The sequence below is a fragment of the Stylophora pistillata genome, chromosome 1, assembly GCF_964205215.1.
Source record: "Stylophora pistillata chromosome 1, jaStyPist1.2, whole genome shotgun sequence".
NCBI lineage: Eukaryota > Metazoa > Cnidaria > Anthozoa > Scleractinia > Pocilloporidae > Stylophora > Stylophora pistillata.
In genome coordinates, this window is record NC_142519.1 from 45,986,820 (window position 1) to 46,058,908 (window position 72,089).

Here is a 72,089-nt window from a genome sequence, read left to right on the forward strand (position 1 = left end):
ATCCTGGGATGACAAGCTCTATAACAAAACTTCCCGGCTCACAGTCTCTCAAGTTGGTAAGAGGCAGACCATAATAATAGTGAAAACCTTGCCTTAGAGGGTGGTAGTGGAAATCAGAGCTTGTTGAGGAATGCAGCCCCAGATGCCATTTTCCAATCATACCTGACAAAACAGAAAGTGCAATTTGTTAACATAATTCTTGGTCAAATCATTTTAAAAAATAATTATAAATGAAGCACATGAAATTTGGCTCATTACTGTTACGAGTTAGGAAATAAATTACTTACAACATAAATGAAGATTTCTTTAAGAATCCTATTTTAATAATATTAGAAAGCCAAACTTTGTCAAACATGTCTATTTTTATGGGTAAAAAAGGCAAAGGATGTGGGAAACTTAACAGCTGCCGAGATTTTACACCCTAACATCAGCATACATATTCGAGATGCCCAATGCTCTCCTTACATTTTCCCAGGGGCTGAGAATTTGCAACAATCAAGAGTTTCTTTAGTTGGTGATCATTTTCCTTATTCTCCTGACCTTAATGTGTGATCCAGGGACGATATAGTGAGGAGAAATTAGATGCTGGTCACTTCTAGGGATCAAGAAGTTACAAACTGGGCTCTTAGTAGTGTATCTGCTGTTTTTGTTTCAAACATAAATGTTGTAATATCAGACCATGAGAATAAAATGTCCACTGAGCATAGCAAAAGAAACAAGTACAAGAGCTTGCCTACCAACTAAAGCCATATCATTTGTGTTTCCTTAACTAGTTTTAAGGTGCAGATGAGTTTGGGAGACTTAATGCTACAGCAAGACTGATCGCTTTGTGTATCATGGTCTTATTGCCACCTTAATAGTCTTGGTTCATCTAAATATGACATAATAATTATACTTCAAAATAAATTGGCTTAGCCGTTTGACTTTTGAGAGTGACCAGTATCTAATTTCTCTTAACAATATCACTCTTGAATCAAACTTTAAGGTCACAAGAATCATGGAAATGATCACCAACAACAGCTGTAAAGAAGCTCTTGATTGTTAAACAAATTCTCCTTGTCAGCTTCTCAGAAAATGCATAGAAATCAGTACAGAGAATATGCATACTGATTTTGGGGTGTTTTTTAATGTTATCCACAGTGAAAGAGGGAAACTGCTCGATGCATTTATAACTGGTTCCTCACACTAACCACTGTTGAGCCTCAATTCCCCATCCACATCACCCCGTCCCCTCCCCCCCTCCTTCCCCTGTTTTACCACAATCATTACCAAGGGTAATGCTGAGGAGCCATGTTTTTCAAGTCTTGTGGGAATACCAAAGCTACATAGAGGTTTGATCATGGTTCAGAGAGAAGACCTCCAGATAACATGAGAATGATAACAAACAGTATTCTTCTAAAGCTTTAGAGTTGATGGGCTTCCATAACCATTCCTAGCCATTTTAACAAGCACTAGTAATATGAATGGTACAAATTTAGACCCTCTCAAGTTACCAACATACAAGTCTGTAAAACAACATAATCTGCACTATTGCAGCTAAGGTAAGTAAATAGTGCAGTTCTAATTAAGACAATTTAATGAGCCTGAGAAGGGGTACTGCGAGTGTGTTTTCACTAGATCACTTTTCTAGATGAACATTATTCCTAGGTGTTTGTTTACAGACCAACATTTACTAGTTAAACTTGACATCCGTTTTCACTACATGAAATTTTAGCCAAAATTTAAGCCGTTTACTCAGAAGATTCAGATTACAAAAGTGTGCAACTTTGAAAAATGGCAGGAGAGAAAGCATTTTCAATTGCTTCTCTTCTATTGATTCTTGCCATATTTCTCCGGAGATGGCATGCCTTTAAGAGGACATGACTAATGTCTCGATTAATGGAGAGGATGCATAGAATTGTTGAGCATTTGTGCTCAAAAGCGGGTACTGCAGGTTCTGCATGCCATCACCGTGATATAAGAAAGGTCCTGGCTGAGGAACTGAGAGATCTAATGAGGCCAAAGGAATTGTAAATTGAAACGGGAAAGTATTACGAGCAAACTCTGCCATCTCGAAAGCACTGTTTGCAAAGTGAACCATACCAGGTGAGCACGAGCATCTGGAAAATAATTGCCAGTTCACAGTTTGGCAGGTATCTGTCACTATTGGCAATGTGATTGGCTGCAGCATTTATCAGGACAAGTTATACCATCTTGTGAGGGAGTATAACTTTGCAGGAATTTCCGGTCATAAAGGCGAGATATTCCCTTGTTTTTTCTTGCGAAAACAGCTTGCACTTTAACTCGCTAAACTTAGGACAAGCAGTTTTCACTGTACTTCCCGACTTCAACCAGTCCAACTTGTCCTAGTGAAAACACACCCCGCTTCAACTAGATTTAGGGCGATTTTCTTCTGCAAAAGGCTTTGTAGGTAGCTGGATAAACAGAAACTGACCAAGTTGGGATCGAAAAAATTACATTCGCCCAAAAGTGACTACGATTAGGTCTATCACTGGCCACAAAACAGACTCTAAAGGGAAGAGATTCTGAGAGGCCAGCGGCACACCCAGCAAAAACTGACCCTGGTGCAAATTAGTTGCATTACTCTAACTATTGTATCCTAGATTTTATTAGTACTGTATTGTCCGCGTTTAAATACTGTTTCTGTGATTGAAATAATAAATTGAGATAAAAATACGTAGATGTGTGAATAAAGCGCTCACTGTTTGAGCACAGCAGAACAATGAAAGAAATATATCGAACATTTACATAACAACGGGAATGAGAAATGATAATTGCACAAGAGCATACCTGTTTTGTAGCCAGCAGCAGATGCAATCTCAGCGAACGTTGTTTCATTTGGAGGCAGACCACCAGATGAAGCAGCGAAAATAAACACTCTTATTTGACCCTGATCTGAAGCCAGTCCTGACCGGATGGGATATCTTCCTGTTAGGAATGCAGCCCTGTTTGGTGTGCAGATAGAATCTGGCGTTACATCATGTCGCAGGCGAGCTCCTTGTTCGGCCAACCGATCTATGTTCGGAGTTTTAATCGTATCGTTGCCGAAGCAGCCCAGATCTGCGATTCCGAGGTCATCCACGAGAAACACAAGAACGTTGGGTTTTTCAAATGCTTCGCTGAAGATCACAAACAAAAATATGAATTTCAACCAAGAAGACCACATCCTACAGGCAAATATCTAAGATGGCGAAGTAATTTGGATATATCAACAAAGTTGAAATGGTAAATTGGCCACCGTAATGATTACGAAAGCTGACGTTTCGAGCGTTAGCCCTTCGTCGGAGCGAATAGAGGAGTTGTGGGTTGTGTGCGCCTTTAAAGGCAGAAAATGGAGCTACGTTATTGGTGGGAGCATGGCAACGAGAAAAACATGAATAAATTAGTGGATGGCGAAGGTTCGAAAGGGCACCCAGCCCCTCGTGGGGTTATAGGATTAGAAAGTTACGTCACGCAATCCTTGTTTTAGATACAAACTGGTCACGAAAACATAACGCAGAAAAGTTATTTTTTGACATGAACTTCGAATGCAAGATTTTGGTCTTCAAATCGATATTTGTCAAAATGCTCTCTCGATCAGAACCAAAGTAAAGATCAATTGAAATTTTCAACTCCGCTTGACCGTGGGGGGGTGGGGGGTAAACAGGCTAGAGATTTACGGCAACATGCTGAAACTGAACAAGTCTATTGTGAGGTCCAATTGCCAACGTGGCATCTCACTGGCAATCTGCAAACTCTATAATTACTGGGTGGTACCTGAAACGACGCTCAATAAACACGGCCTTGACTTTTCTTGTCCTCTCTTTCTATAATAACCTATAATAGCCCCGGATGAATTTTAACGATGCTGCCCAATCAGTACTTCCCAGTACCTCCCAATCGTAGAATTACAATTTATTCTCTTTATTGTTTGGGAAAGATTTCTACGCCAGGAGAAGGAAATTTTGGCCCATATTTGGCATTTTGTCACTAAATCAAAACTCTGTGGTGCTGCGATTGCACAGCTGCAGTACCTCATAAGGTTTTCAAACAACCGGCCTGGGTTAAAACTTTCCCTCTCTCTATCTCTGCAGTCACTTCAACAGCGAAAAAAATTCTTGAAGTACGATTTCTGTGAATCGTTGAGTAAGTCTTTCACCTCCGGTTGGATTTCTATGAACTCGATTGAGAAGTAAGGTAATCGCAAAATCAGACATGCGGGATCGGCGTGGTAATAACGTGTGGCCTCTTTGTTCGAGGCTTGCTTGTTTTTTCAATCCCTATTGATTGGAAAAAAGTACCGCCGTTCTTTATGCTGGAGGACGAGATCGTGAGGTACGATTCTCTGTCGGTGGCAAAAGTTGTTGCCGCACCCCTTGCAGACTTTTGGTTCCTCTGGTAGGAGTAGCAGTACAAAGGGGTGGTCGTTGTGATGTATTTCTGTGTACTGACGACCTTTTGGGTGGTCTGGTGGCCACATTTGACGTTGTGGGGCGATAACGACATTTGTTAATGGAGCCCATTTTTCTAGCAACACCCTTATCTACATAAGCCTCGGTTAGGGCCGTTTTCGAGCCTTTGCGGTGACCTGCGCCTTTGCAAACATATTGCAAGTGTACCTCGATTATCCCGGACTTCTCACCCACGGCAATTGAATGCTTGCATACCCTGTCGGCCTTAAAACTTGGGAACTGGCATGAAACGTAACGCTTGTCAACTTTTCATTCTACTCTTCCGTGCTTAGCAGAATTAGAATCCACTTCAAATTTCACAGCTATGCCCTGCTGAAGGGTTGGTTTCTTCTGGATGGCAGCAGGCGAGTTAAGAAGCATAAGCGCTCCATTCTCCCCTACACGTGCTATCTCTTCCTTGTGACGCATCTTCTCAACCAAAACTGTAGACACACCAGCTGACAACTCTTGGAAATCGCCAGTTGCAGGCACACCGCTGGCAGTTTTAATGCTAATCGTTTTCTTTGCCTGTGCATCTTCAACAGACATGAAATTAAACTTTGTGATGTACTCCTTCCAGTCTTCCTCGTTCCACTGAAACCAGACCTCAGGGGCGACAGCAAGGTGTGCTACTACATTAGATAACTGGTATTCATCGCTGAGACCGATGACGGCGAGTTGTAATTCTTCCGGTTGCCTTTGGTGCAACGCTTCAAATATGTGCTGTTTTGTAAACTGAAGCTTTGAGAGGGGCACATCTTCTGGCATTTTGTTTTCTCGATGAAAGCTCTCCTTGGCATGAAGCATTAAATTGTTGATTGCTTCGGATGCATTAGTGTAACGTCAGATGTTTTCCATCAACACCAATCGGCATTCCAGCCTTGCGCCTCACTTTCAGAGACATCAAATCAGAAATCTCGTCTCTCATAGAGCTAACTAGAGAAAAGAGGCTGATACGAGGTTCTCTGTGACAGTTCTGTCTCTTTCTCGTCAAACTTTTCTTTCACAGCTCGAGTTTGATTTTTCACGTCTGTTTTGCTCTCGAGGTCGACAATGCCTTCAACCTTTCCGGGCACTCCGAAAACTTCATTGAGGAAAAACTTCTGGATTTTGCTTCTGTTATATCGATTTCACGAGATTCTGTTTGCGGTTCCCTCAAAATACCGGATGCATCTCAGATGTGTTGCTTTCGGTAGTTCAGCTCACCAAGCGCGGTCCAACTCAGTCTTCATCCCCATCAATTATGTAGCCCTCTGCTTCTGAGAGGTGTTTGTAGTTACTCACGCATGTTGATGGTTGATGACAAAACCTTGTAGGTGTTACAACATTAGCACAAGATTATAAAGTGTTTTGTATAATAAGTAGCTAAGGTTGTCATAATCACCAGACGTCCACTTGGGAGTCTCAAATTTTCGAAGAGGATGATTTTCTTTTTTTATGTACGTTGAAAACCTCGAAAAGGACAAATCGCTAAAATGGGTTCTTTTCATCAAAGTAAGCGGTCAGAAAAAGAGCGATACACTGTGGAAGTAAGGTGAGGTATTTTGATTGAAAACTTGACGTATTTTTTATTCATTAGAGCGGTCGTAAATATTCCCATATAAATTCTTATAATTCCGTCATGACTGTTACTGCGCACGATGATTATCTCACAGCTGGAGCTTGGGCTACCTGTGGTCAACCGTTTATAGAAAACGAACACCAACCATCACCACTCAAGGGCTGATAATTTCCACACCGATCTCCCTCAAATTTCCACCCGCGAGAGCGCCTAGCTATCACCTACCGATCATGACTAAAACAGCACACGAATAACATACTGTAGTATATTGCTATTATATTAGGCTGAACAGAGCCACGAGGTAACAACAACATGGCCACTTCAACACAACTTTATGACTGCAATGCACTCTGGGTACATACACAATAATTATGACATACAGGGTACTCAATATATTACACATACGAGTAACATACGGATACATACGAATACATACGAGTAACATACGACTAACATTTGGATACATACGAATACATACCAGTAACATACGACTAACATACGGATACATACGACTAACTTCATGTTACTAAACTAAAGCAGATTTTGGTATCATCTGCGGTAGTAAAAACACTTCACTTACCACTGTTAGTTACATCTACATCACGATTCCTTTCTCAACTGCGTCATCTTTAAATCAGTATTACGCTCTTCAATCTGTTCCGGTGCACGGCAAAGATCGAACGCGTGAAGACCATCCACCGCGCGACAGGCCAATTTTTGCGCACATCGGATTACCTGGCATTACCCCAGGCCACCAATTTAATATCAAAGATCTTTGCTCTTTTAACGCAATATTTTCTTAGTCGGGGAAGTAATGCATGACGAGTAAATATCAAACATCTTTTGCTCTCTCGTGTTATATTGCATAAAAATTTACTCGTATGAATTTTACTCGTATTTTTCGTATTTTTTTACTCGTATGTATTCGTATGAGTTTATATGTAAGTCGTATGTATTCGTATGTCTCCGTATGTTCCGTATGTTACTCGTATGCTACTGGTATGTTACCCTTATGTACTCATGTGGTGTTTTAGTCATGATCATCACCTACCCGTTCGAGCGGCAAAAGTTTCCAAATTCCGCTGCATCGATCCCAGAGAACCTCTGTTTTACCACTCATTCTGGCTAAATCGCTTTGTAGGTACGTGTAATCCTTTTGTCCTTACTACGGTCCCCGCTTACGCTTAAAATTCGATCTTAATATGTTAGATATTGCCTTTAATGAACTGTAGACCCCACCCCAAATCACACACAACACGCTTGGGCCGCCTGTGATGTACTAGATATTGTATTTTCATTTTTTATCGTCTCTATCGCTATCAACGAATTATCAGCTATCACTAGGAACTAGAGCAAAGTAAGTCTTTCTTTATTTTACATGTACGATATTTCACTTTTCGTCTGTATTATTGGTTTATTTCTCGCTTTCAGTTCTCTTTATAATTGCTTCATTGTTAGTCAGTTAGGTTAGTATTACATTTTCCTAGGGTATTTTGCTCAGTTTAGTTTCTGCTGTATTATCTTTTGGTTCGAACCATAAATTCAGCCACAAATTCACCCACAACCTTCAGTTACAACCTCGCAACCTCAATCGCAATCTCGCTCTTTTCATACGTATAGTTCAACGCAATTTTACACCAATTTCTTCTATTCCAATTTATAGTTTTGATTACCAACATTGATTTTTACCGTCTACTCCGCTCTACCTGTAACCTTTGGAGGTACGATCGGTGCTCATGAAACTTAGAGGACATTTTTTTTATTTGAAGAGAGAGCATTTTACCGTTGAAATCAGCAGACTATGTAGATTCGAAGATATAATATTTTCAGTTCTTGCCGTGAAACTTCAAAATATGATAAACATCTGAAATTAATTCCACAGTGGCATCCATCGAGGCATGACTTAAATCAAAACATTTCCTTGCAGAAATATCTCAATAGATGTGATCTGTACACCACGCTCTACTGGTAACCTTTGAGGGTGTGATCGGCGCTTATGAAACTTAGAGGAAATTTTTTCTCTTTGAAGAGAGGGTATTTTATAGTTTGAATCAGAGACTTATTCCGAAAAATCCGCTAAATTTGCAAAGCGAGCAAGCTGCGAATTACCTTGAGTTATTGAACAGAATGATGGAACGGACGAACGGATCGGCGGAATGACGAAATATCTGTTGTGAATTTCTTTTACGACTCGAACTTTCTTATCCAATGATTGCTTTCGTAACGATATCATAAACGAGACAACATCGCATTTTCGTCTTCAGGTCTGTAAATGATCACCAACGAGCGCCACACCTATATTGCGTCACATATTTCTGACAATATCCTACAACGCGGAATGCCTTGTTGTATGAAACCAAAGTCACAGAAAATGGAATTGCAATAAAATAATAAAATTATATATATATAATTGACAAGCGAAATTAAAAGAAGCATAGGTAATCATTGGATTCTAGAGAGTTGAGGAACCATGAGGCTTTCGAGCTAGCCCTAGCCAAAAAAAAAAAAGCCACAAATAATTTGTTCTTTTATTTGACTAAATTGAAGTCGAATAATTTACCTGACGTTTCCAAAAAAAAAATTGAAAATTATGTAAAAGTGTCCGAGTTATTTGAAAAAACTTCTTTTCAAATAAAAGTAACTTGTATCTGGGCGAGTCCCCTAGTGGTATTCTCGCGGCAACGCTCCTCTTCATAGTATTTGCATATTTTGTTAACATCGCGCACTTGGCAAAATTCACACGTGGAAGCTCTTTGCTTGTGGAAAAATCTTTGCTCGGGGAAAAATCTTTGCTCATGGAAAATTCCGATCAAAAGTAGAAAAAAGTCGTTGGGAAAAAAAAAAAAAGAAAAAAACAGACACAAAGAAGAGTAGTATTCTGTCAAGAAAAAGAAAAAAGTCCTTGGTAAAAGCGACTGTAACCCGCTCCACGCTGGTGTCCAGATTTCGAACAAAAAAAGTCGCCGTCAAAACCAAAATTTATCATACAGTAGGTTAAAACGAGGTTTCTTTTTATTTATGCAAGTACCAACCTTGATACAAAAGCATTTTCAATCGCCTCGAATAGTGATTTGGAAAGCTGTCTGACGATTCGTTGTCTTGCTTCTCGCACATTATCCGGTTTTTTCGTTTTTACCACGAGTTTTTAGGCCGCCTGATATTGTGTTGTCCTCCTCAATGCTTCACTAAGCGATCGAGATATAAAAAATGTGACTGCAATGCGTTATTTTTCCCGGGAAATCTTGATGCATTGTCATTGACGCCTGGTAGGAGGCGAGATAATCTCTTGGTGTGGCTTAAGTTGTTTAAAAATGAAACCTTTAGCAGCTAAACTCTCGCATTTGATTTTGAGAGGAATGCATACACTTTGAGCGAATTTATAGGGTATGTAGAATTGACCGATTCTCATGAAATTTCGCCAAAGCATTCCATGGATAATGACGAACGTAAGTGTGTCAGGGAATTTTGGTATTTGATAGATTTTTCATGTGGCGTCCATTTACGCATCACTTGTCGCGTATTTTAGGCTACTCTAACTTTATATGCGGATATCTAGACAACCAATAAGAATTTCGGAATAGCCTGATACACTTCAGTTGATGGATGCCCTGTGGATAAGACTGTGCAGCCATTTTGTCCGTGCTGCGGATCCGATACCCGATACCCGATACCCGATACCCGATACCCGATACCCGATACCCGATAAATTCAACAGAAGGACTCTCGGTCGTTTCACTCCTTAATGGCTTCTGACACTTCCTAAATGAAAACGTCGCCTAAATTAATTTTTTATCCTAAACTACATTTATTGAGCTTTCTTCTGACGTATAGCTTGTTGGGATTTTCTTTAAATTAGCGCGCGTACGTAGTTTTTTCCGAAGGACACCCGCCAAAGAGGGAATTAACCTCAAATTATCAATTTATTACCATTGTTATCATTTATTTTATTGTTGATATTATTATTTGTTACCATTTAACTATTGGTTAAATGTCGATGAGATTATATATTCTTAAATCACCTTTCTCATATGGAAGAGGGTACTCTTAAATATGTGAGTGGGATGCCGCAGTTTTCAGTTTAGCATGTAAGGAAAATATTCTGAAACACCACCTTCTAGCTTCTTTATACAACCTGTAGTTCTTTACAATTCTATAAAACTTTGTGGTATGCCAGTAGCCGCATTCAGTCTTTGACCGTCAATTTTTTATTATATGAGCTTCCGTTAAGCGATTACTGTTGTTGCTTTAAGTGTACTCCTTACTGTCTTGATTTAAAAGCTCAAAAAGATAAATTAAAGCCACGGCGGTCAAAGTTCTTGAAACTCTTCATATTGCTCGTATGTTTTCTCGCCACTACTGGACTCTGAAAAATACTGCGCAACTCGTAATAAAACCGCGCGGATTATACATTAAACCGTTGACTAAGGTGTATAAATTCAACCATTTCAAAATAAAAACCTGATCTAGGATTTTCTTACTTGGAAAGTCAGCACTAGATATGTTCGTTGACATCACATTGTAACCTTTATTCTCTTATCTCAAAAAAATCTTTCTCGAACATTTCCCATATCAATAGCGACAAATAACATTATCTAGTCCAATATTTTACATTTTAACGATTTCCGCCCTAAATTACACACCTACTCGAAAAATGAAATCAAGAAAATAAACGCTCTCTTGAATTTCTGTTGCTTTTTCGTGTGTGGTAATGGCATTCGATAAAATTTTCGATTTCCTCGTTGATGATTAAGCGATTTTTCTTTGACAAGTTATGTGGATCACAGGCAGCCCAAGCTCACTACTAGAAAAGCGGACGTGACTCTTATCGTGTTGCGCAACGTTTAATATTTGTAAAGGTTTGTATGGGATGTTATCGGTTTGCCTCAAAAGAGAGAAAAAATGTCTTGTTTTGAAATAAAATGGGCTTACCTTATTGCCTTGTTGTTTTCATTGTTGATTCCTAGCGTCTCAGGCCATTTTGAAGCGTTTTCGGCGAGTTAGCGCCATGTTGGTGTTCAAGCAGTTGACCACCAACATAGCGCTAACTTTTCTAGGAGTGAGCTTGGGCTGCCTGTGTGTGAATCGACAAAGGGGGATCCTGATTCCATTTTACCCTAGCATCTAAGAAAAATTTCTGCATCACGAATACTTTAAACTGCGTTTCACGCGTCACAAATTTAAATCAAAAAGAAAAAACCTCACATCTCTCTTCTGGATCTTTATAGAGAGGTCTTGAGGCTTTCACTGACGAAATGAAACAAAAAACTTAAGAGTCATGTATATTTCAGGAGGTAAATCACGCCTTACGCTCGCTTATAAATCCATATTTCCTCTGGCCGTAATCTCAAGTAACGCCACAATATATTTAAGAGAAAGCAGTTGCTGTTAAAAACACAATTTACCGGATGAAACGCTTTACAATGAAATCGGAGGTAAAAAACCACCCTCGACTCTGCGTGGCACGAATTTTACTTTCGTCAGATTTTCGATTACGAAATCTCGACCGTAACAGCTATCTTCCTCTTTTTCGGGTGTTTCCAAAGACTGCGTACCAAAGTATTACACTATATATTGTAGTTATAAGTGCAAATATCTTAACAATCGTTCAAAGTCATGAGCGACAACGAAGAATGCATTCCTTCCGATTTACTTTGTGAATCTAAAGTGTTAATTCGGGCCTTCATCGGGCGAGCTCGGCCTTCGTAATCGGAAATCAACCCAAAATAAAGTTCTTCCGATGCAGGAAAGAAGGTAAGCATCTCTGCCCACATGATACTAATTTAGGTGAAATTTGATGACTTAACATCCAATAAGAAATCAGGCACATTGAATGAATGAATGAATGAATGAATGAATGAATGAATGAATGAATGAATTCTTATTTATATTGCGCCCTTTCTATACAATATTCAAAGGCGCAGTACTACCCATCAATTTGATAGACACTACACAAAGATACACCAAAACACGGGTGTATCTTTTCGAACAGTGTGTGGGTTCTTTAACGTCCCACCAATTTTTTTAATTTTTATCCCATACAAGGGCTTGGGAGACGGGACCTCCATTTACCGTCCCTATCGGAGAAGACCAGAGAGTCTAACCATTTGCAGATATTATTACAAAGGCAGCACTTTCTTCTCAGTTATTTGAAGACCCTGAGTGTTGGTCCGGCCGGATTTGAACTCACGACCTTCCGCACAACAGTCCGGCGCTCTACTAATTGAGCTAACCGGGAGGCGGTTTATATTTATAAAGGTTGTTATTGTAGCCACTGTACTTATTTTGAAAAAAACCTCGCTAGGGTGGACAAAATTCAAAATTCAACCTCAAAAGGTCCTCGAGAAGAGCAAACAAGTGGCTTTCACGAAAACCGAACTCAACTAGGAATCATTCAAAGCCGAAATACGATGTAGTTGTTTGGAGGACCTGGACATTGCTTTGCAAAAGATCGACATGCGAAACCTAGTAACGTGGACAAACACTACTTTAACAGTGTCCGTTTGGATTGTTTTCGATGGGTTAGGTAAACTCAGTTATTTTATTGACACTCGAAAAGCGACAATATCGCTTGATTTTTACATTTTACCCATCAATTCACACACAAAACAACTATTCATGTGAGCAGATGTTGTTCAAGCGTCTAAGAACATTCGAATAGCCAGAGAGAAATAACGAGAAGAGTCTGGTGCGCATGCATAATGACAAAAAAAAAAAAAAAAAAAAGAAAAACAAGCAAAAGGCTTGTAGAGGTAGATCTGCCTCAACAATGCTTACTGTCCAAATTTTGGGATCAATTTAGGTATCACATAGATGTGATCGTTGTTAATGTAACCGGATATGCATTCCTAATGACTTTGTTTCCTTTCAATATTTCTTTGCTTTCAATGAAAAATACACGCCCTCGAATTAAATATGGATTTAGCCTCCTTTAAATCACGCATATTTTCGGTGTAATTTCGCAACAAAGCGTTCAGTTGCAAGGAGAACACCGAAGAGTTTGAATCCCAAATTCTCGGAGTTAATCTTTTAAAGTTTTACCGGAGATTTTCAGGAGTCTTTCACATCGTTTGGGCCACCACCAGACGTAAGTGACGCTTACTTGTCTGATAAATATTTCCTTTTTTTATCTATAAAAGTTTTTACATCGTAAATTAAACTCTCTTCGGCCTACATCACTGTATGCATTAGATAACGAACCTTGATGATCTTCGCAGTGTCTAAATGCCAACAAATGTTAACAACTGTCAAGCGTTTTCCAAGAATTAACGTTTTTAACGAGGAGAAGTTTTCTGAGCTTGTGCATGCTATAAAATCATCGAAAAGCCTAGCGATTTTTGCGGTTATGATTCTGTCTGACTGACAAAAAGAAGTCTTTTAGAACTTAACGTGTGAATTTCCGAAAATATGCGTATTGTACCTTTGAGAAAGATAAATTGATCTGAAAGTTTCAGGGCTACATCCTCTCATCGAGTTAAATTGTTGGATGAGCTGTCAGTTTCTCCATAATTTTCCTGAATTGATCTCAATTTAGACTTTTACTTATGGCCGAGAGGTGTTCGAACTCGGCGAGTGTCAAATTCGATGCGTATGCCTTCTCAGACTCCTCTTTTTCGATCACTCTTATTGAATGCTCTTGAGCGGTTGAGCAATCATATTTACGTGATGAACATAAAAGTTAAAGTAACGTAGCTATGCCGCTATTTCTCGCCCTGCCGCTTTTGATTGCCGAGACCCGGTACAATACCAAGAGTGATCTAACACATCATTAACCATCGGAAGACACCTCAAAAGTAGCGCCCACTCTGCTAAGTATTGCTTGTCGCAAAGCATCGTGCAAATTAATGTACAGATCCCCAAAACATGCAGCTATATATAACTTCGGCTTTGTTTGATCTTTAAATGCATGTCATTATTTCAAGTCAGGTTAACATTTGCAAGGTTTACTTTTCTTGAGAATATTTTGAGATCCACCCAAGGTAAATGCATAAATAAACCCTGACGTGATCTCCCCCAATACTGGTTTTATTCTGGCTCGTTGTATTAGCTATTCTTTATTTCTACTTCGGATGTAAATTAGCATATTATGTGGGCGTAGATGCTTAACTTCTTCATTCCCAAGTGTGATTAAAAAGAAAAAAATGTGAAAGTTACAGCTACTATCTTTGATTTTCACAACAACGGAAGGCCGGGGAGAGAAGGAAAAGGAAAGGGGACAGAGTAATGCCGCCAGAAATTAGTCTTCCAGCCTTTCCCCGTCCTCTCCCCCCACCATCCATTCTGACTCAAAGTCAACCATGGCCGCTCTGAAAAAGGATTATCATGGTGAGCTTTTAAGGTTAATTAACTCGTCCTAATAAGTAGCCTACATTGTGGGCTGTGTCAACTTTATTGTCCGGTCCTAGCTTCGAGTGAAAAAAAGATTTTTCACAATAATTTTTCATGTTGCATCGTTTAGCGACAGATAGCGTCTGTAGGTGGAGGAGCACGGTATAGGTTACAACAGGTTGGGCATGCGTTAAGCTGCTTGCTGTCTTGACGGATACTTAGAGTTTCCTTCCGGGACGTTACCCGGGAGGCGGATGCTGATTTTTTATATTGGTCTGGTCGAGCTATGTAAAATTTTATCCTTTTACATATGATGCACGATCCTCGCAGTAGATAGCGCTATTTAAGCAATAGCGAAAATCAGACCTGAAAAAAATCAGGCCTGTACGGGATTCGAACCACAGGTCAGTGGTTCGAATCCCGTACAGGCCTGATTTTTTTCAGGTCTGATTTTCGCTATTGCTTAAATAGCGCTATCTACTGCGAGGATCGTGCATCATATGTGTCTAATACCGCAGTACAAAATAAACGAACTTCATATATTTCATTGTATCTAATTCATCACTTTCACGGGTTTATTACGAATCAACTTAACGGCCTGCTCCCAGTTGGCTTGTTAGCTCAATTGGTAGAGCGCTGCACTAGTATCGCAGAGGTCAGTGGTTCGAATCCCGTACAGGCCTGATTTTTTTCAGGTCTGATTTTCGCTATTGCTCAAATAGCGCTATCTACTGCGAGGATCGTGCATCATACGTATCTAATACCGCAGTACAAAATGTATGAACTTCATATATTTCATTGTATCTCATTTATCCTTTTAATTGTTAACAGTTACGCTTACGGTTGTAACAGGGTGGCAAACGGTTTATAAGTGACGCGGTGATCAAAGTATTTATGGCATGATGTTTTTGTGTATTTATTTTGCTTACAAACCAATTCCGACAGAAGCGAAAAAACTATCATGCGGGACCTGTCCCTACTTTGGACACGATTGTTCCACATTCTTTTCGGCTGTCATTTCGAAAGCGAAGAATTAATGGTGCGCTTCTTATTTTTGTTTATTTCACGCGCTTGAGATGTACTCATACTTCATTCATTTTCACATGACTACATTTGCGCTCTTCTCATGAAGATCCTACCAATTGTAGTTTCCATTACATTTTAATTACAGAAACACACTATTTGTGATAAGGGTGAAGCCCTTTCCTGAATTGTTCGATATCCTGTTGCCTGGACAGTGCGAAACTTCTGGCGGATACTGGTATGAAGACAACCTCGAAGGAGCCGTGTATTTTCCCAACCTGGGTTTTCGAAAATCCACCTCACAATCCATCAATTCCTTCCTGCCCTCATTAAACTAAAATTAACAACAATAGCTCTGTCAGTGTGATAACAGCACTGCAAGTAAACAATTAGGGAAACTATTTCCGGTCCTAGGCCCCTCACGGCATCGTTGTCACGGTATCGCCGCTACAGCAAAGCAAAATGCCACACGTTCCAGGGTATTGCCCCACTCAGAATGCAAATTTCATGGCTTAAATGAAATTATATCTTAGCTTTGTTTTCTTCAACTTTAATTTTGATGAATCCGCTTTAAAACGCTTTAAGTTTTTCTTTCCTGTGACGAAGGACTAACTTCAATGTCATCCTTCGTAACCCTTTACAATACAGTCAACTCTCCGCTAGCAGTGTCACACAATTTTCCCACTCGATTACGGATTGACCTTATTGAGACAACATAGGTGGCCCAAAATTGCACTATGAACCTTTGTAAACAGGTATACGTGTTCATGTTGCAATACAAGCAAAATAAAAGCATATGCCTCCCCATAGTAAAGCTTATTGTGCGAATCTGGGTTACCTGTGGAAACAAAGTTGCAAAAACCTAAAGGGGGCTGGGAACTTCTTCAATTTTCTAAGCAAGTGATGACAGCATCCAAGTTTTGTGACCCAAAGTGAGCGTATCTCAATGCATCATTTATCTATATCTCTTTAGGAACCAGCCTTTATCTATCGCTTGAGGAAGGGGGGGTTGGGAGGGAATGTTTTTCAGGGGTATCAGTCGTTTCCAACAGGGCGTAAAAGGGGGGGGGGGGAACTTTAAAAATTGACTACATTTGAGAGGAATCATAGAATACTAAAAACCCTTAATTTTTGGCGGAGGGAGAGAAGAATCAGGTAAATTTAATCTCAAACAAATAAAATAAAATTAAACGGCGTAACTCTAGAGAAAAAGGCTCCCTCGTCGAGCACTCGAAAGCAAGCGAATAAGCCGACAAGCAAAGGAAAATAAGCCTGATATTTAATCGTTAACTGTTTTCTCTTGGAATAAAATATAGACAGTTATATTTTCCAAGTAATACAATTTTACTTAAATTGATTACTTGGATTTTGTCACCTCTGCAGATAGTCAAAGTTAAAATTTCACATGTTTGAGCGCACTAAACATGTTGTTTATAACACCGCAAAAAATATAGAAAAGTTTCCTCTTAAACACTTAGGACAAGCACTTTCGGTTGAGAGAATGTCGATCATGTTCGACTTTTGTAAAGAGTGTTTAAACGTATCATAATTAAGAAATTTGGACTTTATGCCGGCTTTATGGTCGCCCTCGATGCCTTCGATTACGCCTGCGTAATTTATCTGACCCTACCTGGTAGTGCTTAAAACTAGGCCATTCGGGCAGGACGAATTTTTAAATGGAATGTAAATTGCTTCATGCGCATGGTAATATTCATTATCCAACTACAATCCGTAGATTACAAATAACGCCCAATACGAGTACAAATATCACCGTAGAGAACCGGTTAGACAGGTTTCCTCGCATCGTGCAAGCGAAAAATTGGATTGAAGTTCCAAAATGACGGACAGTTTAAATTATATTTCTGATGACGAAGAGCCGGAATGGCTGGCGAATATTGATCTAAGTTTATTAGATAAATCGAACGAAGAAAAGCAGTTAGAACAATGAAATTTCGTCATTTATTGAGGAAAGCAGTTAGAAAAATGAAATTTCGTCATTTATTGAAGAAAATAGAAACAGCAACACGACATCTCGCCAATTCCGTTCATCTTCCCATACTCCTGTCACGCACTCCCCGTAAATAAGTGTCCCCGCACTGAATTAACAATTTGGTGTGTTGGATAATAAATAACGTTTTAGACGTTTTGGTGTGTCTTATCACCCTACAGGCTCGTCAACATACGGCACAAGTCGTAAAAACACTCAGCGATACTACACCCTTCTTTTGTCCTTCTCAGCTCAAGTATAAAACATGGGTCTCCTTTCTGAAGGATGTCCGTTGTCGTGGTCTGAAACAAAACAGTACAGAGGCGAAGTTCGTAAACACGGTGTTTTACAGTTTCTCCACATTTACAACAGAGAGAAAGACAGAGACCATGATAGTCTGAAATGGGGAGATGAGGTAAGATACCATAATGATCTTTAATATGTAGGCGACTGGATTTAAATGCCCAGTTTTGCTTCAGCAAGAACTGGGCTTCCTAAGCTTCGATTTGCTTATTCATATTTTCATTTTACTCATTGATTTCGAGCACAATTTGAAGTAGATAAACTACAGTAATCATTCATTCGCTCCGACGAAGGGCTAACGCTCGAAACGTCAGCTTTTGTAATCATTACGGTGGCCAATTTACCATTTCAACTTTGTTGATATATCCAATGACTTCTACGTGCAAAGTCACTTCAGACACTATTCCATACTGTATGTAGTTGCAACGTCATTTTAAAAATGATTCACATCATCGTGTGAAGGTATGACGCCGTTTTTTCTTCTACGAAAACGGTTGCTTGAGGGCATGCCACGAGGGAATGGCAAAACAGTACAGTTTAAGTCAAACAGAATTGAGATAATTATCTTCAATATTGCACACTCAAAATTGCTCATTATTATCCAACTACACACCGTAGAGTACAATTAACGCCATAGACGAGTACAAATATCACGCGGTATTTGTGCTCCAGAAAACCGGTTTGACAGGTTTTCTCGCCTCGGGCAAGCGATGAAGTTACGAAAAAAAAATTGGCGGACAATTTGAATCATATTTCTAACGAAGAACGGTCTGTATGGCTGGCAAATGTAGATCCAGCTTTATTAGATGAATCGAACGAAGAAAAACAGCTAGACGATTGGGAAATTTCTTCTTTGATTGAAGGAAATAAAAGTAGCAACACGACAACCCGCCAATTCCGTTCTGGCTTCGCATGCTTCTGTCAGTAAAGTGAATATCCGCGAAGTTCGCCCGCACTGAAATAACAATTTGGCACGTTGGATAATAAATAACTTACTAGACGTTTTGTTGTGTAGTATCGCTGAGTATTTTTAATCGTTATTTGTATTTTGACGAGCCTGTAGGGCTCGTCAAAATACGGCACAACTGGTCAAAATACTTAGTTCTTATTAATCGAGCGGGAAGTCTGTATGAGAGAATCTTGAACGAGGTCGCCAGTACAGACCGAACGCAGTGAGCTGTGTACCAGCGACCGAGGTCAAGATTCTCCCATACAGACCGACCTAGCTCGGTTAATAAGATGTTTATTATATGGCTGTGTCTTATATGCCAGTTTTCTATATTCTTTGTACCTTTTTTTTTCTAGACCGGTCTAGTTGCCGTTCTAGATGGGAAAATCTACACCGCTTTCAATATTGATTTCAGCCAATCAAATTCGTGAATTCGGTAGTTCCCAGTCTTGTGAGACACAGCCATATAATAATCAACGATATTAAACAACAAAACGTCTAATAAGATATAACTATTATGTGACAAGGTAGTCCTGAAATATTTCTATGTCCGTATTATGCCATACGGGATCGTTGCCGAAATGTTTCCACGGAAAGGGTCCTAAGCCGTGTACTTTTACTTACCAAAGGCAGCAAATTCAAATTAAACAAATTTGGTTCGAGCGTCAATCTTAGAACTACTTGCTAATCTCCTTACCTCTAGCCATACTGGGAAATACTGGCCCTCGGTTGTTTCTGCGCCGGGACCTCGCTGCCCTCGGGATGGTATTCCCCGGTACGGCCCTCGCGCTCGGTTAGTAAGAAGTCATTACATTCTGAAATAATTTTATTCAAAATCTTCCATTTCAGATGGAGTACACCCTTTTGAAATTTGACCACGAAAACGAGAAAGTTTACTGCAATTTGAAGGCAAAGGATGTTCTGGATGATTTGTCACTTGTAGAACTTACCGGTAATAATATCAGGTAATGATAGCATACGTGAAAAAATGTGTGTCATTGTACATCTGCAAGGAAATTGATGCAGGCCATTAATTGGTCCAGATCCAAGAGCCTCTTTAGATTGCCAGGGGATAGAATAACCCTTGCTATTTTTCACAAATTAATTCCTTATTGTTGGTTTTGTTTTCTTCCTTTTTGTCTGTTTTCTCTTACGTCTTAATTTTATTGATTTTACTTACTTTTGCCTTTACAATTTTTTTTGCAGCACCTACCCAATTTCTTGGAAGCCTGAATTTGCAAGCTATATGGTTGAAGGTATAATTAAATGGTTGTAAAACATTTGAAGAAAATCTATTGGTCACACCTTACTTCTGATTGCCATACGTCATGGTTTTATTAAAACAGCACGAGCACGCGAAATTAAGGTTACACCTGCCTGTAAGAGAAATGCCGCGACCTCTCTAACGAAAAAAACAAAAATTCCACATTTACTGGTTGCTTTTCTTGATTTTTTTGTTCTTAGCATCACCAGGGCAGCCCATGGGAGAAAGTCTGGCATATTTCAACATTATTGAATTGAACATGAGATTACGGTAAGTCAAAGAGACATGTCAACCTGGAGGAGTACGAGTATCATGCAAGCTGGTGATAAGGGGAAATCTGTCAGTCAGTCTGGGTCCCTCTTTCCGTGTGATTGACATTCTGTCTACCTGATAGTCGGTCGGTTAGACAGTCGGTCGGTCTGTCTGTCAGTCAGTCAGTCAGTCTATCTATCTGTCAGTGACATATGAAGCTATTAATTTTTAACTCATTTGAGAAAGACTCTTCAGCTCAGGCGAGTTTTTTGTTCGTCCCCATGTCCGTGATAAGACGAAAATATCTCTCCCCTCTACCTGTTGGTCAATCAATCTATCCGTCAATCACTACATCTAGTTCAGTACAGAAATATTTTTCCTGTGACCAGCCAGCTCGCAGCTAGGACCCAGGCAATCAGCCAGTCAGAATGTCTGTGAGTCGTTTCCTCTCGGGACGGGGGAGGAGAGCACCCAAAGCTTTTCTAGGTCTCTCTTTCTTGACAGAAGTTAAGGATATTCTTTCAAAGTCAATTCCTTGACGAAAAGTACTTCTATGAGTAAATGTAACACTAAGCATTTACTGTTGACCTTAGGTTTCGCTGTTTCTTCTTAAAGCTGTTGTCCTTTTAATAATTTTGTTTATCTTATATTTTTCCTTTTTTTTGCTCTGAAATAGACGCGAAGAGATGAAGAGATTTTTGAACAAACCTGGAGAAGCTGTTCAGTCTATCGTGGCATTTCCAAGGTATGATCGGTACAGAGTCTAGGAAAAACTCCTAGAGATTTATTTCTTACTAACGGCCTGAGGTCGTTGCAGTACAGACCGAGCGCAGTGGGGTACGTACAAAAGCGACCGGGGGCCAATTTTCCTCGGTACAGCTCCAGCATGCGAGTCAGTGAATAGTTTATTGCAAGGAACTTGGAATAAATTTCTTTGTTTTAAATTCGCCGGCTTTCGTGAACAAAATACATGGCGTATGACCATTTGCGTGGAAAAGGTCCGTAAAATACGGACAAAGTACGAACCAATCAGAATACTCGGACCTCCCGTCTGACTTCTATGATATATCATAAATATAAATACTTTGAAGTCTAAATTCACCGCAAGACTAGCAAAGACATTGCTCAATAGTGAAGGAATTTTGTATTAACAACCAAGGGATCTCACAAGCCATGGATTATGATTAAAAACTATTCACCGAAGTGAGGGCGGCTAATGATGGATATCTACAGATAGTTGCTCAAGCTTAGTAGAGGTTATTCGAAGTTTGATAGCCAATAAGAGCACGCCTTCAAAATTATCCACTTTTTCAGTAAATACCAACACTGGATATTCCCCCAGGAGCATATTCGGTCCTGTGACACGTCTTGACCAGTTTCGCACGAGCAAAAAAATTTTGATGGATTATGATAACAGAAATGAAGAATGTTTTACTTCCAGGCTGGGATGCCCCAACTTTACGTTTCCAATTTTTGAACCAACTCCGACCAAAGAATTGTCTTATTCGATGTTTATTCCTGACCAGGCTGTCTGTCAGAATCAACTCAGATTCAGGTAAGAAAACCAGCTCAAAGAGTGAGAATTGTATATTTGATGACCAGAAACAATGACAATAGGTGCAGCGACTACCTCTTCTAAGTCGTGTTACGTGCACGAATGACCAACAAATGTCCGCTAACAAAGCATATATGAAAATAGACTCCCGAGTACGATATATGGCACGCAACAAAAATGTAACAACAAGCAGTTACCCATTTTAACTATTATTTAATTAGTTTTACATTGTTTAATTTACTTAGGTTAAAGATTAAGTTAAGCAGTTCATAAAGCAGGCTTACAATCCTTCATGCCGTGTAAGTGTTCGTCGTCTTGATCAACTTCTAATTCCAACATCCGCCGACTGAAGACCACAGCGCTTGGCTTTCTTGATTTATCGCATTCTTTCCTTGTACACAAATTCTTCCGGAGGACTTCATAGTGAACTCTGTATTCTTTATCTTCTTCCCTTCTCGTTTATCGTCTTTTTCTTCTCTTTCTTCTCTCCGGATATCGCAAGGTCAAAAAGTCATAGCCTTGTCATATCATAGCTTCCAAAAGTTCAGTCAGCAAGCCACGAGGGTAAGCCCTCGGGCAAATCTCTTTTGTATATCTCACAAGCCAGCTTTTATACATTTAATTTAGTTATCTAGAATGTTCTATTACTATTTATGGCGTATTACAAGTTGTACTATTTTTGGAAACTGCTGAGTCACATGAAAGAAGTTTCTGGAATATTACAGATTATAGATAATTCTAGAAAAGTGTGGGATTGCGTGACAGAATCAGTAAAAATAATTCGATCCTCGTAACAGTCGTCAACTGCTCTTCAAACCTAGACTTATGGAATTTAAAGGAAATCAAAGGATAGATCCAAGGGGGAAGGGTGATGGATTGGATTTTTAAAATACACCCCTTTAAAAAAACACAACCAAAAGTACCACAAAGAAGAAATTCTTGACCCGTAAACTCGGTTTTTCTCCTTTTAGCACAGGAAAACCCCTCGAAAAAACTGCTTAAAACTCACTACGCCTTTATCTAGCGTAGCTTGTGGTTTAGTGTATTATTTTAGGTGGAGCTGGGAGAGGTTTGAGATGCGGATGATGGAAACGCAGATTCACCTCTCGACGCTTTCAGGCGCACACAAAACTCTCTGTTACGCGATTTGTTTAAGTATAGTTTAGTGTCCAATTGGTATCATCCAACTTCTTTCCTAGTTCCGGCTTAGAAGCCGTCCAGTTGACCTAGTTTTTAAGTTATGCTTTTCAGCATTTTTTTTTTGACGATTTTGGATGATTATTTATTTAATTATTTTGTCGTTTTTATTAGCTCAATGACTCAAAACATTCGAGAAAGAAGAGGTTTAAAAGTTGCTATCAACGTACCAAGTACGTTTGGTTAATTGATATTTTCGCGTGCGTTTATTTGTTTGTTTCTTTTCGTCTCTTTGCTATTTTTGTGTAAAGAACTTATGGCTTGACCATCGCCTGTAATCGTGTCATTACAATTATCGTGTGACCCCAAAAGCACTATAATTATTGAGAAACATCGGGCAGAAGTCCCTGTATGAGGGGCTGTACCCGATGGCGTAAGAAGGGCCTGAAAAAGCCCTACGTCTGCACGAGATGCTTGTAAAATGCGATCAATGAACGTGTTTTCAAACATTGTCGTTTATTTCTGTGTGACAACAAGTAGCTGTTTATCTCTTCCTGACTTGTTTCCATCACTTTTCAGTCTTCAAAGACGCAGATACTCCTTCACCTTTTACGGAGACGTTTTCCACCCTTGAAGGAGAAGGAGCAGAGGCTGCTTTGCCAGATCACATCTATATGGACAGTGTAAGCTGCGGCTTAGGGATGTCTTGTCTTCAGGTACACTCTTACCCAGATAGGTTAAGTGTTTACTTGACCCAAAAGGTCTATACAGCCAGAGCTTGTCCCGCGGTTTTCAGAGCTAGTGTCTAGGAGTCCTTACTACTTCCACTTGGAAGGGATGCTAGTCCATCGAAAGGCTACCCCCCCCCCCCCCCCACCACAGTATTTCATCAGACTTCCCTGACGATTCGTCAGTACCCATTTGTACTCCTGGCTGGAGAGAGGCACTGTAAAAGTAAAGTGTGTTATTGCCCAAGAATACAACACAATGAGGTATGATGACCCGGTCAAACCCGGATCTCTCGACTCGAAGTGCAACGCTGTTATCATCAGGCCGCGTTTCCCCCTTTCTGCTTTTAAGTTGGAACTCAAGTCTATGAATATACTAAAAATATTACGATAGTCTGAGAGTCAATAAAGAACCTTGCTTCTCCTGCTCGAATTTGTGGCCCGGACGCTACGTACTTGAACCATAAACTCGAGTGGAAGGAACTCGGTTAGCGACTTAAAGTACGGAAATCGTACTCGGTAAGTAAGAATGTCTTTATTTTGATTTTTTTCTTCTAATGAACCTGTTAATCATGCCTTTAGGAAAGAAGTTTATAGGTCTTATAACTGATTAAAAATTATATTTCTCTTTGAAACAAAAGGTCACTTTACAAGCTTGCAACATCACAGAAGCAAGGTTCCTCTACGATCAACTCGCGGTAGTGAGTCCCATATTGGTATGTAAACATGGCACCTTTGCCTCATCAGATCCCATTTAACAATTACGCGACCCAGACTTAGAGAATATGATTTACTAATCCGGTCGAATTCGTATCGGGGAAATTTCCATCCTTGAGCTTGAGGCGTAAACTGCTTTACATGAATTCCTTTTCCCGCAACCTTGTAACGTACCAAATCTATGCGTGTGAATTTGACTGGTTTATCTGCCTCAAAAAATTCACATTTTTGTTTCATCAGTTTTACGCAATACTCAGTAGCATCTTTTACGTTTTACCTGATTTGAATTATCTTTTATCGCGACCATCACTCCGGTCCCTTAGTAACATTGACTCAATGCGAGGCCACCATTTTGAAATTTCGCGCACCTGATACAGTCACCTTGTATGAGGACATTATAATAACAATAATAATGATGATAATATTTAATATTTATATAAAGCAAATTAACAAACAGGAGGATATGATCAAATGCTCTTTACATGATGAAGTTGAATAAGAAATCACTGTTACAAATTTGAATGCACAATAAATTGCGAATATGTATACTATATGAAATACTAAAAAGAAATTATAAATTAAACACTTCCCTAAAATAGTGAGTTTCGAGCGAGATTATAGCGAGATATGACGCAATCCTCAACCAATCAGAGTACGCACACCTCCATAATCACCGTAACAATTATTATTAAAGGTGGATATGATAATTCTGCTTGTGTAATTGCTCTGAAACTTGGGCATTGTTTTTCGTCTTACTTAAAGAGATTCTCATTCTCAGTCATATATTTCAAGTAAGGAACTCGGAACTTGGATTATAACACAACCAAAGTAAAGCACGCGCTCTAATTGGTCAATTCAGCGTCCACCATTTGCCCTTGGGTGTACGTTGCTGTCATGAGCAAATGCAAAGACTAGTTTTCCGCGCGCGTTTGTTTTTTCTGGTCACATAAGATTTGTTAAATAAAAGAAAACTCTTTTGTTACAAGGTATCAGTGTTATGCTATAAAACAAATGGTAAACGCCACAGCGTAAACTATTGAGATATGGATGCACTTGGGAGGTTTACTAAGCACTCAAGAGGCTAGAGTCGCTCTCAGTCATCGCCTCGCGCAACTCTTAGGGCTCTTTCATGCTTAGCAACCTCCCGCGTGCATCTATTTAACAATTATTCCACTCGCGCTTGTTGGATATGAGATGATTATCGCCAACGATAATCGTTGGCGATAATCATCTCATATCCAACAAGCGCGAGTGGAATAATTGTTTTATTAAAAACGTTAAATTAAATAGCTGTTATTACAGTTGAGCCCACGGTACAGCGGTATTAGTTACAGAGTGCGCGAAAGCGAGGCTTTCGGGTCAAATGGAATCACCTCCACAAACACTCGTATGACAATTTGACCTGTGGAGTGTTTTCTTCGTTTGTGATTGCAGAGCTGGTAGTTCATCCGGCCTAATTCTGTTGTGAAAATTATTGTGAGGCAATGCATCGCTTATAGATGTGTTCACAGAAGTAATAAGCCACTGTTCAAAACTGTCGTGGCATTCTTTACTGACCTATAAACAATGCTAAGCTTCTTCGAACCTGGTTGCTTAGAATAAAGAGAAAAGACCCTCCTGTGTCGAAACATTCTTACCTCTGCAGTCAGCACTTTTCTGAAGATTGTTTTAAGCGTTGTGTGGGAGGAAAACGATATCTAAAAAGTGGATCTGTTCCTACAAGATTCAGTTTTTCACCGGAGGAAAAGCCAAAGCGGAAAGCTCCTGTTGATCGCTCAGCTGCAGGTGAGACAAAAACAAAGCGCGAAGTCAAAGATGAAGTTCTACTGAACTCCCAGTCTAACTCTATCGATAATTTAGCTGATTTAGAATCTGTTGATATTCCATTTCAAGATAGATAGATAGATAGATAGTTTATTATCAAAAACCTTGCAGCCACAGGCTGAATTACGTTTGATTTACAATAAAATATATACTACAAAAATACATGGCTAAGAAGAACTAATTAAAAAGACAAAAATATATAATTAAGAGAAAAACAATATTACATCATTGCTTTATGGACATAGTGATGGATAAAACTATTTCGAGTACGAATGGTGTGGAGGCGCCGTGTAGTAAAAGAGTGCTGACTCCTTAAATTGACTTCGCACTCATTCTTGGGAGGTAGTAAGCTATAGAGCTTGTGCGAGGGATTAGACAGGATGGAATTAAAAAGCTTATTACATAAGAACTCGCGGCGGTTGTGTAAGGGAACTAGACCAGTCAAGAAGATGGATTTCCTAGTTTCATTACTGATAAAGCTGAGGCGGCTAAAAGCAAAGAGGAACTTTTAATCGAGCAACTTAAAGAAAAGGAAGAAGAAGTGAAGCGCTTGAAAGAATGTCTCCAGGTTCAGAGGAAGGAACTCGAAGAAGAACTTATTGAAAAAATGAAACCGGACTTGAACAAGAAAGGGAGCTTAGGAAAGAGTTGGAAAGTATGCTCCAACAAAGTCTCTTTAACATTGATAATATTAAGAGTAATTCAAAGTTGTTGCGATTCTATACTGGCTTTCCAAACTATGAAGTTTTCAGCACAGTCCTTAGCTTTTTAAGTAGTCTTTATTGCCTTTATTATCTCCCGATTTTCTCTCAATAAAGTAATTCATCATGTTCTCAATTGTGAACGGTGGAAATTCAGCACTCTGGATGGGACACCAGTTTGCAGCTTGTGGAAACTCGTACGGAGTGTTCGGAGAACTCGTGCTGGACGAGGAAACATCATCATTATTTCTTGAGTCAGTTGCTAAGTGTTTCCAACCTTCGGTGAAATTGTTTTCCCATCCATTTTTTATGTAACTTACAATTCTACAAAAAAGATAAAGTTATATACGCTTAAAAGGGAGAAAAAAATACTGTTATTGCTGTACGAATATTAGGCAGGAGGAACGATCGTACATCCTACCGCTCACCTTTGCATTAGTTCGCGTTTGTTGGCGTCACTCGAAGCACTACCATCTTTTGCTGTTCCTACACAGTATGAAAGCCACGTTCTCAGCCTAGGCTTTGTTAAATGACGAGGACAGTTTCCACTGAGTAATTGTAGCCTCTCTTCTTGTGAGATAAATGAAAAATCTGGACGGGAACTCGTAATTATTTTTCTCGAATTTTTATCATTAGGCGCTTGCTTTCTCTTGAAAGATTGACCCGAAAGCCTCGCTTTCGCGTACTCTGTAACTAATACCGTTGTAGCGTGGGCTCAACTGTAATAACAGCTATTAAATTTTATTAAATATTTAGCTCCCTTTTAATTTTAATCTGACATGTACGCTTGCCATATTTGTAGATTATGGTATATTGGCTGATATACCATAATTGCTAAGCCAATAAAAAGTCTTGAATTGCATTATTCAATGATCTAGTTTTCAATAAAACTCATTATAGTTCACCACGAAATTTTCTCCGATTCTTGTCGGTTCAAATTGATCACGGACTCGATAGTCTTCATCCGCGGGGCAGTTATCAGCCGATAGTTCCTCGACAGAAACGCTCTATTGTTTAAATAGTGAACGCTGTGGTGTTTACCATTTGTTAATTGAACGTCCACGAAAGTGAGGTGTTATTTTCCTCTCTTAAGTCACTTTTGCGTAGGGTCAATGTAAGGTCAGCTCTTAGTTAGCTTTCTAGAAGTGTTGTAAACTTTAGTAAACTAGGCTGGTTGCCCTTTTTTTATGAAATCAAATGAAATAAACGTACGATGATTTTTAAGAGCCTTAAAGGCGATGTTCCGATTTACATCAGAGACTTGCTCAAGACGAATAGTTCTGTACACAATAGACCTACTAGACACGGCAATTTAAATTTAGTGTATCCCAAATACCTAAGAAATAACGATGGTGGCAAGGCATTCAGTGTTGACGCAGTAAGGTTATGGAACAGCCTTCCCCATAATATTTAATAAGCCTAGTGTAAAACTATTCAAAACAGCTGTGAAAAAGCATCTTATAAGCTCATATAAAAACCTAAACAACTTTGAATCAATATTAAGCAATAGTACATTATCTAACTTTAATTTTTTTAAATTAATTTTATCTTTCTCAATATTTTTAATCTATCCTGCTATTTCTATTATAGAATTTTCTAATTATTAATATATCTATTTATTTATCAGTTTTTTGTAATGTTGTATAATCTAGTTAGAGGACCACCGGTTTGTCAGCTACACAGCTGTTACGTGGCCCCCTCTATAAATAAAGTCCTTACTTAGTTACTTACTAGTTAATGCATGGGATATAATTTGTCAATTTGTCGGGCAATATTTCACTGTGCGGCTACCTAAATTCTGATTAAAAGCTTGTTTGAATCGAAAATGTCCCCCACTATTTGAACCCCGGGATATGATAAAAAACTAACCTGGTTTTTTTTCCCGTTCATACTGCAAGTTACGGAACGTCGGTCCGTTACTTACAGTACGGACCTTCAACTCAGTAAGATGCATTTGTTTTTTAATCGTTAGATGGCTTTGTCTGCTGGAACTCCTATTGCACGAGGATATCTTTCCGATGTAGATTGCCGCTGGGGAATAATTTCTGAGTCAACAGACGATCGAACTCCTGAGGAAAGAGGCCTCGAGGTAGGTTTTAAGATTAAACAATTTTTAAACATTCTGAATTCTTTAATCGTAGTTTTTCAACTACTATCTTTCATCGTCTGACTTTCATTTTCATATTTTTGCAAAAGAAAACCTCTTACTTCTGATTCAGTATTGTGTTTCCTTTTCGACAGCCATTGAAGGAAAACAGATATGTGATACCGAAGTCACGATATGATTCCGTGAGTACATATCTGTCAGCTGAAGGAAATGGCTACAACGACATCGACTTAGTGTATGACGAAGATATTTACCAACAGCTCGTCGTTGCTGGTAAGTCCTGCACTTTGGCAACAACAGAACACATTGATGATAGGTTTCGGACCTTGCAAATCGCAGCGACTATTAGAATTATGAACGCAGCTACATTTTCATACTATACAAAGGGTGAGAGCTTTTGTTCACATGGCATTCCTCGGAGAATGAGAAAAATCAATTCTAAATGCTACACTGGCCCCCCTACTTGCATTTAAGAAATTTCCCTCCGCACACGCGAGTCAAGTGGTAGCTCGTTAACAGTTTCAATACTTTGCTTCTTCAGTAACTACTTTTCCTTTAATTTTGTTTCCAAAATGTACTTTATTTGACCAGCAAAAGTGCTTCATTATGAATTTTGCATGGCCTGCGGTGTACAAAAAGCGCACTTCTGGTGGAGTAAATGACAATTTGTCACCTCCACGAGGATATCTTCACCAGGACATCTGTTGTTGACCCTTTCATTCTCTAATATATTTTTTTGTTCGCGTCTCGCACTCCTTCCCAATGAAAATATTTTAAAATAAGATCAAAGAGCCTGAGATAAACCGAAAAACTGAGAACATTAATCAGGCTGAATTCAGGTAAAACGGGTGAGTTGTGTTCATTTCGCCTCGAAATCTGATACCTCTGACAGCAAACAAAAGAAATAGAGAAATTCCTTCTGTTCTCAAATTTGACGTTCTTTTATGTAACGCTGCTTTATCGTCAATATTCTAGGCGTTGATGAGCCGCTGGCCCGACATGTCGCACACTTGTTCATCTGGGATCCTGTGGCGTCTCTGTGCCTTGAAGACCTTTACAAAGATGACGAGGAAAGCTCAGATCTCTTTGAGGTGAGATGTAACAACATTGGTCTCAGAAGCTCGGCTTGAAACATTCTTCTGTTGAATTCTTTGAATTCCATGGTAGGTTTAAATTTTGTCAAAAGTTGTTGGACATTTTTTGGAAGTACTGCAAACATGTGAAGGGCTAAATTCTCGAAGTTAGGGTTCGACAAGTTGCCACGTTTTGAGATCAGTATAAGCAACTTAGACTAAGTAAGTTACAAAAATGTAGATTCTTCATTTTTATTAACAGAACATAAACTCCACCAACTGGCAAACTGTGCGTTTCAAGCCACCACAGCCTAATTCCTCGATGGGATGGAGAGTGGAGTTCAGGTCCCTTGATGTAAAGAAGATGACACCTCTATCTTTGTTCCTTTGTGTTTTAGTTTTGGTACTAGTCCACAGAGACATTTAATGAAGTACGCCAGAATGGGATCTGTTTATAATATATCTTCTTGCAAAATTAGAGATGAATTCCTCAGTGGCCAAAGTGGTCGAGGAAGCAGGAACTCAGTGATTACTGTTTTTTCCCATATGGTATAATTGATTAATAAGTTCCGCCATTTATTTTTGGTCTTATGGTGGTTCAAATTTTTTGTTAGATACAACTGACAGACTTTGAGAATGCCGCTTTTGTGACATTTGTGATACTCCTCACGAGGGCGATTTTGTCCTTTGATCTCAATCTGCTCATTCCTATGTCTAAGGTGGGTAGAATTTCGTGGAAGAGGGGAAGGGGGAGACACTGTGACCTTTTGGTTAAGATGCTTTATTCAATTGCTAATGTTGTTTTGCCAGGTAGATGAAAATATGGTCAAAGCGCAAAAGAGGGACGCTGTCAGACAGGGAGAGTTTAGTTTCAGGAGAAATCTGTGTAAAAGTGAGCAAATTGTCCAGTCTATTCATCTCTTACACTGTATTTCGACAAGTTATTGGCTGCTTTTAACTGACATAGCTCAGCTTAGTACCGTATTTCCGTCTTGCACTCTACTCGGCTAATAGGGTCTTATAGGGTATTTGCATAAACAAACTGTTTCCAATAAATAAAGGCTGATAGTTTCGAAAGAAACTGTTTGGGGCTGCGTCGGTGGGGGTAACGAAATAATTTGGATATATGAACAAAGTTCAAATGGTAAATTGGCCACCGTAACGATTACAAAAGCTGACGTTTCGACGAAGGGCTAACGCTCGAAACGTCAGCTTTTGTAATTGTTGCAGTGGCCAATTTACCATTTGAACTTTGTTGATATATCCAAATTGTTTCCAATAAACGCGCGCAATTGTTTCTGCCCTATTTAATCTAAACACCATATTTCATACACGAGTTTAAAACACGACTCGTTACGTATTGTCTCCGAAAGGTGTTGCTGTGAAAGAGGCTGAAAATTGCCCAAACGGCGACCTACGTCATGACGGAGAATTTGAATTGATGTCGATTGACAAGATTATCAACGGCAAGGTGAGAGTTAACAAATGGTAAACACCGCAGCGTACACTATTGAGTTTTGGATGCACGCGGGAGGTTGTTAAGCACAAAAGAAGCGTAAGAGTCGCTCTAGGCGATAGCCGAGAGCGACTCTAGCTTCTTGAGTGCTTAGCAAACCTTCCAAGTGCATCCATAACTCAATAGTGTACGCTGTGGTGTTTACCAATTGTTTTATAACTTAAGATTGATACATTGTAGCTAAAGAGTTCCCTTTTATTTAACAAATCTTACGTGATCAGAAAAAACAAGCGCGCGCGCAAAAATATTCTTTGCATTTGCTCACGTCAGCAGCGTACTCCTACGGGCAAATGGGGGACGCTAAATTGACCAATCAGAACGCGCGCTTTACTTTGGTTATGTTATAAATAAAGATGAAGACGACTGCCGCATAGATAACCCAAATCTTAAAATAATCCCTCCTGATTTTTCCTTTAGCTTTTGATTAAGAAGAGGGACGCACACATGATCGTGGAGTGAAGATAACATATTTCAATAAGATCTTCATCGGATCCGTCATTTTTCGTCTTATTTGAAACTTTTGCTTCAATAAACAGTATAAGATGGAGCTTCGTAGAACTATGCAACTTTTCTTACAGAATACGTTTTCCAATATGTTTTCCTTTTAAGCTTTATATTATAATTTCATTTTAATGACTTATTAATTTTTTATTCGTGATCATTTTGTTATCTTTTTCTAGCATACCACTTAGTTTCACTCGCCGACATAAAAAAATACCAAGCATGAACAAGATAGTTATCTTTACTTGATGTCTGACTTCTCGTTTTGTAGGATGGCGATTTCCCCGGCTTGATTCCACTCATAAACCGTTACCTAGCGACCACAGATATCGACCTGAACACGCACTGCACCATTTCCCAATATTTGAACCATATTTCGAGAAAGGCCTCCGGTAAGTTAACAGCAATAGAGTTTTACGTAGATAACAAAGGACTTAAGGTTTGACTCTGCTAACTCCTAACTCTTACATTACGGTAGAACATGATAAAATGTAACCCTTTGTTAGGGCTAACGGTTTTACTTCACTGCAATGCACAATGCCCAACGATGTAATAACTCCAGGGTATCCTTAAAAGAAGGAGGTCAACCTCTAAGAGGGTGGGGGGGGGGGGAGGCACAAAGTTCAATCCTAAAATAAATCTTTTCCCCCTTAACTAAGGCATTTTTTTGTCGCGATCATTACTTTTTACTTTTTGCTCAAGGCGAATTACTTACAACAGCTCAGTGGATGCGAAGATTCGTGGAAAGTCACACGGACTACAAGCGAGACTCAATCGTCAGTGAGAGGATCTGTTACGATCTTTTGAGAAAAATTGATCTCATTGGCCAGGGAGAGGCTAAAGCACCCGAACTCTTTGGAGAGTTCACTACTCCAAGGATAGGTGACGCTATATTTAAGAAGTATCTTGAAATGAAAAGGAAGATAAAAAACTTTGAAGATGACAGTACTATAGGAATGACAGCTTGATGAGATGCGATATTTTAAAACCAACTTGTTAATATTGTAAATATTACTAACAAAAATGAGTGCTTGGTTTATCTAGTGCTAACAAATCCTCGTTGTGCGCCGATAATCGATTTGTGTCAGGATCTAAGCAACGGCGCATCTACCCATCCCCTAATGAAACTCAACAATAACCCTACTCGTAATCTTTTGACTTTTGTTAGGCTAGGGGAGGGGGGAGTAGGTGCACCGTTCCTCAGTTACTCTCATTAATCGTTGTTATTATATGGCTGTGTCTCACAAGGACTAGGAACTACCGAATTCACGAATTTCATTAGCTGAAATCAATATTGAAAGCGGTCTAGATTTTTCTATCTAGACCGGCATCTAGACCGGTCTAGAAAAAAAAGTTACAAAGAATATAATGTTCCGTTGCTTTCTGGACACAGCCATATAACAAACATCTTATTAACCGAGTTAGGTCGGTCTGTCTGGGAGAATCTTGACCTTGGTCGCTGGTACAGACCTCACTGCGTTCGGTCTGTACTGGCGACCTCGGTGAAGACTGTCCCATACAGACCTCCCGCTCGGTTAATAAGAACTAGTATTTACAGCTGAAAAGTGTTAACTCTCATAAAAATTAAGTGGACCGACGATGTATTACTCTACATCGAATGATAATATTCACAAGTTTATTAGACTGCCGTTTAAATCGTTTGCTGACAAATAATCATCTGAGACAAAATCGAGAGAGGTCACCTTCTTTTAAAGAATGCTCTAACCAACTACTTTTTAAACGCATTTTGCATTATTAACCTTTGTTTTTGGCACCAAAATATTCCGGAAGGTGTTGTTAAGGACACGAGATTTATCAGTTGTAAATACTTCCTTTTGTGAAGAAAATAAACAAAACGAAACAAAACCTGTAAAGGAAATAATAAACTTACTTTATTTTCCAGTAGGAGTTTTGAACTTATGGGTATCATTTGGTCGCAGATACACTTCTAGTTTACTTTTAGCCTTATTAACTTCATAAAATAGCTGGTAGCGCCCGTGGGCAATACGAAAGGAATCCTGTGTTATAATGGGATAACTGAGATGGGCCCACCTTGCCCGCTCGGGATTTCCCGCTTTGATTCCGCGCAAGAAAAAGATTGTGAAGTGGACGTAAAAAAAAAAATTGTGACTTTTGGACAGTGTGGGCGATAAAGTCGAAAACAAAAAAGACACAAACGACCCTCGTGAATTTATTGTGCAACAAATGAAGTTGGCTTTTTTTCCCGGCTCTCGAAATAAACAGGTCAGATTTTTTTGCTACAAAATTTTATTGACAAAGTGTGTGGTGAAGATGGCTGGTTATTAGCCTGAGTCTTTTTTTTGTGTGTGTTTTTACTGACCTCGACTTCGTCTCGGTTCATAAGACACAAAAAAGGAACTCGGCCAATATCCAGCCATTATCGCCTGGTTATAACGCATGTATTATATTGATAATATAATGAACATAGTATGCATTATCTGATCAGTCAATCCTTTTTCCAATCGGATGCTTTATCATGTTATAGAGCCAGCATATAACCAGTTAAGTCATAAAAGCAACAGAACACAAATTTTTCACCTTAAACTAAAAAAGGTTTCATGCTGACTCTTTACACAACTTACTACATGGAAATGGGTATTTGTCACTACCGCTCCAGGAATCTGATTGATAAAACGAAACATTATTCATATGATCACAGTTGCAAGCCATCGTTACTATCTTACAAACCTAACTTCAGCGGGCACGCAGATTACGAATCGACTATTTAGAATTACAGCTCAGCATTTTGGTGTCGAAAATTGCCTCCGTGTGGTAACCTTAACACTCAGAAATCACAATCAAACCGTTTTATTTCATAGCACGCACAAAAAATACACTGGTCTCGATGTTGTTCCTAAAAAACTCTCTCCGTGGGCAGCAAAAACGTGCTCCAGTATCAGTTGCACAACAAATTCCATAGGTCACTGTCCCTTGTGAAACTCTGCGTTGGGGTCAAAAGCGACAGAAACTAAGCAGATGTCAATCAAAGCTTAATGACTTCCGAAATTGGTACATTAGCCAATGTTTTTCTTTATACAGTGTTGCATAGAGATTTACAAATTTCCCTCGATCTCGAGGCAATTTCGTCGCAGCCCAGTGGTTTGAGGAAAACCGCAGTCCCAATGAGGGCGCAGATCCTTTCCACAGGAACTTTGTGCTATTTTTTATGATTTCTTTCTTTTACCGTTTTATACCCAGATTTTACATTCTCTAAAATGTCTTTTTATATTGTTTTTTTTTATATTGGCACATTAAACGAGTTTTTTTTTATCCATTTGTTAGCAAATGTACTATTTACCCAAACTTAGAGGTTCCATGTCGCATAGCCAACGCTAATGAAGCTAAACTGAAAAATTATACCAAGTTAGATGTTCACAAGAAGAAAATCAGAATTCTAAATGAATGCTTCTAACCGCGGCACGACGAAGGGCCTTTTCACATGGACGTGGGGGACCGCAGGTTTGTGAGGTGATCCGCCCAGCTGTGGTCAAAATATAGCCCGCGTTTACATACAATTTTACGACCTCGCGATCCCTTCGTATCTAGGTACGTGGGTAAAATTGTTAACACGTTTGTTATTCTCCACCATTGGTGTGAATGTGTTAGAAGTCTGTTTCACCACCATTCTCGCCTCGGGACACATGATGTGGTCACTTTTTACACCGCTCGTCCGTACCACCCTAAGTCGTTTCCCTTCCCCCTTCTTAATACTCAGAAATTGATAAACCTCCCCGGCCTTGACATCACTGAACGTTGTTTGTCAGTATTTTTCAAACTAACAAGGTTTTCTAAAAGCCGATGATGTGTTGGTGACTCGTGCCATGTCGAATCAAGAGAATGCAATCTCTTGGTCGCGGAATATGTTAGTGAAAAGCAAAATTAGCTAAAGGTGCAATTGGTGACGTTTTAGCACAGCTGTCGCTCATGGTGACTCAAAGCGAATAGACAGCGTTTCCCTAAGAATATTATTTTTTTAAGATAATGATCTGGAACCGCTGCATACAGACAGCTCTCTGTATATGAATCTATTTCTGTTTAAAGATTTTCGATGCGAATCGAAGTGAGGGAGCAGACAAGATTTTGTAAATCACCCTAGTTTAGAATCACCCTAGTAAAGACGTGTGGCAATCAAATTCCAAGGGATGCCGTGTCTAAAGAAGCTGCATTTAAAGTGATTAAAAAACCTACATACATTTGTCAGTGTTGGAGAAAATGCCACCCTCACCCATTCGATTCCAGCCACACCACACCTCCCCCCAACAGCCTTAACAAAGCAATCTTACAGTTATGTCACTCAACACTATGTTATTTGATCAGTTCACTTCACATTTTCAGAGCAGTAAAAACATTAGCCTGCTTTAAAAACGTTTTAAGTTCATAGAAATAGCTTAATCATGTTTTTAATTTGAGACTTCTGTTGAATAGTTTAAAAATATTCTAGGAAAAAAAGCATTATGGAATTGGAACATTTCACATTGCTAGCGACTTTGAAATCTCATTTATTCTCCACGTATTGACAAATTCCTTCTCAAAAACTTTTCCAAGGACCACCTCACCGATCTTAAAACTCGGAAACTCTTCACAGTCCATATTTTTGAAAATTGCCATTGTTTTAACACAAGACATTTTTTTTATTGCGTAAAGGAGATTTCTGAGCTTTGCGGTCACATGTTATGTTATTTATATGATCTCATCCTGATTGACAATGGCTCTCAATCAATGGGCGCCCTAGAATTCCTACTTCACGGTTAAATAAGGAATGGCCACTGGATGTGGTACAATTTATTGAAAGCAATATGTTAATATGGTAAGTACTAACAGAAATGCGGTCTTGTTTTACCTTGTACGGTACTATAGGTATTTATGAACGATACCGTGTGTATCTGAGATCGCTCTTTGTGACAGATCTTCGTTGTACGCTGGTAACCATTAATATCAGTATCTAAGCAACAGTGCACCCATCCCTTCCCTATTCTAGCTAAACATTAACCCTACTTGTCATAGTAATAGATTAATCATGTTTTTAATCGTTGAACAGTTTGAAAATATTTTAGAAAAATTAAAAGGATTATGGAAGTCGAACTTGTCTCATGGCCAGCGAACGATCAAGACGGAATTTCAATGAACGTACTGTTTATTAATCTGTTTCATTCTGAACAGAGTCATACAATGTCTGTCCAATAGATTTTAATGAGAGTTAACACTTTTAAAGTAGTGAACTTCAATGAACATCGACGAACTGATTGAGATAGAGATGATAGACACACATAGTATAGTAGTCAGTAAACTACGATTGTGTTAGCGATGTTTACAATCTTGACAATGTTTTTTTAAACTGTTGCACTTCACCAACTTATCGTGTCTAATTTTCTAGTCATCCTCAAAGCTTTTAATCTTTCCATTAACATCAAGATATTTCTAAAATATAGCGTCACCCATCCTTAAAGTGGTGAACTTTCCAAAGAGTTCAGGCGCCTCACCCTCTCCTTGGCCAATTTGATCGATTTTTCTCAAAAGATCGTAACAAATTCTTTCGTCGACTACAGAGTCTCTCTTGTATTCCGTGTGACTTTCCACAAATCGCCGAATCCATTGAGCTGTTGTAAGTAATTCACCTTGAGGAAAGGGTAAAACGATGATTAAAACCAACAACAACAAAAAAAATGCTAGCTTTATTAGGAGGGAAACCGTTTCCTGGGGTAAAATCCTCTCCTTTCAAAAGTTGATTAGGGAAGCAGGTGACCGTGGCATCTTGAAAAATACCATGAACTGTTGTTAGAATTTCTTCTTGACCAAACAGTAAAGAAATGCTTAGCAGGGAAGGAGTGTAAAGCTCTTATGCAATTAACTTACCAGATGCCTTTTTGGAGATCAAGTTCAAATATTGAGAAAGAGTGCACCATGTGTTAAGGTCGACTTCCACTGTCGCCAGGTAACGGTTTATGAGTGGTATCAAACCAGGAAATTCGCCATCCTGTAAAGTGATAAATCAGGCATCAAGTAAAGATTACCATTAACTCATACCTCATTGGTTTTGATGAAACAAGGCATAATGCTTGAATTGAAGATATAAATGGAGGACATAAATATGTGAGGATAACGCAAAAAGTAAATGAATCATTTTTCCACAGCGAAGACAGTAACAAATTTTGCAATGGTTTTTTGCAGCTCTTAGAGTGTGACATTGATTGGCTGTAATGTAAATATTATCTTGCGGTTTTAAACTCTCTGAGTAAGGTTTCGTTCTAGACTTGGTAAATTATGAATGGTGCGGCAAATGCAACCCTTTCAATGATACATTTGCGTTAACAAAATTCTGTTAGAAAAGAAAATTACCGCGTGCGACCAAAGTGGTGTCAGCGAAAGAGATATGATACCGTTATTTACCAGCTCAGGGTCAGTATGTTTTGTGGAGACATTTGATCTCAGATGCATTTACGAGAGGAAATAACCGGATCCGATCAACACTTAATTAGATTCAACTACGCCCCAACCTGGTCTCGTGCCCAGTCCTTTCACGGTCAAGTGATCGTATTACAGTTAAACGGTAGGATGTGGGTACGAAGTTAGCACGCTCTCTTCTCGCACAAAATAGAAATAGAATACTTAGAGTGCTTATTTGACCGTTTCTGGTAATCCCTACGGCAGTCCTTGTCTTTCTCACATCTTTTTTCCCTATCATTTCTCACCTTGCCGTTGATAATTCTGTCAATCGACATCATCTCAAATTCTCCGCCACAATACAGGTCTTCGTTCTGGCAATTCTCAACCTCTTTCATAGTATCACCTTTGGGAGACAAAATAACACGCCTTCTTTTTTTATTAGCTCATGAATAAAAGTGGTGCATAGTATATATAAATACGATAAAACACTTACATTTACTGAAAATATTATTTTTTGCAAATACTCTTGGCCGAAACGCAGCGAGCAGCTATGTCATTCCGAAACAACTAAAATGCTGTTACATTGGTAACTCGAAGAGTTAAAGAATAAAGAAACTGAAACTTAAAATTTTCTTACATTTCTTTAAATTTTTTCTGAAATGAAACTCTCCCTGTCTGGCAGCGTCTCTCTTTTGCGCTTTGACCATATTCTCGTCGACCTGCGGGAATAGAGTAGAAACCGGAAGCGCGAAAATATAAATGGAACTAGTCAAATATAAACAAAACAATAGAAATCCTCTTGGAACACTGAATGATGAGGTAAAAATGACTACATTCCTGTTATTTTTAAGGAATTGCGAGGTTTCTTGTAAGCTTTTTACAATGAAGAGTCTACGTTCGATGATGGCTGTTAAAAACATAATTTTTCGCGTCATTTGCTCAATTACCAAATTTTCATATTTTGAAATTAACTGTAAGAAGACAAGCCTCAAAATAAGGCCGAGGAGAACGTACAATTTATGGGTTTCTTGGTCTTAGAACTGCGCAGTCTCTTGTCTAAAGATTAATATTTATGTCGAAATTGAGCAAACTCCTGGCGTTTTACCGATGGGGCACCGGCATTAATAAAAACACGAACTCGCTGTGTAGTTATAATGATTGGGGAGTCATAACTGGGATAACCTTTCTTTTATAACCTTTCCGCTCCGGGGAATTTTTCCTTGCAACATCAATAAGTTTTCAATCTGAAATTCTGAGAAAACTAGTTCAGACATTAGAAAGGATTACTGTTCAGATCCATTAACACCGGAACTTTTCCTTTTTCATCGATTGAAGCGACCGTACCGTTTGGGTACTGCTATTTCTCCTGCAAGGGATGGTGGAGCATTCCGGCACTCTGACAAATTGGCAATGCATTCAATTTCCTCGATAGTGTATTGCCCTTTTTGACACTCCTGGGGTGGAGGGGCGGAAAATGGTATGTCCCCTAAGCACACACACTACAAAGACCACGTCGCGATGACCCGAAATGGCTCCTAGCCTGACCTTTCGGTTTATAGCTCAGAACACCAGCCAACAGGCGTTTACGTCTTCCCAACCCCTCCCTCTCTCCCCTGGAACTTTACATCTTTAATGTCTCACCTTGGATATAGGAATGAGTAGATTGAGATCGAAAGACAAAATCGCCCTCGTGAGAAGTATCACAAATGTTATGAAGGCGGCATTCTCGAAGTCTGTCAATTGAATCTAACAATCAGATAACAGCATCATGAGACCAAATACTCGATAAACTTTTCCGTAGTTCATATCATATGGCAGCAAAAAATAATCTATCGCTGTTTGGCCTAGAAAAATTCTTGGTCCTGAGACGAGAGAAGACAAACTGTTAACTGATCATAGTTCCCTAATAATCCCAAAAACAAACAAACAAAGAAAAACAACGCATGAAGAAACAAGCAAAGAAATTTCATCTGCTCACATCCATGGGCCTGAACTCCACTCTCCATCCCATTGAGGAGGAATCAGGCGGTGGTGGCTTAAAACGCACAGTTTGCCAGTTGGGGGAATTTATGTTCTGATGAATAAAAAAAGGAAATTAGGAACCTATATTAGGAACCTATATTTCATCCATTTCAAGTGATTCTATCCACCGATCGTGGCCACTATGTGGCATATTAGATCACCGCATTGGGCAAAGCTGTAGATTTTCGCCCATCCTCACGATCGGCGTATAAAACCGTCATGATTGTCTCCAGCTTTAGCGATTGAGTAAGAAGAGACTCGCTTTAATTCCTTGCATGCTCCTGAATGAAATAGCTCTAAGATAATAGTCCAGTAGACACCTTGATTTTAAGGAAAGAAGGCGTTGGGATTTTCATAGGCTAGCGTTTCTTGTCGATCCAGCGTTAGGAAAACACTACAACAACGCCCACTGTCCTCTGAGAAAAGAGAAAAAGTTTGCATGCATAAAATTAAACTGAGTGAAAGTATTGAGTGGGGTCCAATTTGGTCGGTTTATAGTCATAGGAGTGATATAATGAACAAAATGTCATTTAGAGTATGTCTTGAGACAGAATTGGAAGGCAGGTATTTCTGTTACCAATAAATTAAAACTATGAACAAATTTGAGGAAAAACTTTGTGATCAGGTAAAAGTTTTCGTAAGAGACAAAAGCACTTTGACAAAATGTGCGACAAAAGCGCGCACATGTCCAATTATACAGGCATGACACCTACGTTATTCGATTGCAAGCATGACACGCACGCTTTCCTGTTAGTACTTAAATCAGCCTGGTGATAACCGATCATGTTCGAAAATTTTGTTACAGTTTTGATAAAGATAAAAATAATCAAATTACCCAAGATCAATTACATAGGGAATGTAGTAATGATGAGCATAATTTTGATTAATGATATACCAGCAGGAAACAATACCTTTGCTTCTTTATGGTTTGGGATTACAAGTTACACTATAGCAAATCTAAATGTTTGAAATAGTAGGTCTGTGATGGCGAGAGAATGTTTTGACTTCAAGGATTTTTGTGTGGGTTTTTCTGTCATGTTCAGTGATGTCAAAACTTACCTCAAAGAGACTCGAGGTTTCCTCGTCATTTTGTTGAAGGTCTTCAAGGCACAGAGAAGTCACAGGATCCCGGATGAACAAGTGTGCGACATGCCGGGCCACCTGCTCGTCAACGCCTAGAGTATCGGAGAGATTAGGTTCAGCAAATTTAACCTAAAAATGTACTTAAGACGTCTTAAATGACATAGAGTTAAAATAGGAGTAATAAGGTGACCAGGGAAGCCTTCAAAGTGTATTACCTACCGATATGTGTTATAGTGTTCGTTGTTAAATGTTTTCGGGATCTGTTCTGATGCCACGTAAAACCACTTTGTACCCACTAACTTCCAAAGTAACTTAATTATTGTGAAAATGGGCAACAAAAATCCTTTTTGGGGCAGTGTAGGACCTATATTTAAAGGTGCGGTGATTTGCATCGCTCTAAACGTATCCTCAACGCGTTCCGTTGTTGCCATATTGTAGGACTTACCAGCGAAGATGAGCTGTTGGCAAACATCTTGGTCATACACTAAGTCAATATCGTTGTAATCTTTCCCCTCCGGTGACAGATATGTACTCACGGAGTCAAATCGTGACTTAGGTATCACAAATCTATTTTCCTTTAGTGGCTGTGAAAAAGAAAACAAATACTTAACAGGAGGAAAGAGAGGTTGCCTTTCAGTATTCGAATCTTTTTATCTCCCGGTAAGATGGTCTATTATCTATGCAGCGTAGGACGCCTTAAAGAGCAGTGGCATACACTTGTGTGCAAGACATGTCTTGAACACTGTTAAGATCAAGAAGTCGAGTGAATAAAAAAAGTCTCTATGAAAATCGACTTTATTTATCAGACATCCGAGTTGGGAAGTTTACCGCCTTCGTAGTTCATCTCGAAAAAAATAAGTTTTAAAGGTCTGTGCATGCATGTCGTTTGGTATATTATACTGAAGTCATTAAAAACAACAAACAACCCCTTCATTTTAACGTATCAAATGGAAGCGAAGATACGATAGACTCCGTCTGTGAACAAAGGTTTCGACAAGGACCTCTCGATCATGACTGATTTCCACTGGCCATTGTGCATGCACCACTGGTTATCCCAGTTCAAAACTACTGTTTAAAAAATGATAAATAGATAAAGGGTTGATTGATTCTGAAAACCTACCGCAAGGCCTCTCTCTTCAGGAGTTCGATCATCTGATGCCTCAGAGATGATATTCCAACGGCAATCTACGTCGGAAAGGTATCCGCGTATTATGGGAGCCCCAGCAGACAAAGCTAACTAATTAACGATTTAAAAAGTTTACAATTAAACTTATGCAAAGAGTGAAATTGCTGCAATTCCGAAGAATGAAAAGGATGCAACTAACTTTCGCTTGACACTTTGCAGAGGAAACATACGACGTTTTACTAATTGAGTGAAATATAATCCAAGTACAAGTTGCGGGCAAAGAAATCGAATAGAATGTGCCTTTCTGCTCTGATAATCAATGGACAGACAATTATACTGAAATAATTATTTATCTCAGGCTGCGTTTCTGGGATTATTCAGCACCATTAACTTAACCTGCTTCGAAGAGTTTTTAAATGTGATTTTAAAAAGCAACAGGGCCATTTTAACCTACCATTATTGGACTCAACGCCACGAGTTGATCGTAAAGAAGTCTTGCTTCACTTAGGTTGCAGGCTTGAAGGGTGACCTTTTGATTTAAACGAAAATATCCCTCGACCTTTGCACTTTGCAATAAGAAACTGCTAGACCTTTAGTCGACACTTAAAAAAATTGCATGATTACCAGATGCATATGGTTTAGGCTATATGTTGATTTTTTTCAAACTAAAATACTGAAATAATTGCTAAATAAGAATAGCAGTCTTTATGGCTGCATGTATGCAGCTATTTTATTCCTTCTTTGTGTTGTTGTAAAGTCTTTCATTTTACATTTTATCTTAAATTGAGGCGATAAAGCTGACATTAGTGTTGCACTGTATCGCTTGGGCGATTTTCCCTTCAGGTTTAAAAACATTCTTGAAGAAAAAGAGTTTAAATCATTGTTACCAATTCACTTAAAATCACTTGGGGCTGACGTTGAACGTTCTCCTTTATCATTCTTTCTTTCATTTGAAGCTGAAAATTTCTTCCGAGTGACTTTTTCAGTAAGACTCGTAATTCATTCTCTTATGCCACCAATGAATGACTTGCCAACCAACCAAGAAAAAAAAAGCAACGTGAGTATTTTGTTTATTGAATTTACCCTCAGCCTAGTGTATTTTGTACCTGAAGACATCCTAAACTCATGCCACAGCCCATGCCGTCCATAAAGATGTGATCAGGCAAAGCGGCCTCTGCTCCTTCTCTGTCAATAGTAGGAAACGTCTCGATAAAAGGTGAAGGAGTGTTTAAGTCTTTGAATACTGGAAAGTGACAGAAAAAAGTCAGAAAGAAATGAACAACTCCGTAGAAATATTTAACAATTTTAATCAATGTTTGGCAACCACGTCGGTGCAACTGTTAGCTACAACTTAACTGTTTGAACTTGAGGAACAAATATAATTAAATTTTATATTTGTTACAACTTGTTTTTGGACTAAGCCACATACGCTTTCTATTTTTTTGAAAAACTTTCATAAAAATTACACAACAAATTGAAAGAGAAAACAAATCAGAGGAAATAACATACTTGGTACGTTGATAGCAACTTTGGAACCTCTCCTTTCTCGAATGTTTTGAGTCACCGAGCTGACGAGAATAACAAAGACATAAAACGCAGAATAATCATGCGAAAAAAGGTACCCAAAAACTAGATAAACTGGAATACCTTTGAGCCCCATCCGAGGGAAAAATTGGACGATACCAAGTACACTTTGTAACCATAAATGTTCTAGCATTCAATCACAAAAGCAGCAATCTGATTCGCAACGTAACTCGCTCTCCATTCCGTATCATTAAAAACTGGATCATTGAATAGTGCAATCCAAGACTTTTTATTGGCTCAGCCATTATGTTATATGAGCTGATATACCATAATCTAATATCTGTACATTATAATATCCAGTTTCTTCCAACAAAATAAAGTCGAGAAGATTTGTCTAATATCTTAGGGGTGTTTCATTTAATTAAACAATTATTCCACTCGTGCTTGTTGGATATGAATAAAGGCTGATAGTTTCTAAAGAAACTGCTTGGGGCTGCGTCGGTGGGGGTAAGGAAATAAAAGTTTTCCTTCGTAGGAACTTTCGCTCCGACAAATGGCTAACGCTCGAAACGTCAGCTTTTGTAATCGTTACGGTGGCCAATTTACCATTTCAACTTTGTTGATATATCCAAATTATCTTGTTGGATATGAGATGATTATAGCCAACGAGGCGCGTAGCGCGGAGTTGGCTATCTATCATCTCATATCCAACGCGCGCTCGTGGAATAATTGTAAAATAGTTCATTTTACAATTGCTTGCTTAGTTGCCAAGTTGAATAGAAGTGATGCTAAGGGTGACCTTGTTATGATACAAACGTTGCTGTTTTTCGAATGTAAATTACTTTGTTATCATGTTAACTAGGTACTGGTCTCTGTCGCAAAAAGGTCACCTTTAACCTCACTCCAAATGAAAGGCTTGGCAACTAAGTACACAACTGTGAAAAGGCGTATTGGAAGTGAGAAAAGTAAGTAACATATAAGCGTGCAGATTTGGACTTCGCCCTCATCATCTATCACGTGATAGAAATTTCTGGCTCACGCATGATTTAATTGTTAAATAGCCTGTGGGGCTAATCCACCATCCCCTCCCCTTTCTGGATCCATTCTTGAATTCTTCTAATAGTCTATAAACTGATCATTTGACGATACGTTATTTAGCCTGTTACTGGTGTAACGAAGCAGCAGCCCTCGAATAATCCTAGACAACCAGATTTCTACCAATATTTGCGGTGCCCAGGGAGTTAACACATACTAATGTCATTTTTAGAAGCCAACAAGCATACGCTTTTCTTACCCAAATCTGGAAAAAAACGTGGCTCTCAGTCATGAAGTACGGACGGAGCACAGCGAGGTCCGTACGTCGTGAACTCGAGCCAAATATTTTTTACAAACATTTGCTGTGCCCAGAGAGTTGTCATGTACCCTTTTCTTTGTTATAAGCCAACAAACATACGCCTCCCTCTTTGAGCTCGTTTTCGCTTACCCAAATCTGGGAACACTCTGACAGACAGCCTGATCAGGGTAAAATAACGAACAGGAAAATCCTTTATTCGGAGTCGGTTTAAAATTTGGAAACGTAAATCTGGGCATCCTAATCTGAAAAGAAAAGCATTTCCCATTATCTACACTTTAAGATAGATACTTGAAATGTACTTTGTTTTTGTTAGAAGCCTTGTTAATTTTTTAGATATGTATATTAATCTGCTTATTTGCTTGTTTATTTGTTCCACACTGTTTTTTATTTTTCGTTTTTGATTTCATTTAGAAATCAACTGCGAAAATATAGGGCAAACTGTCAAAAATGTCGTAAGTTTGAATGCTACGTTGGTAACGTTTTTTGTTATAAACGCTGTGAGTAGTTTCCGTACAAGTAAATGTAGCTATGATTACTACTTCAAAGAAAAATGATCATCGAATGTTTTTCGCAGGGGATAACCCTGTTGTAGAACTTTAAAGATTAGTACTAACCCTTGTAGAAAAGTTTGGAGATTCAACTGTCGGCGTATTCACGATATTTATGGTCAGTGGTTCTTAAGTTTCACCTCGCGTAAGATGATTTTTATACGTCCATAAATTAATCTTAAGTCGGTTTTTGTGATTCCATTTACGAGTTATAAAAAATATCAGGATTGAATACGTGCTCTGGGAATGTATGTGCCGGTCGAGACACTTCCACTTCTTTCCTCTCTAACTGTTCACATTGTATTTAGCTGTGCTCGTTGGGAAATGTTCAGCTGCAGTTTTTAGTCCTACTTAGTAAGAAAGCACTTTTATTCTGAACAGTGGCTGTTGTATTCTTATTTTGCACCTTAAGAAAAGAAGCCCACATCAACATTTGTTTGATCTTACATTAAATTTTAAACTGAGACTATTAAAATATCTCTAGCAGTGTTTTCCGGACTCTTTTCTGATCATACCTTGGAAATGCCACGATAGACTGAACAGTTTCTCCAGGTTCGGTCAAAAATCTCTTCATTTCTTCACGTCTGTTGGCAAAAAAAGAAGAAAAAATTAAAAGCAGAATAAAGTCAAAGACAAAAGCTGACAACGGAAAAACTAACCTGAAGTTCATGAATTCATCGATATTAATGAAATAATTATGTTAAACCTCTGGAATTAACAAATGGTAAACACCACAGCGTACACTATTGAGTTACGGATGCACGCGGGAGGTTGCTAAGCACGAAAGAAGCGTAAGAGTCGCTCGAGGCGATAGCCGAGAGCGACTCTAGCTTCTTGAGTGCTTAGCAAACCTCCCAAGTGCATCCATAACTCAATAGTGTACGCTGTGGTGTTTACCATTTGTTTTATAACATAACATTGATACATTGTAGCTAAAGAGTTCCCTTTTATTTAACAAATCTTACGTGACCAGAAAAAACAATCGCGCGCGGAAAAATATTCTTTGCATTTGCTCACGTCAGCAGCGTACACCGATGGGCAAATGGGGGACGCTAAATTGACCAATCAGAGCGCGCGCTTTACTTTGGTTGTGTTATAATAAAAGTAAGACGCAGAAAAACTGAGAAAAAAAGTCATCGACATTCTCATTGGTTGACAGTTCGTGTGCAAGGAGCGAGCCGTCAGAGGCCGGTCCCTATATATATATGTGGATATTTGAGTTGTTGGAATTGAGTTATTTACTGATTGAGTTACAAGCAGACAATTGAGAAAGAATGTTTTCGTCTCGTCACGGGCATGAGGAAAAGGAAAAAATCCGAGTCCCCTTGAGGATTCGAATGAGAGACCTTCGTATTCTGCACCCTCCCGCGTACCGTAAAAATGAGCCACAGAGACTCTGACTAACCGACATTTAGACTCGTTGAAATAGCAAGAAAGGCTGATTAACCAGCTGACGAATGGCTGGGTAGGAGACAAACAGACAGACGGACAGACAAACAGACTGAAAGACTAAAAGAATTATCGACTGGCCAACATACTGACAGACTGAAGAGTGACCCAGATTTGCTTTTACTTCACTCTTCTGTCGTAATAGGCCATTGTACAGTTGTGTAAATAGTTACCAAGCTTTTGATTTGGAGTGAGGCCGCAGGTGACCTTATTGTGCTAGGGAAAAGTTTTAGTTAGCATGATCACAAAGTAATCTCCGTTTGGAAGATAGCAACACTTTCATCATTACAAAGGCTTAGCAGCCAGGCACACGACTGTAAAATGGGCCATTACCTTAATCTCATGTTCAATTCTATTATGTTGAGATATGCCAGACTTTCTTCCATTGGCTGCCCTGGTGATGCTATACAAAATACAAAGATAAAAAATATAAATATGATATAACTCTCTTTTGAAGTTAGGAAAGTGGTCTGCACATTTCTCGCTTAGATAGGTTTCATAATTCTCGATCATTCCGTTTTGATAAAACCATGATGCGTGGTAGTCAGTGGTCCTGTAAGGCTTTATATTTTCGTCTAATGATCCGTTAGTGTTAGGTAACACCTTCAATCACATAAGCAGCATATTCAGGCCTCCAAGAAATTGGGTAGGTGCTGCAAAAATAAAAAATAAAAAAAAAAAAAATACACAAAACGTTAAGAACATAAATGAACTAAATAACAGTGTCAAAACATAGAAAACGAAACAAAAACAAACAACAACAACAACAAAAAATACACGACAGCAATAGTGAAATATTAATTTTATCAAACTTCTTTCAAAGATTTCTATCCCTTGAAAATCTAAGATGGCCCTCGAACTCTGTTTCTTTGTGGGGAGCCAGAGAGCAAAAGACCGGAACATACCACTGGCTGAGTAAATACCATCGCATGTACAGTGACTCCTTTTGAAAAGTACATGGACCAAAAAGAATATGATTCAGAATTCGATTTCAGTGAGTCTTGCCTCTACCTGGTCTGCTGTTCTAAGAGTGCCAAATCGTTTAGAACATCCTTTGCCCTCAAATTGCAGTAAACTTTCCTGTTGTCATGGTCAAACTTCAACACTGTATACTCCATCTGTGGCATAAAATTCAGAATCAAATTATTTCAATACTTCACCGTTATCAATTAATGAAAAACGTGCCGGAGTATTATCTTAAATCTAACTTTTTAGCTAACTACGTTGTTTTCGTAAAGGGTAGCGCTTAGGTCAATAGTTTTTGTCAATTTGGAAATAGCTTCAGCCTACTGATAATAATTGGAATGATTTCAAAGGTGACGTCTCCCTCACCTGTAACAGGTCTGCGCGTGTAGAAGTGACTTTACGCCTACAGGCAGTTTTTTTATCAGCCCGTCTTAGTTTCATCATTTAGAGCTTACTTTACCTTGTCTATTCCAAATTGCAGAAGCAATTAACTGGTTCAAAAGCAAATATGAAGAGTTAGGAAAAGGTAAGGAAATCAAGGCTCACAAAGCGCTGTTCTTGCTGACACCAGGCACTGTAACATTATATAACGCTTGCAACTAACGCCATCCAACCTAGCATATCAAAGCTTGTAATGTTTTTTTCTTCCTGGTAAAGTCAATTCCAAGTTACCTCATCTCCCCATCTCAAACAATCCCTGTCTCTGTCTTTCTCTCTGTTGTAAATGTGGAGAAATTGCAAAACGCCGTGTTTACGAGCTTCGTCTCTATGTTGTTTTGTTTCAGACCACGACAGTGGACATCCTTTAGATAGAAGACCCATGTTCCAGAATTGAGCTGAAAACGACAAAAGAAGAATATATATTATCATGTTCATCGAGAAACCAGCGTTCAATTAAGAACTTCGTTCACCCCCGAAAGGCCTGATTTTAAGCACTGCCGAGGATGAAATTAACGGAAAATTTTAGGTACAGCAATGTTTTGGCACAATTTGATGTGCGTGAAGGCGAAAAGTGTCATTACATTACTTCATTTCTCAAGTTCCGACCAATGCTTTACAAAATCGTGTGGTTTATTATCGGTCAGCACAGCTAATCTACGCAACAACAACCGGCCATTAAATTTATCAAAATGGCTTGCAGTAGTTAGTGGTTTGAGGGTTCTGGCACATTTTCCAAATTTTTCGCCATATCTTTGCGTTAATTTTTTTGCGCTATCTTCTATTTCCATGATACGGTAACCGTATTATGGATCCAAATAATATTTTTCACTTACTATGGTAGCATACATGAGTTCAAAAGATATACATTCAGATAGTAGTTATTCAGATTTTTTAGTCGCATACATATATGATTTCCCTGTATTCAAATTCATTTATTTATCACTTCGACAGGTTTAATATGAACCAACAGAATGACCAGCTCCCAGTTGGTTTGTCAGCTTAGTTGGTAGAGTACTGCATCGGTATCGCAGAGGTCATGGGTTCGATTTCCGTAAGGGCCTGAATTTTTTCAGACCCTATTTTCACGGCAACATAAGTAAGGCTCATTCTGCGATGATTGCTTTCATACTGGCAAAATACTCGAAATATATGATCAACCAAATGGACCAACAGATGCTATTGCAATTCAGCATGATGTAGATTATAGTGTGTGCAAGAATGATGGAAAGTGTAAGAATGAGGCTTATAGAAAGATGGTAGCAGCACATGATACTGTATCTCATAAAGACAGACAATAGGGCCACTTTGCGGAAAGCAATGTCATCAACCCAAAACAGAAATTAGGATTAGGGTGTATAAAAACGCGTAAGAAGCCATCGAGTGAGAAAATAAATCGGCAACAACAATTAGCTGATGAGTCTCATAAGCCGATAGAGATTTTTCACTCGACGGCGAGGAGCTGTCAATAACAGTGATGAAATTTGGGCAGCAAATCTAGTCGACATGCAACAATTTAGCAGATGGAACAAAGGTTATAAGTACCTATTATGGTGATTGATGCATTCAGTAAATATGGCTGGATCATTCCTTTGAAAGACAAAAAAATGGTGAAACTGTGCTGGAAGCATTCAAGAGTAGCTTCAAGTAAGGTAGAGAGCCGGAATATCTTTGGGTAGACAAAGGCAAGGAGTTCTATAATAAGCGTCTGAAAGAATGATCGGATGAGAATGGGATAACAATATATTCAACAGGAAATGAAGAGAAATCTTCTGTTGTTGAGAGGTGGAACCGTACGATAAAAATAGAATGTTGAAGCAATTCACTGTTTAAGGTAACACTCAGTATCTTTATATTCTGACAGTAATATTAATTAACTACAACAATGAAACAGACACCAATGAGAGGCAAGCAAAAAGAAGAACACGAATATATTGTTTACTTAAATCTGTATCATGATGAAGAAAGAGCATTAAAACCTAAATTGAAGATCGGGTATAAGGTCAGAATATCAAAATACAAAAGGAAAACATTCGACGAAAGGTATACACCAAACTGGACTGAAGGGATGTTCACCATTGATAAGATACAATACACTAATCCAATAACTTACAGAACAACGGACTTGAATAATGAAGACATCAAAGGGAGTTTCTACTAGCCTGAGCTATTGAAAGCAAAAGAGATATTCCGAATTGCTAAAGTAGTCAAAAGAGATTATAAAAAGAAACAAGCATCGGTAAAGTGGAATGGTTAGGATGATGATCTCAGCAGCTGGATACCAATAAAAGAATCCATTGATCTATTAGAAAGGAAACGTTTTACACGGTGAAGATTTCAAGCTGTTTAAGCATACCGCTAAGAACATTTATAATGCCAAAGATCTGGATTACAGTGATAAGAAGAACAAGAAATATGTCGTATCACTGAAAAGCGGCAGACATACATTTTGGTGACATCAGATATGAAGACCTCGCTATTCATACAGATATGAAACGGAGACATAAATACAAAAAGAGAGCCAGAGGTATTAGAAACAAGAATAATAGGGTAACTTATTTAGATCCATATAGTGTAAATTTCTGGTCTTATTGTCTGTTGTGGAATTAATATAATCAAATAATATGTGAAAGATATTGTCATGGAAAATGAAAGTAGTGACTGTTGTTCTGTGTTCAAAAGATTGAAGCAGAACTTAATAATGTTGTTCAGCAAAAAAATTGCATATCATTGCAATCTATGAAGGTAAAGCTGCGTTTATCTATAAAAACAAAGTAATGAACGATGAAAAAAAGACTTACAAGCTATTACTGAGACAGAATTTCATTTTTGAAACAAAGAGATAAAAGCTGAACTCTAACGATAGAGGTTAGCTTGTGGTTGATAAATATCATAACCACCATGTTGGCGGATCAAGTTTGAAAGCATTATTGGGGTAGGAGACGTTAATTTCCCACACACGAGATTACCGTGTGATGGATGTCCTCCCGTGGGGTGGGATGGGTGGGACGGTGGACTAACACGAATGGTTCCTATGTTCCTTTCTAGTCCATCCCCACTGAAAAACTTAATGCATTGAAAATTGACTAATTAGATTAAAAAATTAAATTAAATTATAATTCAATTCATCACTTTTAGGTAAATAAGAATACATGATTGGTTTTGTTCTCTTGAAAATCTTATTGTGATATAATACTTATTTCTGTTTTTCATCGTTTTGTAACATCTTAAACACTGACATTATTTTGTGCCAACTTTTCAAAAGTTAGAAAAATATTAAAGAATAAAATCTAATGAGAGTAAGTTACTCTCATCAGATTTCATTCTCTAATTTTGTCTTATTCTTCTGGTGTATCATCGACTTTTACTTTATTTTTTGCTTTTTGCAACAATCTGAAGATCCTTACCAGCTGCTATCACACCAACACAATACGTAAACTAACTCGTTCCGATACAACAGACTGTCTTTCGTAATTTCCACAATAATTCATTGCTCCTTTTTACTATTTTCTTTTTGAGTCATAAGCTGTAAATTTTTCAATCGATTGCCTGTTTTATCATCATTAATACGATCTATCACTTTTCCCTCGAGCCATAGTTCCGCTTCAGTAAACGTAAACAAATCGGTCACTTTTTTCTCCCCCGTCTTCTAACAGAGCATTTCACGTATCCAATTTAATGTTTCTCGCTATCAAATTCTTCCTCTTTGGGAAGATGAATAATTTTACCATCTTTTGATGCACAGTATAGATTATAATAATAGTAAAGAGCGTATTTTTCTTCATCAATAATAAGAACAATCTTAGGTATTATAATTGTATAAAATAACTAACTTTTAAGCCAAAATGTTTGATCAAGGCTTAAAGAGATATGAAATTTGTATAATAATGGTGAGAAATATTATCTATACCAATATTATAAGCAATCAAAATTTAGGAAAATGATCAAAATCTGAGCTTATCTCTATCATCCGAAAGATGCAAGCTCCTGAGACCGCAAACCTAGACCCATCAGGAGGTTTCCAGTTCCAGCACCTCGTAGAAACGTCAAACAAGTGGTTTCAGAGTATGAGCAGACGGTGGTTCAACCATCAGTGCCATTTTCACGAACAAAAAAAAACAAAAAGCGGTTCCAAGACTTCAGAAAGTCATAGATATCAGAAAAAAAATCAGTCAAATCATGGAAAGATACAAATCCAAAATACAAGATGTTAACCAGCATTGAAAAAAAACACCAAAACCAACGTTAACAATTAGAACTGTAATTCAAGAGAAGAAAGAGGCTCTGAAAGGTTATACAAAATCGTATGAAAAAACGGTTAAACAAAACAAAGGCAGCGTTGAAGAAAGAAAGATCGCTAACGACTTAGTGGTATTGAAAGGATTGAAATTTGTTCAAACAGTGTCTTTGAAATCTGATATGATGACCGAAGAAGAAGAAGAACCTTTATTGATTTATACCGCTCAGGGTAGCCCCTTCAGATGCAAAATTCTTTCTGTATCAATGGGAGCCCTGAGCACAAAAGGTTATCGTGAAGACAGAATATTTGAACAGTTTTCCAAAAACAGTGATCAATGCTTATGAAGTTGCATTAAAAATGGTCTTTCATTGTCAAGACGAGAGATTATAAACAAGATAGACAGCTGGATCTCAGAAAGATCAGGTTGGACAGTCAAAGCTATTGACAATCATCACTTGAATATTGTTTTTTACAAGCCTTTCAAGGGCTCATCTTATATTACACAGCCGAAAGAAATGAGTGTGAAAAAAGCTGTTATAAACCTTAACAGTAAATACGATCAATGTTTCCAGTGGTGTCATATCAGACACTTGAATCCACAAGACAAAATTCCTCAGAGGATTGATAAAAATGATAAAAAAAATATGTTGACAAATTAGATTATATAATTACAACATTTCCAGTATCGGTAAAAGATCACAATAAAATCGAAAACCAAAATTGTATCAATATCAACGTCCTTGGTTATGAGAATAAACAACTATTTCCTATCTATATCACGAAAGAAAAAATTGTTATGAATCTCTTGTTGATATCAGGAAATGAAAATTATCATTATGTTCTGAAAAAAGATTTTAATAAGCTGCTGTTCGATCAGACAAATAAAAAAAATAAAAATTATTTCTAGATGCACTGTCTGCAATGTTTCAGTTCAGAAGAAATGTTTAACAATCACAAGGACAATTGTATCATAACCAACGGTGAGCAAGCTTTGAAGATGCCTAAGAAAGGTGAACAAGTCAAGTTCAATAATTATCATAGACAACAGGCATTCCATTTGTCACCTATGCAGATTTCGAAGCTATCTCAGAAAAGAGCAGCTCGAGTACGTACACCAGCAACTGATAATTCATACACTGAAGCCTATTAAAAACATACTGATCGCGGTTATGGTTATAAGATTGTCCGTTACTACAATGGCAAACATAGTGTTCCAATACGATATTACAGAGGCAGAAATGCTGTTAATAAGTTTCTAAAAGAGATGTTGAACGAAGTCTCATATTGTAGAAGAACAGTCTTTGAGGAATTTAATAGGTCACTAAAATTGAAAACAGAAGATGAGAAGAACTTCAAAAAAGCAGAATATTGTCACATCTGTGAGCGATCGTAAAATGAAGATGATACTAGAGTTAGAGATCATTGTCAATTCACAGGAAAATATAGAGGATCTGCACATCAACATTGTAGTCTGAAACTGAATATTCATGTTAAAAATATGAAAATACCTGCTATATTCCATAATCTAAGAGGTTATGATAGTCTTATAATATTGCTGGAGATAGGAAAAGTTGCAGATGATACGGATATTAATGTTATTGCGAATAACATGGAGAAATATTCAGCATTTATGTTTGGTCAACATTTGGTATTTATCGACAGTTTTCAATTTACCTCAAGCAGTTTTGGAAAAGTTGCAGATGATACAAATATCAATGTTATTCCGAATAACATGGATAAGTATTAGCATTAATACTTGATCACATTTGGTATCTAGAGACAGTTTTCAATTTAATTTATGTCAAGCAGTCATCAATCTGCCTGACGAAGCCTTCAGTTATACAAAACAAGAATTCGGTTCTTCAAAGAGGTTCAATTTGATGAAACAGAAAGGTGTACATCCATATGATTACATGGACAACTCACAAGCTCAGTGAGACAGAGTTACCTGCAAAAGGAGATTTCTACAGTATACTCAACAATGAACATATTTGAGATGAACAGTACATTAATCTCGTTGTTGTACACAAAATCAAGGAAACTCTAACTCTCAACAGGCCAGCATAAGTGGGAATGTGCATCCTTGATCTATCGAAAACGTTGATGTACGATTTTCACCGTAATTATATCAAACAGAAGTATGACAACGGAGGGAAATTATTATTCACAGACATCGACTGTTTAACATATGAAATAGATGCAGAAGATGTTTACAAAGACTTCTGGCTTGATAAAGACAAATTCGACAGCAGTGGTTATAATGAAAAATCACAATATTGCAACAAAACCAATAAGGATGCTATCGGTAAGTACAAAGCAGCAGGTATTCCCATAACTGAGTTTATCGGTTTGCGATCGAAGATGTACAGCTATGTGAAAGACGACGACAAAAGCAACAAGACTGCCAATGAAAAATGTGATATATAAAGACATCAAACATGTCGATGATGAGAATACCTTATTCGACAAAGAAGCAGATGTGTCACAAAATGAAAACCATCAGAAGTGAAAACCATCAGCTTGGTAGTTATGAACTCAATAAAGTGTCTTTTCCTTGTTTTGATGACAAGCGTTACAAACACAAAGATGGTATGACGAGTTACGCCTATAGACACAATAGACACAATAAAATATAAAAGTTTAGCATAATTGTTTCTTTTATTACGTTAAATTAGAAATTCTTTGATATTCAAATCCATGTCCAAAAAAAAGGAAACAAGAGAAAATTAGAACTATGGATGTAAGTTCAGGGGCTTATTCACACAATTTTCGCAAAATTACCGTGAACCAGTAAGTTTGTATAGTCTCATTACCAATTATTTCGATGATTTCAATACGTGAATGTGTTTAATTGTGACATAATTATCCTGAGTAATGACTGTGTTCAAAGTATAAATTTTTTTAATCTTTTAAAACCAATGCCAGTCGGTCTTTATTGTTTGTTACTTTTTTTTTTTTGCGTTTTATTATTTACATAGCAAAATTATGATTGAACAACAGAGCTTATGGGATTTCTTTATAATTGTGATTGAAATGCTGTGTACCACGTTTCATTAGACGTTTCGACATTTAACACCGACACCACTACCACGTTAAAAAATTGCGTCAATCAATGACTGCAAGATATTCTCGTCCATTCAAACCCTTTAAAAAATTTTCTCCACTTTCGTTATTTCATAGTTTCTAGAGTAGAACTCGGAGATAACGCTTTCATGCATGTAGTTTACGTTCGCGTAAGAAAAACTTTGCTCAGGTGACAACATTGATCATTGGTGAAGGGATGATAACTGACCCCCATTAGCTCAGCAATGCATTAAACAGATATTTTATCGGGTAGGCATACATACATACATAAGTTGTATTTATCCTCGGATTTCAGTGTAGCTTACAAGCTAGTGTCTCCGATCCTTATTACTAATTTTAAAAGTTACAGCAAGAACAAGGCTAAAAAGATAAAAAATTATTTATAATATAATAATATAATAATATAATAATCATTAAGATAATAATATAATGTATATTAATGTAATATTAACAGAAACCGTGCACTAACAGTTTGCGCTTAAATTCACTATAATCTACAGTCTTTCTAAAGTGGTCAGGGAGGGAGTTCCAGTACTTAACAGATGAATAGCTAAAAGAATTTACACCATATGTAGTTGTAAACGGCTTAGGAAGTGATAAAATATTGGTGCCCCTTGGGGAGTAAGCAGTAGATCTTAGCTTGATCAGTTGTTTCAAATAGCACGGATATTTACCAAGATGGAGACAGTTGAATATACAAATCATCATACTTTGTATCCTCCTGTTGGCTAAACCACACACACCTGCCTTGTCTAAAAGATCATCATAGTTCGAGTCCCAGTCCTTTAAAACAAATCTTAAAATACGTCTATTTAAGGTGTCCAGTTTAACAGAGTCCTCTGAATTATAAAAGTGCCATATCATTGAACAGTAGTGAAAATGGGGTAACATAAACGGTTTATAAAGGCGAAGCATAATTTCGGTAGAAATAAGTTTGCCAAATCTTTTGAAGACACTGAACTGATTATTTATTTTTTTACTTATAGAGGATATGTGTTCCTTGAAATTAAGTTCATTATCAAGAATTATTCCAAAAAGTTCCAGGCATCTCGTGGTTGAGGAGAAAGGGTAATCGGTTTTGCCAAGAACCATCCCCTGGTGTTTAGCGGGGTTGGCTTTCATCCCATTGTCTTCGAACCATTTGTTTGCTATTTGTACATCATGATTGATCCGCTGTTCCAAGGCTACTGGGTCTATGTCAGATGTGTGCAGTATTAGGGTTTAGTTTTCAGCATAAGGGTTTAGTTTTCCAGACTTAATGTGAAAGATGAGGTCATTAAGGAACATGTTGCAAAACATGGGTCCCAGGACGCTGCCTTGAGGCACGCCACGCTTCACGCTCATGCAATCCGAATAGGTATCACCAATTTTCACTCGCTGCATTCTATCCGTCAAGTAGTCACCGATAAGGGCCCAGCTGGATTCATGCAAACCATACGCTTTCAGTTTCGCCAGTAGCAAAGCATAAGGTACGGTGTCGAACGCATTTGACAAATCCATTGATATAACCGCCACGATCTCTTTATTATCTAGACTACGCCTCCAGTCCTCAGTCAGCCTAAGCAAAGATGTCTCACAGCTATTGTGCCTTCTGTACACAGATACGTATTCAGACAGTGTGTTTTGGTAAAAGTCGCCCATTTGAGCTGAAAGCAGCCTCTCGAAAACATTATTGAGCGCAGGTAGAACGGTCACTGGTCGATAATTGCTTTTGTTCAGTTCATCGTCCTTTTTGAATATAGGAGTAACTTGACCTAATTTCCAGCGCGACGGATACTGTCCTGTCCTGATCGAGTGATTCATTATTGCAGCAATAGGACCAGCAATAGGCCCCTGCTAGGCGTCTCAAATTATTCCCCCTCGGGTCAGCCTTTGTGATTTTGTTGAATCTCGTGACAGTACCTTCAAGCTAAAATTACTTACTATTGGTGAACTGTGCAAACTTGTGAATGATATCCCTGTGGGCAAGGCTGATGGACTTGATGGGATCCCAACTTCCCACCTAAAGTTATCGTTTACATTCATTGCATCTTCTTTGACTCATATATTTAATTTAGTTATTTCCACTGGAATCATTCCCAACGACTGGAAGTGTGCTAGAGTAACTCCAATTCACAAAGCTGACTCGAGGGTTGATCCAGCAAACTACAGGCCTATTTCTGTACTTTCTGTAATAGCTAAGCTCTTTGAAAAAGCAATTTTCAATCAGGTATACTCATACTTAAATGAGAATAACCTACTTTCTAAATATCAGTCTGGCTTTAGACCCATGCACTCTACTCTGACGGCTCTCTTTGATATCACAGACAATTGGTATCTCAACATTGACAATGTTTGACGAATGCCCTTCTGTTTATAGATTTAAAAAAGGCATTCGACACTATTGACCATGAGATCCTTTTGTCAAAGCTGGAGTTGTATGGGTTTAGGCTTGTAATACGTTGTGAGTTGCCCCAAGGTTCAATCATCGGGCCCCTATTATTTCTATTATACATTAATGACCTTCCCAACTGTGACCTTCTGTCAGATGTGAGGATGTACGCCGATGACACTAATCTCACGTTTGCCTCCAATGATCCTGAAGAGCTGTTTTCATCCCTAACCCACGATCTGAGCACTCTGAAACAATGGCTTGACTCTAACTGTTTAAGTCTTAACGTCCTCAAGACGAAGTGTCTGTTTACAGGCACAAGGTACAAAATCTCCTCGCTTCCTAGTGAACCTTGTATTTACCTTGATGGACACTTAATTGAAAGAGTCAATAGTTACAAATGTCTTGGTGTTCAAGTGGATCAAACACCCTCATGGGAAGCCTATATCTCCAAGGTCGCCAGTAAAATTGCTAAAGTACTTGCTGCCCTTAGGAGGCGAAGACCGATATGTCCTCAAAGTACCCTGGTCACAATTTATAAGTCACTGGTTCTTCCACATTTCGACTATTGCGGCGCTGTGTGGGGATGTAACTGATATGGCCTCAGACAAAAACTGGAGAAACTACAAAACAGGGCGGCACGTATAATAACAGGGTCTGGTTGGGATGTCAGATCTACCCAGATTCTTCGTGCCCTCAAATGGGAAAGCCTCACTGACAGACGTGCAAAACAATTGAAATCTTTAATGTTTAAAACTGCTAATAACCTTGTACCCGAATACCTGCCTGACAAATTCACCAGCGTAGATACCATCCACAGGCATAATTTACGGGGCGCCAAACACAACTCGTTTATTCCGCGGCCGAATATTGAGGCCCTCGAAAAGAGTTTTCGTTATAGGGGTGCAGCAGCATGGAACAGTCTGTCAGTTGAGGCTAAGCAGGCCACTACCTTAAATAGCTTTTATTCTTCTATTGTAGAATATTAATAACTTACGTATGATGCACGATCCGCGCAGTAGAGACCGCTATTTATGCAATAGCGAAAATCAGACCTGAAAAAAATCAGGCAAGTACGGGATTCGAACCACTGACCTCTGCGATACTAGTGCAGCGCTCTACCAATTGAGCTAACAAGCCAACTGGGAGCAGGCCGTTAGGTTGATTCGTAATAAACCCGTGATGATAAATCAGATACAATGTATATATGATGTTCATATATTTTGAACTGCGGTTGTAGATACGTATGACGCACGATCCTCGCAGTAGAGAGCGCATCATTGCTATTGCATAAATAGCGCTCTCTACTGCGAGGATCGTGCATCATACGTATCTAATACCGCAGTTCAAAATATATGAACTTCATATATACATTGTATCTAATTAATAACTTACTTTAAGATTTCTTCTTAATAGATTGTAGTTTTTGTGTCATAGTTGTAAAGTATTAGGTACTACATGTTTAGGGTTAATAAGCACGGCTCTTTTGAAAACCACTTTTCTTTTAGTGATAAGGATTCCGTGATTAAATAAAAGATAAATAAAAACGTTATTAACCGTTAACTAAAAATGAACTCGTGTCATTAAAGTGACCTGCGACTTGTTGCCCCTCACAAAATTTTTATCTTTCAACCTCTTTATCACATATTCATGAACGCTTGAGCAACTTTGCCAGGGTGACTTACGGTGCTGTGGGAGTATTAAAGGCTAAAGCAGAGATGTGAATACAAGCGCGACTTTAGACTTGCTATTGCATTTCTGAGTCTCAGCATTCAAATAACTAAGGCTACCTCACACATATCCATAACTATCGGAAGACACTTCAAAAGTAATGTTTGTCCTCCTTGCTACATTTTGCATGTCAAATATGAAAAGCAATGCCTGCATCCTCACTGTACTATTTTGCAAGGTTTACTGGTGTGGAAAATATTTTGAGTTTTGACCCAGCCAACCCTGGCGAAATTTGCCCCCGACCAATGCTGGGTTCATTCTTCAGTAATCACCAATACTTGAATTATACCTTTGGATGTAAAGATATTATAGTTTACCTAAATCAGTTTATTATGTGGTCATGAATGCTCATGTTCTTCACCCCAAGTGTGTCTCGTACCACTTGTGATATCATTTGACCTTCGAGATTCGTGATTCTTAATCTTTTATTTTTTTGGTCAATCTTCTTGATATTAACGATCCATTCCCTTACTGTATCTTGTAATTCATTGTTCCCTTTAACTTAAACGATATGATTCCCGATTCCACTTCCATCCCCGAATTGAAATGGTTTGTGTTATTCATGCGCTAAATGATCGAAAACTGTCCAAAGACGTAGCACAGTGGCTAAAATATAAAACTTGCCTCAATGCGAGCGCATAGTTTGTTCGCGTGGACCTTTAATTCGTTATCTTTTCGTTATCATTTCCTGGGCGCCGTCGGAGATTTGAATATTGTATGAAAGCATTTCCCCACCAATTATAGTTTCATAATCAGGTTTAGCAATTGTTTATGTCGTCAGGCGAGGGGAAGGATCGCAATGCTTGCCACCAGTCGTGTCTGCTTCACCAAATTAGTATACCTTCATCGTGTAATGGCAGCAGCCTCGCGTGTAGGCAATGTGCAGGTACCCGAGGAAGTGTCTCGGTTTGAGAACTGTGACTGATGAACGACATGTCTTCCATACAATAAACGACGGAGTATTAAAGGAGGGCCTATTTTTTAATGTAAATGTCCTTTTTACGCGTACGTTTATTGGTTCTATTTTTTAACTGATTAATGTTGAATAACGTTAACGTGACTTGATCATGGCACAAGTGCGGAATTAGTTCTGATTTTGCTACGTGGGTTGAAAAGCTAAGGTGTCCTGGTTTTAAGTATTTCACGACATATTCAACCGAAACGATCCGAGACTCACCCATTTCAGTAGTAGGGGCAAAGTTGACTGAAAAAGATAAGGGTGGAAGTGTATTTTGTTATATTATTAAACACATTTAGTAAACTGTAAACCCGGCACCAGTAAAATCGTCCTGTTAACGGGTAATTCTTGTTATTTCAACGATTACGTTTATTCCCTCCTACGCGGAAAGATCATTCAATTTTGATGAGGTTATTTACCTTTTTTTCTATGCTGCGTCGCTTTTATTATACCCTTTGGAGAGAGTTGCTCGTTTAGTTTACAGAGGTAATCACTCTGCAGCAGTGGCTGGCCGACTACTCTTCAGCTAGATTAAGCTTGAGATACGTAATGAATCTGGCATTACTTTTGGCTGTTCTTACAGCTCTTGACCTCGGCTTCAGCCAAGGTTTGTGGCACAGGCATTATATCGTTCCAAGTGATTTGAGTCGTTTTTTGTCGATCTGACTGTAACCGAGTAGCTTTTAAAATGCTAAGATAATCTATAACCCTTCTATAACGTTAGCTTATTGCTAAAGAAAAAAGTTAAAAGATGGCGCATCTCTAACTGGCAAGAAACCATATGTTCCTTCTAAACGTTGGGATTTACAACTTACCAGTGTACGTTGGGCGTGGCAATACTTAGGATCTTTGCCTAAAAAGAGTATCGTAATTGGCAAAGAGTTCTTTACTCCTCACCATTTTATATTTTATAATAATAATAGTAATGATAACATATTTATGCAGGATAATCAACTCATTTATGAAAAACTGCTACCAACATGGGTCCTACGGAAAAAAAAAAAAAAACAGTGTGTCACAGAAGCCACATACACAATCTAAGAACATATATATATATTAAGAGATAGGATTTTCTAGCATACATGCATAACTGATTAAACAAACCTGCTTTAACTGACCCTACGTAATGATTTTTTAATTCCAAGATCTTGGAGATAATAAGAGAATACGAAAAAAAGCGAAAACAAAAAACTCCCATAAAACTTCTATTAGGGCTACAAAAATTCTAGAGAGGAGGAAAATTGTTACATTTCTGATAAACTGCACAATACACTCTCCAAGGAGCAGCCGTTTCACGGTGGTTTTGTTCAAATTTCATCTAAGAGCGAGCAGATGCGCCAGACAAATGGCTGCGGCAAACTGTTTCACGTCTCTTCCTTTTATGTTCGCAGAAAATGGATGCTCGACTTTGTTGGCTGGAGATCAGTCTTTCAACGATACTCTCGTATATCCCAGTATGACGTGGTTTGAAACTCCATCGATTGTTCCTCTCAGTGCAGGTACAATGAAATATGCACGAGACTACTGTGTGGTGGATGTCCTCCCATGGGGTGGGATGGGTGGGTGTTACACAGGGCCCCATTTAAACCAGCTAAGTTGCTGAACTGGGCCGCCCTGTATAAATTTTCGTTTATACATAGACATACGTTTATATTGTACTTTAGATAGATAGATAGTTTATTATCAAAAACCTTGCAGCCACAGGCTGAATTACGTTTGATTTACAATAAAATATATACTACAAAAAATACATGGCTAAGAAGAACTAATTAAAAAGACAAAAATATATAATTAAGAGAAAAACAATATTACATCATTGCTTTATGGACATAGTGATGGATAAAACTATTTCGAGTACGAATGGTGTGGAGGCGCCGTGTAGTAAAAGAGTGCTGACTCCTTAAATTGACTTCGCACTCATTCTTGGGAGGTAGTAAGCTATAGAGCTTGTGCGAGGGATTAGACAGGATGGAATTAAAAAGCTTATCACATAAGAACTCGCGGCGGTTGTGTAAGGGAACTAGACCAGTCAAAAGAAGCGCCTCATTGTACGAACAATTTGGATAGATAATACGTAAAGCTCGCCTTTGACATCTCTCAAGATCTACTGAAAGGTATTGCGGGAGGCTATGATGATAAACAGGGCATGCATATTCAGTGACAGGCCTAATACAAGTCAAATAGAAGAGCAAAAGTTCCTCCGACTTGACCTGTGCACGCTTAAGCTGACGCAAAAAATACAGGCGCTTGTTTACTTTCTTTACAACTTCGGATACGTGATTATTCCACGTGAGATCGCAAGATATCTGCAAACCTAAGATCTTTGCTTGCTCTACACACTCTAAGTCCTGATCATTAACCTTAATTGGATCAAAGTTCTTTCTAGAGTGACTGAATGTTATGCGCAGTTCCTTGCACTTGGTTTCATTTAATTGGAACTTGTCAGCAGAAGCTTGCGTCGCGAGTTCGTCAACCGCTTGTTGGACTTTGCTGACCTCAGACTTCATGACTGTTTCAGAAATAGTGGAGTCATCGACATATTTCCACATGTCTGTACCCGGGATGATGAGGTCGTTTATCATAATAGTAAATAACCAGGGGCCAAGTTTTGTGCCCTGTGGGACCCCTGATGGGATGGCCCCCCACTCCGAGTAACAGTCCTGACTAAGTTTAACACGCTGTCGGCGACAGGACAGAAAGTCCACTATCCAGTCAATTATTCCGCTTGGAAGATCGTATGAAATGAGCTTCTGAACTAGGATCTGATGGTCAATGAGGTCAAACGCCTTGCGGAAGTCAAAGAGGATGGTTCTGACAGTTGCACCGTTCCCATCCGTAGCACTAAGCCATGAGTGGACCATGCTTATTAGTGCTTGTGTCGTACTGGAACCTGGCATTTAATTCAGTATAGGTTTTTAGTTGGATATATCATAGATAGCCGCAACATATGATCATATGATCCCCTTTGTCCTCTGCCATTGTTTTCTTCTTCTTATCTTTCATCGCAAAAACCGACATTCTAAATTTCGATTCGACCTGAAAACAGTGGATAAGAAGAGCCTCCTTGTGGAATGTCCACGGCTAAATCCTATTAATTTTATTTTATTTTATTTTTACTACCGTTACATGACAGTCTAGAAAAAGTTTGATCAGCAGCAGAGACCTTTTCTCCTCTGTCGCTCATTTTCAGTTTGCAAAAGGTTAAAATAACATTGTCTAGTCAGGGCAACGTAATTAAGGTCAGATAATGTTGGCACTGAAGGAGATCAAAGGTTATTGGGCATTCTAATTATTAATACTTAACCATCAGACTTGATAAAGAGGATCATTGAACTAAAAGCTAGAAGGTGAAATTGCAATTGATTGTTTTGGATCATTATGAATTCCGCACGGACACATAAGTAGATCAAATGAATTTGCAAATGACATACCTCCACTTAAAGATAAAGAATACGACTGTATTTTTGATTTTCTAAGTGGGTAACCTCGTACACTCTTAAATACTCTACTGATGGTCAAACTAGTTTTCAGACGTATCAAGAAAATAGCATTGATAAGGTGAGCCGCGGTGTTGTTTCTATGCGTTGAATTTACTCGTGTTCATGTCGCAAAGATTATTTTGAGAATCATTCTTTCAGGTGTTCTCCGGCAACAGTGACAGGGACACCATTGTCACCCATGTTCTCATGCAGCCAATAGAAGCTCGCTATGTCCAAATAAATCCCAGATCATGGTATGGCTTTATTTCAATGAGGACAGAGTTTTACGGCTGCAGGCTTTCGGGTAGGTTTTGCTTCCTCTTAGGCTAATGATCATCAATATTTAATCTTGACCTACACCAGGATTAGAGTAAACAAATGTTATCAGATCATAACTTATCGCGCATGGAATCTTATCAAATGATCAGATGAAACCATGTTAACGTTATTCGCAGATGATCTGCATTTTTAAAAATTGCAGAAAGCAAGCCTGAAAAAAATTTCTCCCACCTAATGAGTCATAAAGCCACAGCAGCCTTATGCGACATGATCTGTTTTGGTCTCCCCTTCAAGTATCATTGCCGTTGTTTGATCTCAAAGGAAAATAGGTTTCTCTATCTTAACCGACGAGCTCGAGGGTCACGATTTGAAAATGTTTGCGGAATTTTTAAGGATAAACTAAGTAAAGGCCTCGATGAAATTGACCAGAAGCTGTCTCAACAAGTAAATTAATGAAAGGATGCGGTATGCTGGGCCAGCGGTTTCCCGTTGACGACAAGTACATCTGGAAACTTTGCGAATGGACAGCGAGAGGGGAACGCGAGCGAGACTGTAGTTTTGTGTTTCTGCATTAAACCTTTTGTTGTGAAGCCTTCGCCGTTTATAACTCTGCAGAAACCGAAACGAAAAGTGCTGTTGTGGACAAAGCTAATACTTGAAATGGAAACAGGTTCAGCCATACCGTGCGAGTTTAAATCTTCAAATCCTTCTGCGATTTAAGAATCGTAGAAGGCGTGAAAGGGCGGTAACACGCGCTTGCGATCTGTCCATCATTGAAATCATTCATGAGTGTAAATAGAAATACTAAGAAGGGAATGAGTTAAATAGCTACCTCGTTGCACTGCATAATTAGCATTTTGACATGGATATCTTCGCTTGATTGCATAGAGCATTTTCAATAACTTTCTGAGAAACACAGCGACGACATCTTGATTTTCTTTACTCAGTACCCCTTTGAGCACCGCACCGATAATTTCTAAATGTTTTTTGTGTCTGCTGACAGACCGATACAAAGTTCTTGGGCGGACCGTTTACATGAATTTTGTGCGAGAACACCTAACATCACAGCGGAGCATCAACTTTGGCGATTCCCAGGAGTGGCCCAATAACATCGACCTTCAAGTTATGGCAGACAGCATTGTTGTATCGGTATGATTATTAATGTCTGGCTTATATTATGATTCTCAAATACATTGGAGCAAGAACTTCTTTTTAAAGTAAGCACAGTTGATAAGAGCGAAAAAGGTTAATCTAGAGGGAAGCAAATGTTGTCACATTGATTATTTGATATTCCAGGTTGATTTTTTTTTTGGCGGGGGGGTGGGGAGGAACAAGACAAGTAAAACGGCCACAGAGTAAGAATGACTCCAGCTTGTCGCTCGGATGCCAAAAATGTCAGATGTATTGGAAGGGTTGAGGAGAAGGCCTCGCAAATGGAGACATTTAAGCCTAGTTACACTATTAGGCTCTAAAGATTGAATAATGGCGAATTGGCTGGCTAATTTGGCTGTTAGGTTCTGTTACAATCCCCCCAAAGAACGCAAATATTTATCCTGAACACTGCATGCCATGACCAAAAATATCCCACCAACATCCTAATCAACACTTGAACTGTGATTGCATTAGTTCTTTGCGTAAGAGACGATTAGATTATCGATCAAATTTCTCATTTCCTACCTCAAGGAATGTCCGCACTCAGATAATTTCCATGAAAGAAAAAATGGGAACTATTGTAAGCTGTATAGTTCAGATTGGCACTGAACATTTGTAATATGGCTGTCGAGCATATTCTTAGGACTAAGAACCCGAGTTTTGGGGTTCCCAAGATAGAGGACAACTAAAAACACCTTAACAGCTCGTGTAATGCTAATATACGTTGGTTATAACAATAAACTAGTGTACGTCTCACGCAGGGCAACATCAAATTACGTGGCACAAAGAAGTTGACAATGTTTAGCCGTAAACTGGCATTTGTTGACCCAAGTAGTAAATTGGACATCAGAGCTCCAGTGGTGACCAAAAGCTGCAATGAAGAAATTCTCGGAAAAGATGGGTGCGATGGAAATCATGGAGCAGATGGACCGACAGGTAAAGCAAATAACACGCCTTATCGAATGATCTATCGAACAACAACAAACATATGAAACATATGAGTGAACTGCGGTTATGAGACGTATATAAGAACGATCCTTCGCAGTAAAGCACTATTTGAGCAATAGTGGAAATCAGACCTGAAAAAAATTTCAGGCCTGTACGGGATTCGAACCACTGACCTCTGCGATACTAGTGCAGCGCTCTACCAATTGAGCTAACAAGCCAACTGGGAGCAGGCCATCAAATTAATTCGATGTAAACCCGTAGATGATAAATCGAACAACAACAAACATATGAAACATATGAGTGAACTGCGGTTATGAGACGTATATAAGAACGATCCTTCGCAGTAAAGCACTATTTGAGCAATAGTGGAAATCAGACCTGAAAAAAATTTCAGGCCTGTACGGGATTCGAACCACTGACCTCTGCGATACTAGTGCAGCGCTCTACCAATTGAGCTAACAAGCCAACTGGGAGCAGGCCATCAAATTAATTCGATATAAACCCGTAGATGATAAATCGAACAACAACAAACATATGAAACATATGAGTGAACTGCGGTTATGAGACGTATATAAGAACGATCCTTCGCAGTAAAGCACTATTTGAGCAATAGTGGAAATCAGACTGATTTCCACTATTGCTCAAATAGTGCTTTACTGCGAAGGATCGTTCTTATATACGTCTCATAACCGCAGTTCACTCATATGTTTCATATGTTTGTTGTTGTTCGATTTATCATCTACGGGTTTATATCGAATTAATTTGATGGCCTGCTCCCAGTTGGCTTGTTAGCTCAATTGGTAGAGCGCTGCACTAGTATCGCAGAGGTCAGTGGTTCGAATCCCGTACAGGCCTGAAATTTTTTTTAGGTCTGATTTCCACTATTGCTCAAATAGTGCTTTACTGCGAAGGATCGTTCTTATATACGAATGATCTATATTTGGTAAAATAAATAGGAGTTGTATTTATCTCAGTCTACAAGGAATTGTTGGGGCACATCCACTGTTCGCTGCTAGTAAGCCACTCCTGAATGGCTATTGACATAAGACAATGGCAAGAAGAAAGAATTAAAAAAAACTGCTGTTGTCTTCCAGAAGAAAATTAATTAGCAGAAAGTTTTCTTGATTTTGATGACCGGTGTTGTTTTCACAATGGCTGTCACCTGGTAAACACGATTTAATACAAGCAAATTTGCCGATTAACTCTGATACTTTTTGAGGTTTCTAAGAGTATGAATATAGCCGTTTCTTTTTCATTTGATGTACAGAATTATTTTTTTCATTGCTTTTAGTGGAGATATTTGCGGATACGGCAGAAGGATATATCAACATACTCACAAATGGGGGAAATGGGAGGAGAGGCAGCGATGGGGATGATGGCGCCGGAGGACCTAATGACAACCACAAGGTATAGCAAAGGCGAAATTTAGTTAATTAAGAGGAAATATTTCTTTTTTTCCGAATAGCTAAGCGTTCCTTGCAGAGTTGAGCAGCGGTTTAATGGGAGAGCATATAGACCTTTTTAAGCAAAAGAGTGCTACACTGCCAGTCAAAATTGTTTGGGACAATTCTCCCGAACAACGTGTGTGATGTTCTTTCACACCTCTCCCACTTCCAGTCTTGTCAATCTCTAATATGCTAAATGCTTGTGAACAGCTCTAGCGTGAGCTACACTCAAAGAATTATTCGTTGTTGCCATAGTAACCAAGTAAGAAATATCGTCATATAGATAAAGGGGAAAAATTGGATAACGACGGATGATGATTTTCAAATTTCACTCAAAGTCAGAGACGCCACGTGAACTCTTTAAGTCTTGAAAATAGTCTTTCAGTTTACGAAGTCTATGAAGATAATTTTATTTATCCTTCACCATAGCAGCAATTTCTGATTTCTCATTTATTGCTCAAAAAGCTTTTTATTTCGAGCTAGCAACGTGACAGGACTCGGAGCCAAGATTGTGAGGGTGACCAGTACGCCACAAGAAACAGTCAAGGTGTGATAACTGCATGTACTGGAAGAATCTACGGGATACGAGGTCGAAAAGGAATGCCAGGATATGCTGGAGGATACGCTGGGAATGCAGGTTATTGACAGATAGACAAGCACTCTTTCACAGCAGACCCCCGCCATTTGGGCAACTGATGCATCAGGGAATAAGGGCCTATGAGTTAAGCCAAAGATCACTGTATTTTTATCTTAAAGGAAGGGAAAAATGATGGACGATTTCAGTAAAAAGCATTTCTTTTCTATGTTGTTAGTTGTTAGTAGATTACTTGGGATTCCACCATTCGCTTTTATAAATTACGTTTTTGTTTTCTTCATGTTCTCCATAGGAAATGGAGGAGATGCAGGGCATCAAACAGTCAACATTAGAAGCCTGCGGGGGAAGATGAATCTTACAACATGTCGTGGAGTGGGTGGCCCCGTTGCTGCTAATGGAGAGGGAGGAGCAGGTAAGGGAATTCTGTTCGGGGTGTCAGGCTCATTTGATTAATGTTTGCTTGTAACTGATTTCTCTCCTACGAGTATACACGTATAGCATAGGCTACAATAAAAACACGCTTTATCTAGCAGCCTGAACCGATAAAGAGGATGCTAAATCTCTCAACATTTCCTCCAAATCCAAACGGTACACGATCTTCCTTTCGATCGATGAGGCAGTCATTTCGGGGGAGTCTCCCTCAACATAGTCACTATCCCCCAGCTAAAGGGTACTCGGTGAAATAGATTGTGATAAACTTTGTCTTTGCGCCTTTCCTATCATTCCACTAATACACCATTCTACGATATTAGACCAACATAACGGGAAAATTATGTGATAGAATTACACATTGGAAGAGGGAAAAAATGGACGGGAATGGGAGAAACGAAATGGCTGCACTAGAAGATCTAAGCGTTCAATTGTAGTAGGGCTCTAATACAACCTCCCGGCTAGCCTCCCGATTACCTCAATGGATAGAGCGCTGAACTGTTGTGCGGGAGGTCGGGGGTTCGCGTCCCGGCCGGACCAACACTCAAGGTCTTAAAATAATTGAGAAGAATTTTCTACCTTTCTATAACATCAAGAAATGGTTAGATATTCTAGTCTTCTCGGATAGGGACAAATAAATGGAGGTCCCGTCTCCTGCAGGGCTGGGGTAGGAGACGTTAATTTCCCACACACGAGATTACTGTGTGATGGATGTCCTCCCCTGGGATGGGAAGGGTGGGAAGGTGAGATCGATGGACTGAAGCGGTTGCCAGAGGCGCCTGATATGCTGACGTCTGTTCTCAACCTTACACTGCACCCGTAATTCAGCCTCTGGGCTACAAGTGGTCAGATATAAAACTATATTACTATATTACTGTATTACATTACTTCATCTCTAAGTCTAAAATTGCAGGCAAGTTTCTAGGATCACACCTCCTCCAATTTTTCATATGCAGGTCAAAATGTAATTAGTTTCACTGATTTAACTATGATCAGCTCCTCCAACGCAAACGAGGAATCCAGTAAAATTTGCCTGGTTCTAAACACGTGGCTTCAAAGCCAAGTCAATTTTGTACGCACGAGGTACGGATTTAAGACCCTTCCAAGCCTTACTTTTGTCATGCTTCTTTTCTACACTTTTTCATTTTTTTTAATTAAAGCTCACCTTCGAGGATTATCTTTTGATAATTTGATTTCCTTTAAACAGGAGGTCAAGGGGGACGTGGAGGAAAAGGAATTAGATGTTATCATCACCAAGTCTGTTACTTCACTGCATGTACCGGGCACTGTTACAAGGGTGGTACCTTACTAGAGGCGGCGCGCGGACCTCCTGGCGATAAAGGACCTAACGGACCAGGTTGTGTGAGTTTTTCTCTTAAACTGTGACAAAACTATAAAACTCTCCTTTGCTCAAAGCAAACCATAGCTTGGAAATTATGAACATTGAAAATAAACTACAGTTTGATAAACACGTATCTTCGATATGCAAAAAGATCAATAATCAGTTAAATGTCATGATAAGATTTAGAAAACTGATCTCTCAAGCCACTTTGGTCAAATTGTATAAAGCCTTCATCTTACCACACTTTCAGTATTATTCATCGGTGTGGCATTTCTGTAGTGTACGAAACACCGAGAAACTAGATGCTCTTAACAAAAGAAGTCTTAGGTTCATTCTAAATGATGTTGAATCTACGTATAATACTTTATTGGACAAAGTCAACTGTGTTTCTTTATATAACAGACGTATACACAATATGTTAATTTTACTTTGCAAAAGTTTATTTCTAACTAAGTATCCTATCTACATGAGGAATATGTTTACTTTTCGTAATGCCACTTATAATTTACGCGGTAACTACATTCTGAAACTCCCTGTTGCTAAGACTACTTCTTATGGCCTTCGCTCTTTTTCGTATCATGCCGTTAAACTATGGAATTCACTACCGGATAATGTTCGAACCTTGAACCTTAATGACTTTAAAAAAGCATTAGCTAGCCTTAAATTGATGTAATTTTAGAACATATTGTAACTGAATTCATATTGTATTTTTTAATATTCAGTAAATCTATTTATTTTGTTTTAGCCGTTAATCATAAATATTGCACAAGATTGTATTTTGTAATGTCATTGTATCTTATGTCAATTTCTTTTGTTATTTTTTATTTTTCTCTCGAAAAATTAGTTTTTACAAGCTACTCTTAAATTCGAGAAAAAAATCAATTTTATCTATGTATAGCTGCAATCCAGTTGCAGGAGATAGCGTAGTGGTGAGAGCACTCGCCTCCCACGACTGTGGCCCGGGTTTGATTTCTGGACCTGGCGTCACATTTGGGTTGTCTTTGTTTTTTGTTCTCGTCTTTGCTCCTAGAGATTTTTCTCCGGGTCCTCCGCTTTTCCTCCCTCCGCAAAAGCCAACATTCCAAATTCCAATTCGACCTGGAGTCGAGTGTTTTTAATGTGAACCATTGGCTCGGAAGATTGGGCAACCACTTCTTACATAATAGAC

At 38.7% G+C, this 72,089-nt stretch overlaps 4 protein-coding genes across 5 annotated transcripts in view; 2 read left to right on the plus strand and 2 right to left on the minus strand.

Annotated features, from left to right (window-relative positions):
* LOC111330337 (steryl-sulfatase-like) overlaps window positions 1–3,310 on the minus strand; it is a 6,138-nt gene extending 2,828 nt beyond the window's left edge. The window contains exons 1-2 of the mRNA XM_088759492.1: window positions 2,791–3,310; window positions 1–162 (exon numbers count right to left, since the gene is read on the minus strand). The exon at window positions 1–162 is cut by the window's left edge and continues 543 nt beyond it. Coding sequence (XP_088615618.1) covers window positions 1–162; window positions 2,791–3,166 — 538 coding nt within the window. The 5' untranslated portion in view covers window positions 3,167–3,310. The remainder of the gene's footprint in view (window positions 163–2,790) is intronic.
* A 9,583-nt stretch (window positions 3,311–12,893) lies between these two features.
* LOC111330338 (glutamate--cysteine ligase catalytic subunit) lies at window positions 12,894–33,858 on the plus strand. The gene is given in 21 exon segments (XM_088759477.1): window positions 12,894–13,075; window positions 15,488–15,577; window positions 17,578–17,741; window positions 19,428–19,543; window positions 19,785–19,834; window positions 20,043–20,112; window positions 20,771–20,839; window positions 21,536–21,649; window positions 22,961–23,019; window positions 23,366–23,502; window positions 24,156–24,230; window positions 28,729–28,845; window positions 28,998–29,136; window positions 29,839–29,954; window positions 30,199–30,291; window positions 30,551–30,655; window positions 30,747–30,828; window positions 31,310–31,407; window positions 32,225–32,345; window positions 32,656–32,904; window positions 32,907–33,858. Coding segments are annotated over 19 exon segments (2,007 nt in total). The 5' UTR covers window positions 12,894–13,075; window positions 15,488–15,577; window positions 17,578–17,591; the 3' UTR covers window positions 32,954–33,858.
* Window positions 33,859–37,090: 3,232 nt separating this feature from the next.
* On the minus strand, window positions 37,091–55,723 carry LOC111330314 (glutamate--cysteine ligase catalytic subunit). Of its 2 annotated transcripts, XM_022935151.2 has the most exons (19): window positions 55,566–55,723; window positions 50,414–50,458; window positions 49,103–49,266; window positions 48,476–48,582; window positions 48,068–48,117; window positions 47,798–47,867; window positions 46,531–46,599; window positions 44,099–44,157; window positions 43,696–43,832; window positions 43,044–43,118; window positions 42,584–42,700; window positions 41,909–42,047; window positions 41,440–41,555; window positions 40,337–40,432; window positions 40,000–40,104; window positions 38,996–39,077; window positions 38,664–38,761; window positions 37,828–37,948; window positions 37,091–37,589 (listed from the first exon to the last, which is right to left on the minus strand). In XM_022935151.2, exons 2-19 carry the CDS (start codon window positions 50,454–50,456, stop codon window positions 37,393–37,395), a joined length of 1,845 nt encoding a protein of 614 aa, XP_022790886.2. In that variant the 5' UTR covers window positions 50,457–50,458; window positions 55,566–55,723; the 3' UTR covers window positions 37,091–37,392. The 2 variants fall into 2 exon arrangements, with proteins under 2 accessions (XP_022790886.2, XP_022790887.2); XM_022935152.2 differs by lacking the exon at window positions 50,414–50,458.
* Window positions 55,724–69,321: 13,598 nt separating this feature from the next.
* The window catches only part of LOC148742761 (uncharacterized), an 8,872-nt gene continuing 6,104 nt past the window's right edge, over window positions 69,322–72,089 (plus strand). Inside the window, exons 1-3 of the mRNA XM_088748470.1 lie at window positions 69,322–69,337; window positions 69,443–69,562; window positions 70,787–70,936. Coding sequence (XP_088604596.1) covers window positions 69,322–69,337; window positions 69,443–69,562; window positions 70,787–70,936 — 286 coding nt within the window. The remainder of the gene's footprint in view (window positions 69,338–69,442; window positions 69,563–70,786; window positions 70,937–72,089) is intronic.

Coding starts and splice junctions, on each gene's coding strand:
- LOC111330314 (XM_022935151.2), bottom strand. CDS start 50,456: ATGATCCAGCCATATTTACTGAATGCATCAATCACCATAATAG. Junction 48,118..48,475: donor CTCTTAGAACAGCAGACCAG/GTAGAGGCAAGA, acceptor TTATTTTTGCAG/CACCTACCCAATTTCTTGGA. Junction 43,833..44,098: donor AGTTGCTATCAACGTACCAA/GTATGTTATTTC, acceptor GTCACTTTCCAG/TATTCAAAGACTTAAACACT.